The 72,089-nt window shown below is 42.3% G+C and overlaps 1 protein-coding gene across 4 annotated transcripts; it reads right to left on the bottom strand.

Moving 5' to 3' along the window:
• Positions 1-589: 589 nt before the first annotated feature.
• Positions 590-54,950, bottom strand: LOC139569535 (MHC class II transactivator-like). 4 transcript variants are annotated; one of them, XM_071390984.1, is made up of 23 exons: positions 54,750-54,949; positions 46,646-46,720; positions 44,561-44,602; positions 44,309-44,350; positions 43,020-43,088; positions 41,397-41,687; positions 37,591-37,725; positions 35,883-35,951; positions 33,111-33,170; positions 30,783-30,896; positions 29,345-29,391; positions 29,080-29,244; positions 24,163-26,313; positions 22,439-22,890; positions 13,923-14,102; positions 13,105-13,230; positions 9,577-9,657; positions 8,656-8,739; positions 7,024-7,107; positions 5,950-6,033; positions 4,941-5,024; positions 2,185-2,298; positions 590-2,143 (listed from the first exon to the last, which is right to left on the bottom strand). In XM_071390984.1, the coding sequence occupies exons 1-22, from the start codon at positions 54,775-54,777 to the stop codon at positions 2,223-2,225; spliced, it is 4,539 nt and encodes a 1,512-aa protein (XP_071247085.1). In that variant the 5' UTR covers positions 54,778-54,949; the 3' UTR covers positions 590-2,143; positions 2,185-2,222. The 4 variants fall into 4 exon arrangements, with proteins under 4 accessions (XP_071247085.1, XP_071247086.1, XP_071247084.1 ...); XM_071390985.1 differs by having other exon boundaries at positions 590-2,298; positions 41,397-41,645; XM_071390983.1 differs by having other exon boundaries at positions 590-2,298.
• Positions 54,951-72,089: the final 17,139 nt, after the last annotated feature.

Genomic DNA, 72,089 nt, shown 5'->3' on the forward strand with positions numbered 1-72,089 from the left:
CCAGTTCTATATTAACCATCTCCTCTGTCTATCTCTGGTTCTGTAGAGTAGTCAGGTCCAGTTCTATATTAACCATCTCCTCTGTCTATCTCTGGTTCTGTAGAGTAGTCAGGTCCAGTTCTATATTAACCATCTCCTCTGTCTATCTCTGGTTCTGGTTCTGTAGAGTAGTCAGGTCCAGTTCTATATTAACCATCTCCTCTGTCTATCTCTGGTTCTGTAGAGTAGTCAGGTCCAGTTCTATATTAACCATCTCCTCTGTCTATCTCTGGTTCTGTAGAGTAGTCAGGTCCAGTTCTATATTAACCATCTCCTCTGTCTATCTCTGGTTCTGGTTCTGTAGAGTAGTCAGGTCCAGTTCTATATTAACCATCTCCTCTGTCTATCTCTGGTTCTGTAGAGTAGTCAGGTCCAGTTCTATATTAACCATCTCCTCTGTCTATCTCTGGTTCTGTAGAGTAGTCAGGTCCAGTTCTATATTAACCATCTCCTCTGTCTATCTCTGGTTCTGGTTCTGTAGAGTAGTCAGGTCCAGTTCTATATTAACTTAATATAATGATCAGTACAGAAATGATCCACAGACTCAGAATGAAGGTAGAACAGTTTATAACACAACAAATACATTCAAATGTCAGTGCAAATAAAAGTGCGGACAGAGATGCCAGTAACACAACTAACATAACCCCACAGTACAGTGGTGTCCAGGAACACAGAGCAGAGGTGTCCAGGAACACAGAGCAGAGGTGTCCAGGAACACAGAGCAGAGGTGTCCAGGAACACAGAACAGTGGTGTCCAGGAACACAGTACAGAGGTGTCCAGGAACACAGAGCAGAGGTGTCCAGGAACACAGAGCAGAGGTGTCCAGGAACACAGAACAGAGGTGTCCAGGAACACAGAACAGAGGTGTCCAGGAACACAGAGCAGAGGTGTCCAGGAACACAGAGCAGAGGTGTCCAGGAACACAGAACAGAGGTGTCCAGGAACACAGAGCAGAGGTGTCCAGGAACACAGTACAGAGGTGTCCAGGAACACAGAACAGTGGTGTCCAGGAACACAGAGCAGAGGTGTCCAGGAACACAGAACAGTGGTGTCCAGGAACACAGAGCAGAGGTGTCCAGGAACACAGAACAGTGGTGTCCAGGAACACAGAACAGTACAGAGGTGTCCAGGAACACAGAGCAGAGGTGTCCAGGAACACAGAACAGAGGTGTCCAGGAACACAGTGCAGAGGTGTCCAGGAACACAGAACAGTACAGTGGTGTCCAGGAACACAGTACAGAGGTGTCCAGGAACACAGAGCAGAGGTGTCCAGGAACACAGAACAGAGGTCTCCAGGAACACAGAGCAGAGGTGTCCAGGAACACAGAGCAGAGGTGTCCAGGAACACAGAGCAGAGGTGTCCAGGAACACAGAGCAGAGGTGTCCAGGAACACAGAACAGTGGTGTCCAGTAACACAGAACAGAACAGAGGTGTCCAGGAACACAGTACAGAGGTGTCCAGGAACACAGAGCAGAGGTGTCCAGGAACACAGAACAGTACAGAGGTGTCCAGGAACACAGTACAGTGGTGTCCAGGAACACAGTACAGAGGTGTCCAGGAACACAGAACAGTACAGAGGTGTCCAGGAACACAGAACAGTACAGAGGTGTCCAGGAACACAGTACAGAGGTGTCCAGGAACACAGAACAGTACAGAGGTGTCCAGGAACACAGAACAGAACAGAGGTGTCCAGGAACACAGTACAGAGGTGTCCAGGAACACAGAACAGAACAGAGGTGTCCAGGAACACAGAACAGAGGTGTCCAGGAACACAGAACAGAACAGAGGTGTCCAGGAACACAGAACAGAACAGTGGTGTCCAGGAACACAGAACAGAGGTGTCCAGGAACACAGAACAGTACAGAGGTGTCCAGGAACACAGAACAGTACAGAGGTGTCCAGGAACACAGAACAGAGGTGTACACTGGACACAGAAAAATGTGACTGTATCTAGAGCTCTGGGGTTCTGTTAGAACAACAGAACAATGTTCTAGAGCAGCTGTATCCTCTGGGGTTCTGTTAGAACAACAGAACAATGTTCTAGAGCAGCTGTATCCTCTGGGGTTCTGTTAGAACAACAGAACAATGTTCTAGAGCAGCTGTATCCTCTGGGGTTCTGTTAGAACAATGTTCTAGGAGTGACTATCCTCTGGGGTTCTGTTAGAACAACAGAACAATGTTCTAGAGCAGCTGTATCCGTGGGTCCTGTTGTTGCAGTCTCTCTAACACTCCGTAGGGAATACACACATTCCACATCCTGGAGAGAGAGGGAGGGAGAGACAGAGAGAGAGAGAGAGAGAGAGAGAGAGAGAGAGAGAGAGAGAGAGAGAGAGAGAGAGAGAGAGAGAGAGAGAGAGAGTGAGAGAGGGAGAGAGACAGAGAGAGAGAGAGAGAGAGTGAGAGAGGGAGAGAGGGAGAGAGAGTGAGAGGGAGAGAGAGTGAGAGGGAGAGAGAGTGAGAGGGAGAGAGACAGAGAGAGACAGAGAGGGAGAGAGGGAGAGAGAGAGACAGAGAGAGAGAGAGAGAGGGAGAGAGTGAGAGAGGGAGAGAGACAGAGAGAGAGAGAGAGAGAGAGAGAGAGAGAGAGAGAGAGAGTGAGAGAGGGAGAGAGAGAGTGAGAGAGGGATAATTATGCACACAGAAAACCAACTTATACATTACAGGAGAGTCCTTCCAGTGGAGAAACCACTGTGTTGTGAAACTACCAGATTTGTGAGTCTCGGGAAATGCTTGCGTTTACCCGCTGTATTGTAGCAGGGTGGAAGTATTTTCGTGGTAGCAGGGTGGAGATAGGGGAAAGTTGGGGAAAGTAGAAGAAGCTTTTTCAATCACTCCCTTCAGTGCTGTGGCCACCCTTTCCTGCTGTGCTCTCAGGTCGTTTGTGCCTGTGTGTATTATTATGTGGCTAGGTGAGCCTAGTTGGTCCTCAGACAGAAGGTCTAGGGCGCGCTGGGTGTTTGGACACCAGAGTTTAGACACACTGTGTTTGGGAAAAAGGTTTTTTTCTTCTATATATTTCCCATTTGAGTCCATGAGGAGGAAAATCTGTGTCTTGTGTTTGTCCTCAGTGGGTGTGGGGGGGTTGTCAGGAGGGCTATCAGGGTGGCTGACAGGGGGGGGGGGGGGGGGGTGCTCAGAGGGGGTGAGAGCTGCTGCAATTCTCTTCAATTGTATGGGCTTCAGTTGAACACACACACACACACACACACACACACACACACACACACACACACACACACACACACACACACACACACACACACACACACACACACACACACACACACACACACACACACAGACAGTGTAATATACGGGAATTGTTGTTTACCATGAAACCAGCCCTGTGCTTTCAGTTACGGAACTTCCTCCTATATGTTATCGTGACGGACTTCCTCCTATATGTTATCGTGACGGACTTCCTCCTATATGTTATCGTGACGGACTTCCTCCTATATGTTATCGTGACGGACTTCCTCCTATATGTTATCGTGACGGACTTCCTCCTATATGTTATCGCGACGGACTTCCTCCTATATGTTATCGCGACGGACTTCCTCCTATATGTTATCGTGACGGACTTCCTCCTATATGTTATCGCGACGGACTTCCTCCTATATGTTATCGTGACGGACTTCCTCCTAAATGTTATCGTGACGGACTTCCTCCTATATGTTATCGTGACGGACTTCCTCCTATATGTTATCGTGACGGACTTCCTCCTATATGTTATCGTGACGGACTTCCTCCTATATGTTATCGTGACGGACTTCCTCCTATATGTTATCGTGACGGACTTCCTCCTATATGTTATCGTGACGGATTTCCTCCTATATGTTATCGTGACGGATTTCCTCCTATATGTTATCGTGACGGACTTCCTCCTAAATGTTATCGTGACGGACTTCCTCCTAAATGTTATCGTGACGGACTTCCTCCTATATGTTATCGTGACGGACTTCCTCCTATATGTTATCGTGACGGACTTCCTCCTATATGTTATCGTGACGGACTTCCTCCTATATGTTATCGTGACGGACTTCCTCCTATATGTTATCGTGACGGACTTCCTCCTATATGTTATCGTGACGGACTTCCTCCTATATGTTATCGTGACGGACTTCCTCCTATATGTTATCGTGACGGACTTCCTCCTATATGTTATCGTGACGGACTTCCTCCTAAATGTTATCGTGACGGACTTCCTCCTATATGTTATCGTGACGGACTTCCTCCTATATGTTATCGTGACGGACTTCCTCCTATATGTTATCGTGACGGACTTCCTCCTATATGTTATCGTGACGGACTTCCTCCTATATGTTATCGTGACGGACTTCCTCCTATATGTTATCGTGACGGACTTCCTCCTATATGTTATCGTGACGGACTTCCTCCTATATGTTATCGTGACGGACTTCCTCCTATATGTTATCGTGACGGACTTCCTCCTATATGTTATCGTGACGGACTTCCTCCTATATGTTATCGTGACGGACTTCCTCCTATATGTTATGGTGATGTGATTGTGTTCGATAAGTATCCTACCCCAGACTCTTGATCCATGGACAGTCCCTCAGACTGGAAGCCAAACTCTGAGCTCCCAGGGCTGTGAAACTGACTGTGAAACGGACTTCCTCCTATATGTTATCGTGACGGACTTCCTCCTATATGTTATCGTGACGGACTTCCTCCTATATGTTATCGTGACGGACTTCCTCCTATATGTTATCGTGACGGACTTCCTCCTATATGTTATCGTGACGGACTTCCTCCTATATGTTATCGTGACGGACTTCCTCCTATATGTTATCGTGACGGACTTCCTCCTATATGTTATCGTGACGGACTTCCTCCTATATGTTATGGTGATGTGATTGTGTTCGATAAGTATCCTACCCCAGACTCTTGATCCATGGACAGTCCCTCAGACTGGAAGCCAAACTCTGAGCTCCCAGGGCTGTGAAACTGTTGTACTTGACACTGCAGACAAACAGGGGGAACAATGAGTCAGACTGTAGTAGTTGTGAACAGTACTGTGGTGACAGCTACTGATCCCATAGCAACAGGGGGTATTACATAAAACCTACAGTATCAATACTGCTATATTACTGCAGTCATGTTTTATGATTCAGACTTACTGAAGTCATGTTTTATGATTCAGACTTACTGCTGTATTACTGCAGTAAGGTTTTATGATTCAGATTTACTGCTGTATTACTGCAGTAAGGTTTTACGATTCAGACTTACTGCTGTATTACTGCAGTAAGGTTTTATGATTCAGACTTACTGCAGTCATGTTTTATGATTCAGACTTACTGCTGTATTACTGCAGTAAGGTTTTATGATTCAGACTTACTGCTGTATTACTGCAGTAAGGTTTTACGATTCAGACTTACTGCTGTATTACTGCAGTAAGGTTTTATGATTCAGATCTACTGCTTTATTACTGCAGTAAGTTTTTATGATTCAGACTTACTGCTGTATTAATGCAGTAAGGTTTTATGAGTCAGACTTACTGCTGTATTACTGCAGTAAGGTTTTATGATTCAGACTTACTGCTGTATTAATGCAGTAAGGTTTTATGATTCAGACTTACTGCTGTATTAATGCAGTAAGGTTTTATGAGTCAGACTTACTGCTGTATTAATGCAGTAAGGTTTTATGATTCAGACTTACTGCTGTATTAATGCAGTAACGTTTTATGATTCAGACTTACTGCTGTATTAATGCAGTAAGGTTTTATGATTCAGACTTACTGCTGTATTAATGCAGTAAGGTTTTATGATTCAGACTTACTGCTGTATTACTGCAGTAAGGTTTTATGATTCAGACTTACTGCTGTATTAATGCAGTAAGGTTTTATGATTCAGACTTAATGCAGTCAGGTTTTATGATTCAGACTTACTCCAGGTCACTGAGTGATGTCATCTGAGGTAAAACAGCAGCCAGACTCTCAGCACCGCCGTCAGATATCACATTACTGTACAGACTGGAGAATAGACCGGATTAGACCATCAGATTACAGACTGGAGAATAGACAGGATTAGACCATCAGATTACAGACTGGAGAATAGACCGGATTAGACCATCAGATTACAGACTGGAGAATAGACCGGATTAGACCATCAGATTACAGACTGGAGAATAGACAGGATTAGACCATCAGATTACAGACTGGAGAATAGACAGGATTAGACCATCAGATTACAGACTGGAGAATAGACAGGATTAGACCATCAGACTGGAGAATAGACAGGATTAGACCATCAGATTACAGACTGGAGAATAGACAGGATTAGACCATCAGATTACAGACTGGAGAATAGACAGGATTAGACCATCAGATTACAGACTGGAGAATAGACAGGATTAGACCATCAGATTACAGACTGGAGAACAGACCGGATTAGACCATCAGATTACAGACTGGAGAATAGACAGGATTAGACCATCAGATTACAGACTGGAGAACAGACAGGATTAGACCATCGGATTACAGACTGGAGAATAGACAGGATTAGACCATCAGATTACAGACTGGAGAATAGACAGGATTAGACCATCGGATTACAGACTGGACAACAGATAGGATTAGACCATCAGATTACAGACTGGAGAATAGACAGGATTAGACCATCGGATTACAGACTGGACAACAGACAGGATTAGACCATCAGAATACAGACTGGAGAATAGACAGGACTAGACCATCAGATTACAGACAGGACAATAGACAGGATTAGACCATCAGATTACAGACTGGACAATAGACAGGATTAGACCATCAGATTACAGACTGGAGAATAGACAGGATTAGATCATCAGATTACAGACTGGACAATAGACACGGTGTGTGTGTGTGTGTGTGTGTGTGTGTGTGTGTGTGTGTGTGTGTGTGTGTGTGTGTGTGTGTGTGTGTGTGTGTGTGTGTGTGTGTGTGTGTGTGTGTGTGTGTGTGTGTGTGTGTGTGTGTGTGTACCTGAGACAGTGCAGTGAGGAGAGGGTAGACAGGGCAGGAGCCAGACTCCCTATTCCCTGGTCTCCTATACAGTTCTGGGACAGACTGAGAGGATGGGGAAGGAGAGGAGGGAGGAGAGGAGGGGAGGAGAAATGAGAGGGGAGGAGAGGAGGAGAAATGAGAGGGGAAGAGAGGAGGAGAGAGGAGAAAGGAGAGGAGGGGAGGAGAGGAGAAGAAAGGAGAGGAGGGGAGGAGGAGAGAAGAGAAGAAGATGGGAGGAGAAAGGAAAGGAGAAAGGAGAGAAGGGGAGGAGAAAGGAGAGGAGAAGAGAAAGGAGGAGGGGAAAAGAGGAGGAGAGAGGAGAGGAACAGAAAGGAGAGGAGAGGAGGGGAGAGGAGAGGAGGAGAGGAGGAGAGGAACAGAAAGGAGAGGAGAGGAGAGGAGAGGAGAGGAGAGGAGAGGAGAGGACCATAAACATTGTTCTCAAAAGCACAGTAACTAGGTGAATGGTATTGCAGATAGATATTATCTAGGGCAGAGGGCTCAGTGATGGACAGGTTGATCTAGAGAGTAGAGAGCTCAGTGATGGACAGGTTGATCTAGACAGTAGAGAGCTCAGTGATGGACAGGCTGGTCTAGACAGTAGAGAGCTCAGTGATGGACAGGTTGATCTAGAGACAGTAGAGAGCTCAGTGATGGACAGGTTGATCTAGAGACAGTAGAGAGCTCAGTGATGGACAGGTTGATCTAGACAGTAGAGAGCTCAGTGATGGACAGGTTGATCTAGAGACAGTAGAGAGCTCAGTGATGGACAGGCTGGTCTAGACAGTAGAGAGCTCAGTGATGGACAGGTTGATCTAGACAGTAGAGAGCTCAGTGATGGACAGGTTGATCTAGACAGTAGAGAGCTCAGTGATGGACAGGTTGATCTACACAGTAGAGAGCTCAGTGATGGACAGGTTGATCTAGACAGTAGAGAGCTCAGTGATGGACAGGCTGGTCTAGACAGTAGAGAGCTCAGTGATGGACAGGTTGATCTAGACAGTAGAGAGCTCAGTGATGGACAGGTTGATCTACACAGTAGAGAGCTCAGTGATGGACAGGTTGATCTACACAGTAGAGAGCTCAGTGATGGACAGGTTGATCTAGACAGTAGAGAGCTCAGTGATGGACAGGTTGATCTAGACAGTAGAGAGCTCAGTGATGGACAGGTTGGTCTAGACAGTAGAGAGCTCAGTGATGGACAGGCTGGTCTAGACAGTAGAGAGCTCAGTGATGGACAGGTTGATCTAGAGACAGTAGAGAGCTCAGTGATGGACAGGTTGATCTAGACAGTAGAGAGCTCAGTGATGGACAGGTTGATCTAGACAGTAGAGAGCTCAGTGATGGACAGGTTGATCTAGACAGTAGAGAGCTCAGTGATGGACAGGTTGATCTAGACAGTAGATAGCTCAGTGATGGACAGGTTGATCTAGAGAGTAGAGAGCTCAGTGATGGACAGGTTGATCTAGAGAGTAGAGAGCTCAGTGATGGACAGGCTGACCTAGAGACAGTAGAGAGCTCAGTGATGGACAGGCTGACCTAGAGACTAGAGAGCTCAGTGATGGACAGGTTGACCTAGAGACTAGAGAGCTCAGTGTGAGGGTTCCTTACTTGATAATCTGCAGAGAGGAGAGAGACACCACAGCTCCAGCCAGACCCTCAGCCCCACTGTCCCCCAGCTTACTGTTCTCCAGACTGGGTGAGGGAGACAGAGAGAGAGGTTAGACTGGGTGAGGGAGACAGAGAGAGAGGTTAGACTGGGTGAGGGAGACAGAGAGAGAGGTTAGACTGGGTGAGGGAGACAGAGAGAGAGGTTAGACTGGGTGAGGGAGACAGAGAGCGAGGTTAGACTGGGTGAGGGAGACAGAGAGAGAGGTTAGACTGGGTGAGGGAGACAGAGAGAGGTTAGACTGGGTGAGGGAGACAGAGAGAGAGGTTAGACTGGGTGAGGGAGACAGAGAGAGAGGTTAGACTGGGTGAGGGAGACAGAGAGAGAGGTTAGACTGGGTGAGGGAGACAGAGAGAGAGGTTAGACTGGGTGAGGGAGACAGAGAGAGAGGTTAGACTGGGTGAGGGAGACAGAGAGAGAGGTTAGACTGGGTGAGGGAGACAGAGAGAGAGGTTAGACTGGGTGAGGGAGACAGAGAGAGGTTAGACTGGGTGAGGGAGACAGAGAGAGAGGTTAGACTGGGTGAGGGAGACAGAGAGAGAGGTTAGACTGGGTGAGGGAGACAGAGAGAGAGGTTAGACTGGGTGAGGGAGACAGAGAGAGAGGTTAGACTGGGTGAGGGAGACAGAGAGAGAGGTTAGACTGGGTGAGGGAGACAGAGAGAGAGGTTAGACTGGGTGAGGGAGACAGAGAGAGAGGTTAGACTGGGTGAGGGAGACAGAGAGAGAGGTTAGACTGGGTGAGGGAGACAGAGAGAGAGGTTAGACTGGGTGAGGGAGACAGAGAGAGGTTAGACCGACGGCATGATAAAGACCAAGCTGTTTTCCCGTTGTCCTGTGGTCCATCAGTAGAGTGATACTTACTCCAGGTGATGTAGACTGTGCAGGGCTGGCAGCAGCTCCAGGAGCTTAGGGAGGGCCAGAGGCCCATTCACTGGACCCAACCTGCACACACACACACAAACACACTTCCTCAAACCAGTGGTCACTCTGGACTTATTACCTAGTCAAACCAGTGGTCACTCTGGACTTATTACCTAGTCAGAGTGGTAACTTGACTTATTACCTAGTCAAACCAGTGGTAACTCTTGACGTATTACCTAGTCAAACCAGTGGTAACTCTGGACTTATTACCTAGTCAAACCAGTGGTAACTCTTGACTTATTACCTCGTCAAACCAGGGGTAACTCTTGACTTATTACCTAGTCAAACCAGGGGTAACTCTTGACTTATTACCTAGTCAAATCAGTGGTCACTCTGGACTTATTACCTAGTCAAACCAGTGGTAACTCTTGACTTATTACCTAGTCAAACCAGTGGTAACTCTTGACTTATTACCTAGTCAAATCAAAGTGTATTGACTTATTACCTAGTCAAATCAAAGTGTATTGACTTATTACCTAGTCAAATCAAAGTGTATTGACTTATTACCTAGTCAAATCAGAGTGTATTGACTTATTACCTAGTCAAATCAGAGTGTATTGACTTATTACCTAGTCAAATCAAAGTGTATTGACTTATTACCTAGTCAAATCAAAGTGTATTGACTTATTACCTAGTCAAATCAAAGTGTATTGACTTATTACCTAGTCAAATCAAAGTATATTAACTTATTACCTAGTCAACTCAAATCAAAGTGTATTGACTTATTACCTCGTCAAACCAGGGGTAACTCTTGACTTATTACCTAGTCAAACCAGGGGTAACTCTTGACTTATTACCTAGTCAAATCAGTGGTCACTCTGGACTTATTACCTAGTCAAACCAGTGGTAACTCTTGACTTATTACCTAGTCAAACCAGTGGTAACTCTTGACTTATTACCTAGTCAAACCAGTGGTAACTCTTGACTTATTACCTAGTCAAACCAGTGGTAACTCTTGACTTATTACCTCGTCCAACCAGTGGTAACTCTTGACTTATTACCTAGTCAAACCAGGGGTAACTCTTGACTTATTACCTAGTCAAACCAGTGGTAACTCTTGACTTATTACCTGGTCAAACCAGTGGTAACTCTTGACTTATTACCTAGTCAAACCAGAGGTAACTCTAGACTTATTACCTAGTCAAACCAGTGGTAACTCTTGACTTATTACCTAGTCAAACCAGGGGTAACTCTTGACTTATTACCTGGTCAAACCAGTGGTAACTCTTGACTTATTACCTGGTCAAACCAGTGGTAACTCTTGACTTATTACCTAGTCAAACCAGAGGTAACTCTAGACTTATTACCTAGTCAAACCAGTGGTAACTCTGGACTTATTACCTAGTCAAACCAGTGGTAACTCTTGACTTATTACCTAGTCAAACCAGTGGTAACTCTTGACTTATTACCTAGTCAAACCAGTGGTAACTCTTGACTTATTACCTAGTCAAACCAGTGTATTGACTTATTACCTAGTCAAACCAGTGTATTGACTTATTACCTAGTAAAATCAAAGTTTGACTTATTACCTAGTAAAATCAAATCAAAGTTTATTACCTTATTACCTAGTCAAATCAAAGTTTAATGCCCTATTGTCTAGTCAAATCAATGTTTATTGACTTATTACCTAGTCAACTAAAATCAAAGTTGGACTTATTACCTAGTCAAATCAAAGTGTATTGACTTATTACCTAGTCAAATCAAAGTGTATTGACTTATTACCTAGTCAACTAAAATCAAAGTTGGACTTATTACCTAGTCAAATCAAAGTGTATGGACTTATTACCTAGTCAAATCAAAGTGTATTGACTTATTACCTGGTCAAATCAAAGTGTATGGACTTATTACCTAGTCAAATCAAAGTGTATTGACTTATTACCTAGTCAAATCAAAGTGTATTGACTTATTACCTAGTCAAATCAAAGTGTATTGACTTATTACCTAGTCAAATCAAAGTGTATTGACTTATTACCTAGTCAAATCAAAGTGTATTGACTTATTACCTAGTCAAATCAGAGTGTATTGACTTATTACCTAGTCAAATCAGAGTGTATTGACTTATTACCTAGTCAAATCAAAGTGTATTGACTTATTACCTAGTCAAATCAAAGTGTATTGACTTATTACCTAGTCAAATCAAAGTGTATTGACTTATTACCTAGTCAAATCAAAGTATATTAACTTATTACCTAGTCAACTCAAATCAAAGTGTATTGACTTATTACCTAGTCAAACCAGTGGTAACTCTTGACTTATTACCTGGTCAAACCAGTGGTAACTCTTGACTTATTACCTAGTCAAACCAGAGGTAACTCTAGACTTATTACCTAGTCAAACCAGTGGTAACTCTTGACTTATTACCTAGTCAAACCAGGGGTAACTCTTGACTTATTACCTGGTCAAACCAGTGGTAACTCTTGACTTATTACCTGGTCAAACCAGTGGTAACTCTTGACTTATTACCTAGTCAAACCAGAGGTAACTATAGACTTATTACCTAGTCAAACCAGTGTATTGACTTATTACCTAGTCAAACCAGTGTATTGACTTATTACCTAGTAAAATCAAAGTTTGACTTATTACCTAGTAAAATCAAATCAAAGTTTATTACCTTATTACCTAGTCAAATCAAAGTTTAATGCCCTATTGTCTAGTCAAATCAATGTTTATTGACTTATTACCTAGTCAACTAAAATCAAAGTTGGACTTATTACCTAGTCAAATCAAAGTGTATTGACTTATTACCTAGTCAAATCAAAGTGTATTGACTTATTACCTAGTCAACTAAAATCAAAGTTGGACTTATTACCTAGTCAAATCAAAGTGTATGGACTTATTACCTAGTCAAATCAAAGTGTATTGACTTATTACCTGGTCAAATCAAAGTGTATGGACTTATTACCTAGTCAAATCAAAGTGTATTGACTTATTACCTAGTCAAATCAAAGTGTATTGACTTATTACCTAGTCAAATCAAAGTGTATTGACTTATTACCTAGTCAAATCAAAGTGTATTGACTTATTACCTAGTCAAATCAAAGTGTATTGACTTATTACCTAGTCAAATCAGAGTGTATTGACTTATTACCTAGTCAAATCAGAGTGTATTGACTTATTACCTAGTCAAATCAAAGTGTATTGACTTATTACCTAGTCAAATCAAAGTGTATTGACTTATTACCTAGTCAAATCAAAGTGTATTGACTTATTACCTAGTCAAATCAGAGTGTATTGACTTATTACCTAGTCAAATCAAAGTGTATTGACTTATTACCTAGTCAAATCAAAGTGTATTGACTTATTACCTAGTCAAATCAAAGTGTATTGACTTATTACCTAGTCAAATCAAAGTATATTAACTTATTACCTAGTCAACTCAAATCAAAGTGTATTGACTTATTACCTAGTCAACTCAAATCAAATGACTTATTACCTAGTGATAGGGATTGGTTGAATAATGATACTCACTCAAACTCCAGCTTGTGAAGATCTCTGACTGCAGGTATACCCTCCCCCAGGACACCGTCTGATAGGCTGAAATGATGACGGACACCGTCTGATAGGCTGAAACGTTGACGGACACCGTCTGATAGGCTGAAACGATGACGGACACATCGTCACGTTTTTGAACATACCAGTATGTTTATATGTGTGTGTGTGTGTGTGTGTGTGTGTGTGTGTGTGTGTGTGTATTGTAGATGGTGTGTGTGTGTGTGTGTATTGTAGATGGCTGTAACAAGAGCTGGACTGGTTATTGTCTACTGTATTGTATTGTAGATGGTGTGTGTGTGTGTGTGTATTGTAGATGGCTGTAACAAGAGCTGGACTGGTTATTGTCTACTGTATTGTATTGTAGATGGTGTGTGTGTGTGTGTGTATTGTAGATGGCTGTAACAAGAGCTGGACTGGTTATTGTCTACTGTATTGTATTGTAGATGGTGTGTGTGTGTATGTGTATTGTAGATGGCTGTAACAAGAGCTGGACTGGTTATTGTCTACTGTATTGTATTGTAGATGGTGTGTGTGTGTGTGTGTATTGTAGATGGCTGTAACAAGAGCTGGACTGGTTATTGTCTACTGTATTGTATTGTAGATGGTGTGTGTGTGTATGTGTATTGTAGATGGCTGTAACAAGAGCTGGGCTGGTTATTGTCTACTGTATTGTATTGTAGATGGTGTGTGTGTGTGTGTGTGTGTGTGTGTGTGTGTGTGTGTGTGTGTGTGTGTGTGTGTGTGTGTGTGTGTGTGTGTGTGTGTGTGTGTGTGTGTGTGCTGTATTGGCGTACCTCTCAGACAGTCTCCTGCTTGTGTGTATGTTGACCAGTGTAGACAGGTGTTGAACGTGGGACACCTGTGTGGCTCTGAAAGGGTTAAGGGTCAACTTAGAAACAGCCGCTTTCAGAAGCTCCTCCTCCCCACTCTGCTCTAGCTCCTCCCACAGAGTGATGGTGTCAGCGATGCACGCCCTGGGACGGACACACACACACACACACACACACACAGTTAGAGTCATGATCAAAACACACAGATCAGAAAACTAAATGTGCATTTTACACTCTACATACAGTAGAGTGAGAACATCAGATCTATACTGTTCTAGATCTATACTGTAACAGATCTATACTGTTCTAGATCTATACTGTAACAGATCTATATTGGTCTAGATCTATACTGTAACAGATCTATACTGTAACAGATCTATACTGTTCTAGATCTATACTGTAACAGATCTATACTGTTCTAGATCTATACTGTTCTAGATCTATACTGTTCTAGATATATAATGTAACAGATCTATACTGTTCTAGATCTATACTGTAACAGATCTATACTGTTCTAGATCTATACTGTAACAGATCTATACTGTTCTAGATCTATACTGTAACAGATCTATATTGTTCTAGATCTATACTGTAACAGATCTATACTGTAACAGATCTATACTGTTCTAGATCTATACTGTAACAGATCTATACTGTTCTAGATCTATACTGTAACAGATCTATACTGTTCTAGATCTATACTGTAACAGATCTATACTGTTCTAGATCTATACTGTAACAGATCTATACTGTTCTAGATATATACTGTAACAGATCTATACTGTTCTAGATCTATACTGTAACAGATATATACTGTTCTAGATATATACTGTAACAGATCTATACTGTAACAGATCTATACTGTTCTAGATCTATACTGTAACAGATCTATACTGTTCTAGATCTATAATGTAACAGATCTCTACTGTAACAGATCTATACTGTAACAGATCTATACTGTTCTAGATCTATACTGTAACAGATCTATACTGTAACAGCTCTATACTGTTCTAGATCTATAATGTAACAGATCTCTACTGTAACAGATCTATACTGTAACAGATCTATACTGTTCTAGATCTATACTGTAACAGATCTATACTGTAACAGCTCTATACTGTTCTAGATCTATACTGTAACAGATCTATACTGTTCTAGATCTATACTGTAACAGATCTATACTGTTCTAGATCTATACTGTAACAGATCTATACTGTAACAGCTCTATACTGTTCTAGATCTATACTGTAACAGATCTATACTGTTCTAGATCTATACTGTAACAGATCTATACTGTTCTAGATATATACTGTAACAGATCTATACTGTAACAGATCTATACTGTAACAGATCTATACTGTTCTAGATCTATACTGTAACAGATATATACTGTTCTAGATATATACTGTAACAGATCTATACTGTAACAGATCTATACTGTAACAGATCTATACTGTTCTAGATATATAATGTACCAGATCTATACTGTAACAGATCTATACTGTTCTAGATCTATACTGTTCTAGATCTATAATGTAACAGATCTGTAACAGGTCTATACTGTTCTAGATCTATACTGTAACAGATCTATACTGTTCTAGATCTATACTGTAACAGATCGGTAGATCTATACTGTTCTAGATATATAATGTAACAGATCTATACTGTTCTAGATCTATACTGTTCTAGATATATACTGTAACAGATCTATACTGTTCTAGATCTATACTGTAACAGATATATACTGTTCTAGATATATACTGTAACAGATCTATACTGTAACAGATATATACTGTTCTAGATCTATACTGTAACAGATCTATACTGTTCTAGATATATAATGTACCAGATCTATACTGTAACAGATCTATACTGTTCTAGATCTATACTGTTCTAGATCTATAATGTAACAGATCTGTAACAGGTCTATACTGTTCTAGATCTATACTGTAACAGATCTATACTGTTCTAGATCTATACTGTAACAGATATATACTGTTCTAGATATATACTGTAACAGATCTATACTGTAACAGATCTATACTGTAACAGATCTATACTGTTCTAGATATATAATGTACCAGATCTATACTGTAACAGATCTATACTGTTCTAGATCTATACTGTTCTAGATCTATAATGTAACAGATCTGTAACAGGTCTATACTGTTCTAGATCTATACTGTAACAGATCTATACTGTTCTAGATCTATACTGTAACAGATCTATACTGTTCTAGATCTATACTGTAACAGATCTATACTGTTCTAGAGCTATACTGTAACAGATCTATACTGTAACAGATCTATACTGTTCTAGATCTATAATGTAACAGATCTGTACTGTTCTAGATCTATACTGTAACAGATCTATACTGTTCTAGATCTATACTGTAACAGATCTATACTGTTCTAGAGCTATACTGTTCTAGATCTATACTGTTCTAGATCTATACTGTTCTAGATCTATACTGTAACAGATCTATACTGTAACAGATCTATACTGTTCTAGATCTATACTGTAACAGGTCTATACTGTTCTAGATCTATACTGTAACAGATCTATACTGTTCTAGAGCTATACTGTAACAGATCTATACTGTTCTAGATCTATACTGTAACAGAGCTATACTGTAACAGATCTATACTGTTCTAGATCTATACTGTAACAGATCTATACTGTAACAGATCTATACTGTTCTAGAGCTATACTGTAACAGATCTATACTGTTCTAGATCTATACTGTAACAGATCTGTAACAGGTCTATACTGTTCTAGATCTATACTGTAACAGATCTATACTGTTCTAGATCTATACTGTAACAGCTCTATACTGTTCTAGATCTATACTGTAACAGATCTATACTGTAACAGATCTGTAACAGATCTATACTGTTCTAGATCTATACTGTAACAGATCTGTACTGTAACAGATCTATACTGTAACAGATCTATACTGTTCTAGATCTATACTGTAACAGATCTGTAACAGGTCTATACTGTTCTAGATCTATACTGTAACAGATCTATACTGTAACAGATCTGTAACAGATCTATACTGTTCTAGATCTATACTGTAACAGATCTATACTGTTCTAGATCTATACTGTAACAGATCTATACTGTTCTAGATCTATACTGTAACAGATCTGTAACAGGTCTATCAGTGTAATAGTGTCAGTACCTGTATGAGTGTATGTTGTTGAGACCTGTCAGTAGTTTTAATCCTGTCATCCTCAGTCCTGTGTCCTCCAGCCCCAGATCTATACTGTTCTAGATCTATACTGTAACAGATCTATACTGTAACAGATCTATACTGTTCTAGATCTATACTGTAACAGATCTATACTGTTCTAGATCTATACTGTAACAGATCTATACTGTTCTAGATCTATACTGTAACAGATCTATACTGTAACAGATCTATACTGTTCTAGATCTATACTGTAACAGATCTATACTGTAACAGATCTATAATGTAACAGATCTATACTGTTCTAGATCTATACTGTTCTAGATCTATACTGTAACAGATCTATACTGTTCTAGATCTATACTGTAACAGATCTGTAACAGGTCTATCAGTGTAATAGTACCAGTACCTGTATGAGTGTATGTTGTTGAGACCTGTCAGTAGTTTTAATCCTGTCATCCTCAGTCCCGTGTCCTCCAGCCCCAGATCTATACTGTTCTAGATCTATACTGTAACAGATCTATACTGTTCTAGATCTATACTGTAACAGATCTATATACTGTTCTAGATCTATACTGTAACAGATCTATACTGTTCTAGATCTATACTGTAACAGATCTATACTGTTCTAGATCTATACTGTAACAGATCTATACTGTTCTAGATCTATACTGTAACAGATCTATACTGTAACAGATCTATACTGTTCTAGAGCTATACTGTAACAGATCTATACTGTAACAGATCTATACTGTAACAGATCTATACTGTTCTAGATCTATACTGTAACAGATCTATACTGTTCTAGATCTATACTGTAACAGATCTATACTGTAACAGATCTATACTGTAACAGATCTATACTGTTCTAGATCTATACTGTAACAGATCTATACTGTTCTAGATCTATACTGTAACAGATCTATACTGTTCTAGATCTATAATGTAACAGATCTGTAACAGGTCTATCAGTGTAATAGTGTCAGTACCTGTATGAGTGTATGTTGTTGAGACCTGTCAGTAGTTTTAATCCTGTCATCCTCAGTCCTGTGTCCTCCAGTCCCAGATCTATACTGTTCTAGATCTATACTGTAACAGATCTATACTGTTCTAGATCTATACTGTAACAGATCTATACTGTAACAGATCTATACTGTTCTAGAGCTATACTGTAACAGATCTATACTGTAACAGATCTATACTGTAACAGATCTATACTGTTCTAGATCTATACTGTAACAGATCTATACTGTTCTAGAGCTATACTGTAACAGATCTATACTGTAACAGATCTATACTGTAACAGATCTATACTGTTCTAGATCTATACTGTAACAGATCTATACTGTTCTAGATCTATACTGTAACAGATCTATACTGTTCTAGATCTATACTGTAACAGATCTGTAACAGGTCTATCAGTGTAATAGTATCAGTACCTGTATGAGTGTATGTTGTTGAGACCTGTCAGTAGTTTTAATCCTGTCATCCTCAGTCCCGTGTCCTCCAGCCCCAGATCTATACTGTTCTAGATCTATACTGTAACAGATCTATACTGTTCTAGATCTATACTGTAACAGATCTGTAACAGGTCTATCAGTGTAATAGTATCAGTACCTGTATGAGTGTATGTTGTTGAGACCTGTCAGTAGTTTTAATCCTGTCATCCTCAGTCCTGTGTCCTCCAGTCCCAGATCTATACTGTAACAGATCTGTAACAGGTCTATCAGTGTAATAGTACCAGTACCTGTATGAGTGTATGTTGTTGAGACCTGTCAGTAGTTTTAATCCTGTCATCCTCAGTCCCGTGTCCTCCAGCCCCAGATCTATACTGTTCTAGATCTATAATGTAACAGATCTATACTGTTCTAGATCTATACTGTAACAGATCTATACTGTTCTAGATATATAATGTAACAGATCTGTAACAGGTCTATCAGTGTAATAGTGTCAGTACCTGTATGAGTGTATGTTGTTGAGACCTGTCAGTAGTTTTAATCCTGTCATCCTCAGTCCTGTGTCCTCCAGCCCCAGATCTATACTGTTCTAGATCTATAATGTAACAGATCTATACTGTTCTAGATCTATACTGTAACAGATCTATACTGTTCTAGATATATAATGTAACAGATCTGTAACAGGTCTATCAGTGTAATAGTGTCAGTACCTGTATGAGTGTATGTTGTTGAGACCTGTCAGTAGTTTTAATCCTGTCATCCTCAGTCCCGTGTCCTCCAGCCCCAGATCTATACTGTTCTAGATCTATACTGTAACAGATCTATACTGTTCTAGATCTATAATGTAACAGATCTGTAACAGGTCTATCAGTGTAATAGTGTCAGTACCTGTATGAGTGTATGTTGTTGAGACCTGTCAGTAGTTTTAATCCTGTCATCCTCAGTCCTGTGTCCTCCAGCCCCAGATCTATACTGTTCTAGAGCTATACTGTAACAGATCTGTACTGTTCTAGATATATAATGTAACAGATCTGTAACAGGTCTATCAGTGTAATAGTGTCAGTACCTGTATGAGTGTATGTTGTTGAGACCTGTCAGTAGTTTTAATCCTGTCATCCTCAGTCCCGTGTCCTCCAGCCCCAGATCTATACTGTTCTAGATCTATACTGTAACAGATCTGTACTGTTCTAGATCTATACTGTAACAGATCTGTAACAGGTCTATCAGTGTAATAGTGTCAGTACCTGTATGAGTGTATGTTGTTGAGACCTGTCAGTAGTTTTAATCCTGTCATCCTCAGTCCTGTGTCCTCCAGCCCCAGATCTATACTGTTCTAGATCTATACTGTAACAGATCTATACTGTAACAGATCTATACTGTTCTAGATCTATACTGTAACAGATCTGTAACAGGTCTATCAGTGTAATAGTGTCAGTACCTGTATGAGTGTATGTTGTTGAGACCTGTCAATAGTTTTAATCCTGTCATCCTCAGTCCTGTGTCCTCCAGCCCCAGATCTATACTGTTCTAGATCTATACTGTAACAGATCTATACTGTTCTAGATCTATACTGTAACAGATCTATACTGTTCTAGATCTATACTGTAACAGATCTGTAACAGGTCTATCAGTGTAATAGTGTCAGTACCTGTATGAGTGTATGTTGTTGAGACCTGTCAGTAGTTTTAATCCTGTCATCCTCAGTCCTGTGTCCTCCAGCCCCAGATCTATACTGTTCTAGATCTATAATGTAACAGATCTATACTGTTCTAGATCTATACTGTAACAGATCTGTAACAGGTCTATCAGTGTAATAGTGTCAGTACCTGTATGAGTGTATGTTGTTGAGACCTGTCAGTAGTTTTAATCCTGTCATCCTCAGTCCTGTGTCCTCCAGCCCCAGATCTATACTGTTCTAGATCTATACTGTAACAGATCTGTAACAGGTCTATCAGTGTAATAGTACCAGTACCTGTATGAGTGTATGTTGTTGAGACCTGTCAGTAGTTTTAATCCTGTCATCCTCAGTCCCGTGTCCTCCAGCCCCAGATCTATACTGTTCTAGATCTATACTGTAACAGATCTGTAACAGGTCTATCAGTGTAATAGTACCAGTACCTGTATGAGTGTATGTTGTTGAGACCTGTCAGTAGTTTTAATCCTGTCATCCTCAGTCCTGTGTCCTCCAGCCCCAGATCTATACTGTAACAGATCTATACTGTAACAGATCTATACTGTTCTAGATCTATACTGTAACAGATCTATACTGTTCTAGATCTATACTGTAACAGATCTGTAACAGGTCTATCAGTGTAATAGTGTCAGTACCTGTATGAGTGTATGTTGTTGAGACCTGTCAGTAGTTTTAATCCTGTCATCCTCAGTCCCGTGTCCTCCAGCCCCAGATCTATACTGTTCTAGATCTATACTGTAACAGATCTATACTGTTCTAGATCTATACTGTAACAGATCTGTAACAGGTCTATCAGTGTAATAGTGTCAGTACCTGTATGAGTGTATGTTGTTGAGACCTGTCAGTAGTTTTAATCCTGTCATCCTCAGTCCCGTGTCCTCCAGCCCCAGATCTATACTGTTCTAGATCTATACTGTAACAGATCTATACTGTTCTAGATCTATACTGTAACAGATCTATACTGTAACAGATCTATACTGTAACAGATCTGTAACAGGTCTATCAGTGTAATAGTACCAGTACCTGTATGAGTGTATGTTGTTGAGACCTGTCAGTAGTTTTAATCCTGTCATCCTCAGTCCCGTGTCCTCCAGCCCCAGATCTATACTGTTCTAGATCTATACTGTAACAGATCTGTAACAGGTCTATCAGTGTAATAGTATCAGTACCTGTATGAGTGTATGTTGTTGAGACCTGTCAGTAGTTTTAATCCTGTCATCCTCAGTCCCGTGTCCTCCAGCCCCAGATCTATACTGTAACAGATCTGTAACAGGTCTATCAGTGTAATAGTGTCAGTACCTGTATGAGTGTATGTTGTTGAGACCTGTCAGTAGTTTTAATCCTGTCATCCTCAGTCCCGTGTCCTCCAGCCCCAGATCTATACTGTTCTAGATCTATACTGTAACAGATCTATACTGTTCTAGATCTATACTGTAACAGATCTATACTGTTCTAGATCTATACTGTAACAGATCTGTAACAGGTCTATCAGTGTAATAGTATCAGTACCTGTATGAGTGTATGTTGTTGAGACCTGTCAGTAGTTTTAATCCTGTCATCCTCAGTCCTGTGTCCTCCAGCCCCAGATCTATACTGTTCTAGATCTATACTGTAACAGATCTATACTGTTCTAGATCTATACTGTAACAGATCTATACTGTTCTAGATCTATACTGTAACAGATCTATACTGTTCTAGATCTATACTGTAACAGATCTATACTGTTCTAGATCTATACTGTAACAGATCTATACTGTAACAGATCTATACTGTAACAGATCTATACTGTAACAGATCTATACTGTTCTAGATCTATACTGTAACAGATCTATACTGTAACAGATCTATACTGTTCTAGATCTATACTGTAACAGATCTATACTGTAACAGATCTATACTGTTCTAGATCTATACTGTAACAGATCTGTAACAGGTCTATCAGTGTAATAGTACCAGTACCTGTATGAGTGTATGTTGTTGAGACCTGTCAGTAGTTTTAATCCTGTCATCCTCAGTCCTGTGTCCTCCAGCCCCAGATCTATACTGTTCTAGAGCTATACTGTAACAGATCTATACTGTTCTAGATCTATACTGTAACAGATCTGTAACAGGTCTATCAGTGTAATAGTGTCAGTACCTGTATGAGTGTATGTTGTTGAGACCTGTCAGTAGTTTTAATCCTGTCATCCTCAGTCCCGTGTCCTCCAGCCCCAAACAGAACCGCCTCCTCAGCGTTCTACACTGGTCCAAAAGGTTCCACACTACGAAGGCGTCCGCGGGACACAGCGGAACCCCTTGGAACGACAGAACCTCGGGAAGGTTCCGTACTAGGTGTCTGACCAAGCGGGCGTCGCCTGTCTCGTAAACACAGTGACACGCCTCCAGGAGCCGAGCGGGGCTCAGGTCGCCATGGTGAAGGTTCTCCAGGTGTGACATCACAGCGGCTCGCTTGGCCACCGCCACTTTCGTGGCGCCGGTATCCAGCGTGGCCAGATCCCGGAGTTCCGCCTTGTTCCGGAAAAGCAGCCCGACAGCGAATCGCTGAGCGAGGTCCAGACACTCTCCCTGAGGCCGTCGCCTCCCCCTGGGCTGCAGAGTAGAATAGAGTAGAACAGAGTAGAACAGAGTAGAGTAGAGTAGAGTAGAACAGAGTAGAATAGAATAGAGTAGAGTAGAGTAGAACAGAGTAGAGTAGAGTAGAATAGAACAGAGTAGAATAGAATAGAATAGAGTAGAATAGAACAGAGTAGAATAGAGTAGAATTGAGTAGAGTAGAATAGAGTAGAGTAGAGTAGAACAGAGTAGAGTAGAATAGAATAGAGTAGAATAGAACAGAGTAGAGTAGAATAGAGTAGAGTAGAACAGAGTAGAGTAGAACAGAGTAGAGTAGAACAGAGTAGAGTAGAATAGAGTAGAGTAGAATAGAGTACAACAGAGTAGAGTAGAACAGAATAGAGTAGAGTAGAACAGAGTAGAGTAGAATAGAGTAGAGTAGAATAGAGTAGAACAGAGTAGAGTAGAATAGAGTACAACAGAGTAGAATAGAGTAGAGTAGAATAGAGTAGAGTAGAATAGAGTAGAATAGAGTAGAGTAGAATAGAGTACAACAGAGTAGAATAGAGTAGAGTAGAACAGAGTAGAGTAGAATAGAGTAGAGTAGAATAGAGTAGAATAGAGTAGAGTAGAATAGAGTACAACAGAGTAGAATAGAGTAGAGTAGAATAGAGTAGAGTAGAACAGAGTAGAGTAGAATAGAGTAGAGTAGAATAGAGTAGAATAGAGTAGAGTAGAATAGAGTACAACAGAGTAGAATAGAGTAGAGTAGAATAGAGTAGAGTAGAATAGAGTAGAACAGAGTACATTTACATGTTAGTCATTTGGCAGACACTCTTATCCAGAGCCACTTTACAGTCAGTACATTCATCTACTGATAGCTAGGTGGGACAACCACATATCACAGTCATATTCAGTACATTCATCTTCAGATAGCTAGGTGGGACAACCACATATCACAGTCATAGTCAGTACATTCATCTTCAGATAGCTAGGTGGGACAACCACATATCACAGTCATAGTCAGTACATTCATCTACAGATAGCTAGGTGGGACAACCACATATCACAGTCATAGTCAGTACATTCATCTACAGATAGCTAGGTGGGACAACCACATATCACAGTCATAGTCAGTACATTCATCTTCAGATAGCTAGGTGGGACAACCACATATCACAGTCATAGAAAGAAACCATTTTCCTCAATAATCAGCAGAGTCCGAGTTAGAAGGAGGTGCTGGTTCAGGTTATAGTCTATAGAGGACCTGTGTACAGACAGAGTTTCAATAGGAAACAGCAGATCTACCTGTGGTAGTATCTGGGCCAGCAGAGCGCGGTCAGACACACAGCTGGAGACGGACAGGTGAGCCCCGCCCAGGAAGCTTTGCAGGAAAGGATGGGCCCAGGACAGGATGTTGTCAGAACTCACGTCGTCACCGTTACAATCTCTGCCCTGCCAATGAGAATGGACCAGTCCAGTCCTCAGGCCAAACAACCGCAGCTTGACATAGATGGTATTCTCCAGAGTCAGGGTCAGGAGAGATGAATGACCTTTAACCCCCTGCCAAGCCAGACCGCTCAACTCTGACAGAACACACCTGTTCTCGTTCTCTTCCTCCTCCATCTCTTCCTCTCTCTCTTTCTCTCCCTCCTCCCTCTCTCTCTCTCCCTCCTCCCTCTCTTCCTCCTCCCTCGTCTCTATCCTCTCCTTCTCTCTCTCTCTCTCTCCCTCCTCCCTCTCTTCCTCCTCCCTCGTCTTTATCCTCTCCTTCTCTCTCTCTCTCTCTCCCTCCTCCCTCTCTTCCTCCTCCCTCGTCTCTATCCTCTCCTTCTCTCTCTCTTCCTCTCCCTCCTCCCTCGTCTCTATCCTCCTCTTCTCTTCTTCTAATTGAATTTGGGATTGAGTGTGAGAGCGAGTGTGGATGTGCGTCCGTGTCCTGTTGTGTGTGTGTTTAGGGACGTGTTTGTGACCGTGTTTAAGGGTGTGAGTGTGTGCCAGGGTCTGAGTTTGGGGTAGGGTTTGACAGTGTGTGTGTTTCAGGGTGTGAGTGTGTGCCAGGGTCTGAGTTTGGGGTAGGGTTTGACAGTGTGTGTGTTTAAGGGTGTGAGTGTGTGCCAGGGTCTGAGTTTGGGGTAGGGTTTGACAGTGTGTGTGTTTCAGGGTGTGTCGTCTCATCTTTAGTGACAGCGCTTTGTAACACAGTCCCGTCAGCGTGGAGGGGAGTGGCTCAGAACCCTCCCAGTGTTCTAGAAGCAAACACACCATGTGACACAGGGCTGGGTTCCAACACACAGACAGAAGGTACGGCTGGCTGTGGAGCCTGGCTAGGGCTAGGACTGGGGATGAGGCTGGGACTGGGACTGGGGCTAGGGATGGGACTGGGGCTAAGACTGAGGCTGGGACTGGGGCTAGGGATGGGACTGGGGCTAGGACTGAGGCTGGGACTGGGGCTAGGGATGGGACTGGGGCTAGGGCTAGGACTGGGGCTAGGACTGGGGCTAGGGCTCGGACTGGGGCTCGGACTGGGGCTATGACTGGGGCTGGGACTGGGGCTGGGACTGGGGCTAGGGCTCGGACTGGGGCTCGGACTGGGGCTCGGACTGGGGCTATGACTGGGGCTGGGACTGTGGCTCGGACTGAGGCTGGGACTGTGGCTCGGACTGAGGTTGAGACTGAGGCTGAGTTTGGTACTGAGGTTGGGGCTGAGGTTGGGACTGGTCTTAGGACTGAGGCTGGGACTGAGTCTGATGTTGGGACTGGTGCTGAGTTTGGTACTGAGGTTGGGACTGAGTCTGAGGCTGGGACAGGGATTGAGTCTGAGGCTGGGACTGAGGTTGAGTCTGAGGCTGGGACAAGGTCTGAGGTTGGGCCTGAGGTTGGTGCCTCTAGGGACTGTCCAGAGAAGTATTGTCCCAGGTATCTCTCTATGTCCGGAGGGGAGAAGCCAGAGAGTTCCAGAAGGCTGTCAGCCCGTCTCAGCAGCCCACTGACGGTGCCTCGTGGTCGGGCAGAGAGGAGCAGAGAGCAGCCCGGTAGGAGCTTCCTCTGGAGCAGACCTGAGAACAGCTGTCTGACGCTGTAGGTCTCCCCCTTCCTGTCATCCGCAGGAAACTGCAGCAGACCCTCCAAGTCACGCACCACCTCGAAGCCGTCGAATATCACCAGCACACGCTCCGGGACAGAGAGGACCTGATTGAAGACATCCCGGGTTTGGGGACAGGTAGAGGGGATGGGGGAGGAGGAGTGGTGTAAGAGGAGGGACTGAAGGCTATAGGCCGGCTCAGGGGGGAGGGTCAGAGCCTTAACGTCCAATAAGAACACAAAGTCAAACTGAGGCAGTAGACCGTCGGACCAATCGACGCAGAGCTTCTTGATGAGCGTGCTTTTGCCCATGCCGGCGTTGCCTAGCAACACGGTGTAGCGGTTGGGTTTCGCCCCGGTGGAGCTCTCGAACACCTGACGACGAACACAGATAACAAATACATGAATTATTAACTACAATTATTATTAATTATTATTATTATTAATTATTAATTACACTTTTTCCTGACAGTCAGAATTATAGATAAAGGGAGAAAAAACATGCAATGATGACGTAACGACAGTCTTCAGACTAAATACTAATAGTTTCTCTGTAGGTGATGACGTAACGACAGTCTTCAGACTAAATACTAATAGTTTCTCTGTAGGTGACGACGTAACGACAGTCTTCAGACTAAATACTAATAGTTTCTCTGTAGGTGATGACGTAACGACAGTCTACAGACTAAATACTAATAGTTTCTCTGTAGGTGATGACGTAACGACAGTCTTCAGACTAAATACTAATAGTTTCTCTGTAGGTGATGACGTAACGACAGTCTACAGACTAAATACTAATAGTTTCTCTGTAGGTGATGACGTAACGACAGTCTTCAGACTAAATACTAATAGTGTCTCTGTAGGTGACGACGTAACGACAGTCTTCAGACTAAATACTAATAGTTTCTCTGTAGGTGACGACGTAACGACAGTCTTCAGACTAAATACTAATAGTTTCTCTGTAGGTGACGACGTAACGACAGTCTTCAGACTAAATACTAATAGTTTCTCTGTAGGTGATGACGTAACGACAGTCTTCAGACTAAATACTAATAGTTTCTCTGTAGGTGACGACGTAACGACAGTCTTCAGACTAAATACTAATAGTTTCTCTGTAGGTGACGACGTAACGACAGTCTTCAGACTAAATACTAATAGTTTCTCTGTAGGTGACGACGTAACGACAGTCTTCAGACTAAATACTAATAGTTTCTCTGTAGGTGATGACGTAACGACAGTCTTCAGACTAAATACTAATAGTTTCTCTGTAGGTGATGACGTAACGACAGTCTTCAGACTAAATACTAATAGTTTCTCTGTAGGTGATGACGTAACGACAGTCTTCAGACTAAATACTAATAGTTTCTCTGTAGGTGATGACGTAACGACAGTCTTCAGACTAAATACTAATAGTTTCTCTGTAGGTGATGACGTAACGACAGTCTACAGACTAAATACTAATAGTTTCTCTGTAGGTGATGACGTAACGACAGTCTACAGACTAAATACTAATAGTTTCTCTGTAGGTGACGACGTAACGACAGTCTTCAGACTAAATACTAATAGTTTCTCTGTAGGTGACGACGTAACGACAGTCTTCAGACTAAATACTAATAGTTTCTCTGTAGGTGACGACGTAACGACAGTCTACAGACTAAATACTAATCGTTTCTCTGTAGGTGACGACGTAACGACAGTCTTCAGACTAAATACTAATAGTTTCTCTGTAGGTGACGACGTAACGACAGTCTACAGACTAAATACTAATAGTTTCTCTGTAGGTGACGACGTAACGACAGTCTACAGACTAAATACTAATAGTTTCTCTGTAGGTGATGACGTAACGACAGTCTTCAGACTAAATACTAATAGTTTCTCTGTAGGTGATGACGTAACGACAGTCTACAGACTAAATACTAATAGTTTCTCTGTAGGTGATGACGTAACGACAGTCTTCAGACTAAATACTAATAGTGTCTCTGTAGGTGATGACGTAACGACAGTCTTCAGACTAAATACTAATAGTTTCTCTGTAGGTGACGACGTAACGACAGTCTTCAGACTAAATACTAATAGTTTCTCTGTAGGTGATGACGTAACGACAGTCTACAGACTAAATACTAATAGTGTCTCTGTAGGTGATGACGTAACGACAGTCTTCAGACTAAATACTAATAGTTTCTCTGTAGGTGATGACGTAACGACAGTCTACAGACTAAATACTAATAGTTTCTCTGTAGGTGATGACGTAACGACAGTCTTCAGACTAAATACTAATAGTTTCTCTGTAGGTGATGACGTAACGACAGTCTACAGACTAAATACTAATAGTTTCTCTGTAGGTGATGACGTAACGACAGTCTTCAGACTAAATACTAATAGTATCTCTGTAGGTGATGACGTAACGACAGTCTTCAGACTAAATACTAATAGTTTCTCTGTAGGTGACGACGTAACGACAGTCTTCAGACTAAATACTAATAGTTTCTCTGTAGGTGATGACGTAACGACAGTCTACAGACTAAATACTAATAGTTTCTCTGTAGGTGATGACGTAACGACAGTCTTCAGACTAAATACTAATAGTTTCTCTGTAGGTGATGACGTAACGACAGTCTACAGACTAAATACTAATAGTGTCTCTGTAGGTGATGACGTAACGACAGTCTTCAGACTAAATACTAATAGTTTCTCTGTAGGTGATGACGTAACGACAGTCTACAGACTAAATACTAATAGTTTCTCTGTAGGTGATGACGTAACGACAGTCTACAGACTAAATACTAATAGTTTCTCTGTAGGTGACGATGTAACGACAGTCTTCAGACTAAATACTAATAGTTTCTCTGTAGGTGATGACGTAACGACAGTCTACAGACTAAATACTAATAGTATCTCTGTAGGTGATGACGTAACGACAGTCTTCAGACTAAATACTAATAGTTTCTCTGTAGGTGACGACGTAACGACAGTCTACAGACTAAATACTAATAGTTTCTCTGTAGGTGATGACGTAACGACAGTCTTCAGACTAAATACTAATAGTTTCTCTGTAGGTGATGACGTAACGACAGTCTTCAGACTAAATACTAATAGTTTCTCTGTAGGTGATGACGTAACGATGATGTCACCGGGTCTGACCTGACTCCTGGCCAACGAGCCCCGCCTTCTCTCCGCGTCTCCGATAACGACCAAGTCCTTCTCCAGGCACTTGCTGGCGTTCTTCCCTGAGCCAATCAGGATCTGCCTCTTGACCAATCGCACGTCAACATAGTGGGACGCCAGGCTAAGGCCCGCCTCCATCTCCTGTTGAGACAACGTCATTGGTTTGAGAGACAGGTAGAGTTGTCTTTTGAATAAAGTAAATCCCAACTCAACGGTCCCTCTGTCTGTTCTCTGGTCTTACCTGGCACATTCCCCTCAGGTGAGCCTTGGCTTGGTGAATGTACTCCTCTGTAACACACACACACACACACACACACACACACACACACACACACACACACACACACACACACACACACACACACACACACACACACACACACACACACACACACACACACACACACACACAGGGACAGGGACATCATTTACATGGTATAGTGAGAGGACAGAGGGACAGGGACATCATTTACATAGTATAGTGAGAGGACAGAGGGACAGGGAGAGGACATCATTTACATGGTAGAGTGAGAGGACAGAGAGACAGGGACATAATTTACATGGTATAGTGAGAGGACAGAGGGACAGGGAGGAGACATTATTTACATGGTGCAGTGAGAGGACAGAGGGACAGGGAGGAGACATTATTTACATGGCGCAGTGAGAGGACAAAGGGACAGGGACATCATTTACATGGTAGAGTGAGAGGACAGAGGGACAGGGACATCATTTACATGGTATAGTGAGAGGACAGAGGGACAGGGACATCATTTACATGGTATAGTGAGAGGACAGAGGGACAGGGAGGAGACATCATTTACATGGTGCAGTGAGAGGACAAAGGGACAGGGACATCATTTACATGGTAGAGTGAGAGGACAGAGGGACAGGGACATCATTTACATGGTATAGTGAGAGGACAGAGGGACAGGGACATCATTTGCATGGTATAGTGAGAGGACAGAGGGACAGCGACAGGGACATCATTTACATGGTATAGTGAGAGGACAGAGGGACAGGGACATCATTTACATGGTAGAGTGAGAGGACAGAGGGACAGGGAGAGGACATCATTTACATGGTATAGTGAGAGGACAGAGGGACAGGAACATCATTTACATGGTGCAGTGAGAGGACAGAGGGACAGGGACATAATTTACATGGTAGAGTGAGAGGACAGAGGGACAGGGAGAGGACATCATTTACATGGTATAGTGAGAGGACAGAGGGACAGGGACATCATTTACATGGTAGAGTGAGAGGACAGAGGGACAGGTAGGAGACATCATTTACATGGTATAGTGAGAGGACAGAGGGACAGGGACATCATTTACATGGTGCAGTGAGAGGACAGAGGGACAGGGATATAATTTACATGGTATAGTGAGAGGACAGAGGGACAGGGACATCATTTACATGGTATAGTGAGAGGACAGAGGGACAAGGAGAGGACATCATTTACATGGTATAGTGAGAGGACAGAGGGACAGGGAGAGGACATCATTTACATGGTAGAGTGAGAGGACAAAGGGACAGGGACATAATTTACATGGTATAGTGAGAGGACAGAGGGACAGGGACATCATTTACATGGTATAGTGAGAGGACAGAGGGACAGGGAGAGGACAGAGGGACAGGGAGAGGACAGAGGGACAGGGAGAGGACAGACTCTAACTCACCTGTCCTGGGGGAGAGGGGGGAGGCAGAGGGAGGAGACAGGGCTTGGCTGGCACAATCAGACAGAGATCCAGGAGGATACGAACACATCACATCTGGAGCTACTGCACCGTCAACTACACACACACACACACACACAGACACACACAGACACAGACACACACACAGACACAGACACACACACACACACACACACACACACACACACAGACACAGACACACACACACAGACACACACACACACACACACACAGACACACAGACACACACACACACACACACACACACACAGACACAGACACACACACACACACACACAGACACACACACACACACACACACACACACACACACACACACACACACACACACACACACACACACACACCATGAGTAACAACCACACCCAGTATTCAAACTGTTGATTGACTTATTGAATGGATGAATGGATGAATGGATGAATGAATGGATGAATGGATGGATGAGTGGATGGATGAGTGGATGGATGGATGAATGAATGGATGAATGAATGGATGAATGAATGGATGGATGAATGAATGGATGGATGGATGAATGAATGGATGAATGGATGGATGGATGAATGGATGAATGAATGGATGGATGAATGGATGGATTAATGGATGGATGAGTGGATGGATGGATGAATGAATGAATGGATGAATGAATGGATGAATGAATGGATGGATGAATGAATGGATGAATGAATGGCTGAATGGATGAATGAATGAATGAATGAATGGATGGATGGATGAATGGATGGATGGATGAATGGATGGATGGATGAATGGATGAATGAATGGATGGATGGATGAATGAATGGATGGATGAGTGGATGGATGAATGGATGGATGAGTGGATGGATGAATGAATGAATGAATGAATGGATGAATGGATGGATGAGTGGATGAATGAATGAATGGATGGATGAGTGGATGAATGAATGAATGGATGGATGAATGGATGGATGAATGAATGGGTGAATGAATGGATGGATGGATGGATGAGTGGATGAATGGATGGATGAATGGATGGATGAATGGATGGATGAATTAATGGATGGTTGGATGGTTGAATGGATGAATGAATGAATGGATAAATGGTTGGATGGATGGATGAATGAATGGATGGATGCATGAATGAATGGATGAATGGATTGATGAATGGATGGATAAGTGGATGAATGAGTGGATGGATGAATGGATGAACGAATGAATGGATGAATGAATGAATTGATGGATGGATGAGTGGATGGATGAGTGGATGGATGGATGAATGGATGAATGAATGGATGAATGGATGAATGGGTGGATGGGTGGATGAATGGATGGATGATGAATGGATGAATGGATGGATGAGTGGATGGATGGATGAATGGATGGATGAATGAATGGATGGATGAATGGATGAATGATGGATGAATGGATGAATGGATGAATGAATGGATGAATGAATGTATGGATGGATGAATGAATGGCTGAATGAACGAATGGATGGATGAATGGATGAATGAATGGATGGATGAATGATGGATTAATGGATGAATGAATGGATGAATGAATGGATGAATGGATGGATGAATGGATGAATGGATGGATGAATGGATGGATGGACGAATGGATGAATGAATGAATGAATGGCTGAATGAATGAATGGATGGATGAATGGATGAATGGATGAATGAATGGATGAATGGTTGGATGGTTGAATGGATGAATGAACGGATGAATGAATGGATGGATGAATGAATGAATGGATGGATGAATGGATGGATGAATGGATGGATGAATGGATTGATAAATGGATGGATGAGTGGATGGATGAATGAATGGATGAATGGATGGATGAATGGATGGATGAATGAGTGGATGAATGAGTGGATGGATGAGTGGATGAATGAATGGATGGATGAATGGATGAATGGATGAATGATGGATGAATGGATGGATGAATGAATGGATGAATGAATGGATGGATGGATGGTATTTCCCCTCTGGAGGAAGTTGATCTCAGTAATGCAGGAAGTAAATCCTTTGTCTCATCAATGACTTTGAGTGAGTCCCTAATGGCTCCCTATTCCCTATATAGTGCACTACTTTAGACCAGAGCCCTATGGCACCCTGCACTACTAATTCCCCCATAGGGCTCTGGTCTAAAGTAGTGCACTATATAGGGAATATGGTGCCATAGGGCTCTGGTCTAAAGTAGTGCACTATATAGGGAATAGGGTGCCATATGGGAGTAATCTTAATCAGTCACAACACAGTATAATGTTGGGTCAAATTGAGGTGTTGATGTTGGTCACTACTCACCTGGAGAGAGAGGTAGGACGTTGAAGGGTCGAGGAGACAGCGAGGGAGAAGACACTACACCTGGAGAGAGAGGTAGGACGTTGAGCGGTCGAGGAGACAGAGAGGGAGAAGAACACTACACCTGGAGAGAGAGGTAGGACGTTGAGGAGACAGCGAGGGAGAAGACACTACACCTGGAGAGAGAGGTAGGACGTTGAGGGGTCGAGAAGACAGCGAGGGAGAAGACACTACACCTGGAGAGAAAGGTAGGACGTTGAGGGGTCGAGAAGACAGCGAGGGAGAAGACACTACACCTGGAGAGAAAGGTAGGACGTTGAGAAGACAGCGAGGGAGAAGACACTACACCTGGAGAGAGAGGTAGGACATTGAGGGGTCTAGGAGACAGCGAGGGAGAAGACACTACACCTGGAGAGAGAGGTAGGACGTTGAGGGGTCGAGGAGACAGCGAGGGAGAAGACACTACACCTGGAGAGAGAGGGAGGACGTTGAGGAGACAGAGAGGGAGAAGACACTACACCTGGAGAGAGAGGTAGGACGTTGAGCGGTCGAGGAGACAGAGAGGGAGAAGACACTACACCTGGAGAGAGAGGTAGGACGTTGAGGGGTCTAGGAGACAGCGAGGGAGAAGACACTACACCTGGAGAGAGAGGTAGGACGTTGAGGGGTCGAGGAGACAGCGAGGGAGAAGACACTACACCTGGAGAGAGAGGGAGGACGTTGAGGGGTCTAGGAGACAGCGAGGGAGAAGACACTACACCTGGAGAGAGAGGGAGGACGTTGAGGGGTCGAGGAGACAGCGAGGGAGAAGACACTACACCTGGAGAGAGAGGTAGGACGTTGAGGGGTCTAGGAGGCAGAGAGGGAGAAGACACTACACCTGGAGAGAGAGGTAGGACGTCGAGGGGTCGAGGAGACAGCGAGGGAGAAGACACTACACCTGGAGAGAGAGGTAGGACGTTGAGGAGACAGCGAGGGAGAAGACACTACACCTGGAGAGAGAGGTAGGACGTTGAGAAGACAGCGAGGGAGAAGACACTACACCTGGAGAGAGAGGTAGGACGTTGAGGGGTCGAGAAGACAGCGAGGGAGAAGACACTACACCTGGAGAGAGAGGTAGGACGTTGAGGGGTCGAGAAGACAGCGAGGGAGAAGACACTACACCTGGAGAGAGAGGTAGGACGTTGAGGAGACAGCGAGGGAGAAGACACTACACCTGGAGAGAGAGGTAGGACATTGAGGGGTCGAGGAGGCAGAGAGGGAGAAGACACTACACCTGGAGAGAGAGGTAGGACGTTTGAGGAGACAGCGAGGGAGAAGACACTACACCTGGAGAGAGAGGTAGGACGTTGAGGAGACAGCGAGGGAGAAGACACTACACCTGGAGAGAGAGGTAGGACGTTTGAGGAGACAGCGAGGGAGAAGACACTACACCTGGAGAGAGAGGTAGGACATTGAGGAGACAGCGAGGGAGAAGACACTACACCTGGAGAGAGAGGTAGGACGTTGAGGGGTCGAGAAGACAGCGAGGGAGAAGACACTACACCTGGAGAGAGAGGTAGGACGTTGAGGGGTTGAGGAGACAGCGAGGGAGAAGACACTGCAAGGACATAGTACATCAGGTAACACACAGACTCACGGACACACAGAGCTCCACTGTTGGAGATAGAAACAGAAGCATTTTGCTCCACTGTTGGAGCTAGAAACAGAAGCATTTTGCTCCACTGTTGGAGCTAGAAACAGAAGCATTTTGCTCCACTGTTGGAGCTAGAAACAGAAGCATTTTGCTCCTCTGTTGGAGCTAGAAACAGAAGCATTTTGCTCCTCTGTTGGAGCTAGAAACAGAAGCATTTTGCTCCACTGTTGGAGCTAGAAACAGAAGCATTTTGCTCCTCTGTTGGAGCTAGAAACAGAAGCATTTTGCTCCACTGTTGGAGCTAGAAACATAAGCATTTTGCTCCACTGTTGGAGCTAGAAACAGAAGCATTTTGCTCCACTGTAGGAGCTAGAAACAGAAGCATTTTGTTCCACTGTTGGAGCTAGAAACAGAAGCATTTTGCTCCACGGTTGGAGCTAGAAATAGAAGCATTTTGCTCCACTGTTGGAGCTAGAAACAGAAGCATTTTGCTCCACTGTTGGAGCTAGAAACAGAAGCATTTTGCTCCACTGTTGGAGCTAGAAACAGAAGCATTTTGCTCCACTGTTGGAGCTAGAAACAGAAGCATTTTGCTCCACTGTTGGAGCTAGAAACAGAAGCATTTTGCTCCTCTGTTGGAGCTAGAAACAGAAGCATTTTGCTCCACTGTTGGAGCTAGAAACAGAAGCATTTTGCTCCTCTGTTGGAGCTAGAAACAGAAGCATTTTGCTCCGCTGTTGGAGCTAGAAACAGAAGCATTTTGCTCAACTGTTGGAGCTAGAAACAGAAGCATTTTGCTCCGCTGTTGGAGCTAGAAACAGAAGCATTTTGCTCAACTGTTGGAGCTAGAAACAGAAGCATTTTGCTCCACTGTTGGAGCTAGAAACAGAAGCATTTTGCTCCTCTGTTGGAGCTAGAAACAGAAGCATTTTGCTCAACTGTTGGAGCTAGAAACAGAAGCATTTTGCTCCACTGTTGGAGCTAGAAACAGAAGCATTTTGCTCCACTGTAGGAGCTAGAAACAGAAGCATTTTGCTCCACTGTTGGAGATAGAAACAGAAGCATTTTGCTGCCTGTGTGATAACATCTGCTGAACTTTGAACTTTGATTTGACTCACGGACACACACAACACACTCACTCAGTATGTAGGTGGGAGGTGTAGAGAAGCCGAAAACAGGAGCTTGAACCAGCTGCAGCTCTGAGCCCCCTGTAAAGACACAGAGCACAGGTTACACACACCACACACCACACACACACACACACACCACACACCACACACCACACCACACAACACACGCACACACACACACACGGGGCCCGTTTCCCCAGACACAGATCACAGGTGTCACACACACACACGCACACGCACAACACACAACACACATCACACACACACACACCACACACCACACACCACACGCACAACACACAACACACACAAACACACAACACACACACGCACACACTCGTTTCCCCAGACACAGATCACAGGTGTCACACACACACACGCACAACACACAACACACACAAACACACAACACACAACACACACACGCACACACTCGTTTCCCCAGACACAGATCACAGGTGTCACACACACACACGCACAACACACACAAACACACAACACACACACGCACACACTCGTTTCCCCAGACACAGATCACAGGTGTCACACACACACACACACAACACACACAAACACACAACACACAACACACACACGCACACACTCGTTTCCCCAGACACAGATCACAGGTGTCACACACACACACGCACAACACACAACACACACAAACACACAACACACAACACACACACGCACACACTCGTTTCCCCAGACACAGATCACAGGTGTCACACACACACACGCACAACACACAACACACACAAACACACAACACACAACACACACACGCACACACTCGTTTCCCCAGACACAGATCACAGGTGTCACACACACACACGCACAACACACAACACACACAAACACACAACACACAACACACACACGCACACACTCGTTTCCCCAGACACAGATCACAGGTGTCACACACACACACGCACAACACACACAAACACACAACACACAACACACACACGCACACACTCGTTTCCCCAGACACAGATCACAGGTGTCACACACACACACGCACAACACACACAAACACACAACACACAACACACACACGCACACACTCGTTTCCCCAGACACAGATCACAGGTGTCACACACACACACGCACAACACACACAAACACACAACACACAACACACACACGCACACACTCGTTTCCCCAGACACAGATCACAGGTGTCACACACACACACGCACAACACACACAAACACACAACACACAACACACAACACACACACGCACACACTCGTTTCCCCAGACACAGATCACAGGTGTCACACACACACACACACACACACACACGCACAACACACACAAACACACAACACACAACACACACACGCACACACTCGTTTCCCCAGACACAGATCACAGGTGTCACACACACACACGCACAACACACACAAACACACAACACACAACACACACACGCACACACTCGTTTCCCCAGACACAGATCACAGGTGTCACACACACACACGCACAACACACACAAACACACAACACACAACACACACAAACACACAACACACAACACACACAAACACACAACACACAACACACAACACACAACACACACACACACACTCGTTTCCCCAGACACAGACGGGACCCTATAAAACATCTCCATTGAACTTTATGAGTCCAGCATTAACTCTTCATATGTGTCCTGGGGGGGAAACCAGCCCCATAACATCATCACACTTACTGCTACAGGAAGAGACGAAAGTAGCAGTCCCAAACCCAGGAATGTAAAGGAGAGGAGGAGCGATCTGGAGAAGTCTGGGAGGAGGAGGAGGAGGAGAGAGAGTCACGGCCGAGAGGTGAGGAGAGCCAGCGTCACCTACAGAGAAGACAGAAAACCCCACTCCGTTTGATTTATTCAGTTCCATTTCAAAAACAAGCCTGGATCATCAATACCTAAACTAGAGGTTAGGCATTATCACTTCTAATCTCACGTTCCCTTTTTAACCAGTCTCTCAGCCACACTACCTCACTGTTGAGGTACCGTTCCTTTAAACCAGTCTTTCAGCCACACTACCTCACTGTTGAGGAACCGTTCCTTTAACCAGTCTCTCAGCCACACTACCTCACTGTTGAGGAACCGTTCCCTTTAACCAGTCTCTCAGCCACACTACCTCACTGTTGAGGAACTGAACCCTGTTCCTTTAACCAGTCTCTCAGCCACACTACCTCACTGTTGAGGAACTGTTCCTTTAACCAGTCTCTCAGCCACACTACCTCACTGTTGAGGAACTGAATCCACGTTCCTTTAACCAGTCTCTCAGCCACACTACCTCACTGTTGAGGAACCGTTCCTTTAATCAGTCTCTCAGCCACACTACCTCACTGTTGAGGAACCGTTCCTTTAACCAGTCTCTCAGCCACACTACCTCACTGTTGAGGAACCGTTCCTTTAACCAGTCTCTCAGCCACACTACCTCACTGTTGAGGAACTGAATCCACGTTCCTTTAACCAGTCTCTCAGCCACACTACCTCACTGTTGAGGAACCGTTCCTTTAACCAGTCTCTCAGCCACACTACCTCACTGTTGAGTAACCGTTCCTTTAACCAGTCTCTCAGCCACACTACCTCACTGTTGAGGAACCGTTCCTTTAACCAGTCTCTCAGCCACACTACCTCACTGTTGAGGAACCGTTCCTTTAACCAGTCTCTCAGGCACACTACCTCACTGTTGAGGAACTGAATCCACGTTCCCTTTAAACAGTCTCTCAGCCACACTACCTCCCTGTTGAGGAACCGTTCCTTTAACCAGTCTCTCAGCCACACTACCTCCCTGTTGAGGAACCGTTCCTTTAACCAGTCTCTCAGCCACACTACCTCCCTGTTGAGGAACCGTTCCCTTTAACCAGTCTCTCAGCCACACTACCTCCCTGTTGAGGAACCGTTCCTTTAAACAGTCTCTCAGCCACACTACCTCCCTGTTGAGGAACCGTTCCTTTAACCAGTCTCTCAGCCACACTACCTCACTGTTGAGGAACCGTTCCTTTAACCAGTCTCTCAGCCACAATACCTCACTGTTGAGGAACCGTCCCTTTAACCAGTCTCTCAGCCACACTACCTCCCTGTTGAGGAACCGTCCCTTTAACCAGTCTCTCAGCCACAATACCTCACTGTTGAGGAACCGTCCCTTTAACCAGTCTCTCAGCCACACTACCTCCCTGTTGAGGAACCGTCCCTTTAACCAGTCTCTCAGCCACACTACCTCCCTGTTGAGGAACCGTTCCTTTAAACAGTCTCTCAGCCACACTACCTCCCTGTTGAGGAACCGTTCCTTTAACCAGTCTCTCAGCCACACTACCTCACTGTTGAGGAACCGTTCCTTTAACCAGTCTCTCAGCCACAATACCTCACTGTTGAGGAACCGTCCCTTTAACCAGTCTCTCAGCCACACTACCTCCCTGTTGAGGAACCGTTCCTTTAACCAGTCTCTCAGCCACAATACCTCACTGTTGAGGAACCGTCCCTTTAACCAGTCTCTCAGCCACACTACCTCCCTGTTGAGGAACCGTCCCTTTAACCAGTCTCTCAGCCACAATACCTCACTGTTGAGGAACCGTCCCTTTAACCAGTCTCTCAGCCACACTACCTCCCTGTTGAGGAACCGTTCCTTTAACCAGTCTCTCAGCCACACTACCTCACTGTTGAGGAACTGAATCCACGACTGTTTTTAACTGACCTGTGAACTTCTGTCCATTTCTCCCAGAACTGTTTACATGTTCACTCTCCCTTATCCCTGAAGTGTACACTCCTTCACTCTCTCTTATCCCTGAAGTGTACACTCCTTCACTCTCCCTTATCCCTGTAGTGTACACTCCTTCACTCTCCCTTATCCCTGTAGTGTACACTCCTTCACTCTCTCTTATACCTGTAGTGTACACTCCTTCACTCTCTCTTATACCTGTAGTGTACACTCCTTCACTCTCCCTTATCCCTGTAGTGTACACTCCTTCACTCTCCCTTATCCCTGTAGTGTACACTCCTTCACTCTCTCTTATCCCTGAAGTGTACACTCCTTCACTCTCTCTTATCCCTGTAGTGTACACTCCTTCACTCTCTCTTATCCCTGAAGTGTACACTCCTTCACTCTCTCTTATCCCTGTAGTGTACACTCCTTCACTCTCTCTTATCCCTGTAGTGTACACTCCTTCACTCTCTCTTATACCTGTAGTGTACACTCCTTCACTCTCTCTTATCCCTGTAGTGTGCACTCCTTCACTCTCTCTTATCCCTGAAGTGTACACTCCTTCACTCTCTCTTATCCCTGAAGTGTACACTCCTTCACTCTCTCTTATCCATGAAGTGTACACTCCTTCACTCTCTCTTATCCCTGAAGTGTACACTCCTTCACTCTCTCTTATCCATGAAGTGTACACTCCTTCACTCTCTCTTATCCCTGAGGAGTGTACACTCCTTCACTCTCTCTTATCCCTGAAGTGTGCACTCCTTCACTCTCTCTTATCCCTGAAGTGTACACTCCTTCACTCTCTCTTATCCCTGAAGTGTACACTCCTTCACTCTCTCTTATCCCTGAGGAGTGTACACTCCTTCACTCTCTCTTATCCCTGAAGTGTACACTCCTTCACTCTCTCTTATCCCTGAAGTGTACACTCCTTCACTCTCTCTTAACCCTGAAGTGTGCACTCCTTCACTCTCTCTTATCCCTGAAGTGTACACTCCTTCACTCTCTCTTATCCCTGTAGTGTGCACTCCTTCACTCTCTCTTATCCCTGTAGTGTATACTCCTTCACTCTCTCTTATCCCTGTAGTGTACACTCCTTCACTCTCTCTTATACCTGTAGTGTACACTCCTTCACTCTCTCTTATCCCTGTAGTGTGCACTCCTTCACTCTCTCTTATCCCTGAGGAGTGTACACTCCTTCACTCTCTCTTATCCCTGAAGTGTACACTCCTTCACTCTCTCTTATCCATGAAGTGTACACTCCTTCACTCTCTCTTATCCCTGAAGTGTACACTCCTTCACTCTCTCTTATCCCTGAAGTGTACACTCCTTCACTCTCTCTTATCCCTGAAGTGTACACTCCTTCACTCTCTCTTATCCCTGAAGTGTACACTCCTTCACTCTCTCTTATCCATGAAGTGTACACTCCTTCACTCTCTCTTATCCCTGAGGAGTGTACACTCCTTCACTCTCTCTTATCCCTGAAGTGTGCACTCCTTCACTCTCTCTTATCCCTGAAGTGTACACTCCTTCACTCTCTCTTATCCCTGAAGTGTACACTCCTTCACTCTCTCTTATCCCTGAGGAGTGTACACTCCTTCACTCTCTCTTATCCCTGAAGTGTACACTCCTTCACTCTCTCTTATCCCTGAAGTGTACACTCCTTCACTCTCTCTTATCCCTGAAGTGTACACTCCTTCACTCTCTCTTATCCCTGAAGTGTACACTCCTTCACTCTCTCTTATCCCTGAGGAGTGTACACTTCAGGGATAGGGGAGAAGGTAGAAACATAGTTGGTTCTAGGCCTTACCTCTGATGGGAGAGTCTCTCTGAGTCTCTCTCTTCATCAGTCCGTCAACAGGTTCTGTCGCTCTCCTCTTCCTCAGTCCATCAACAGGTTCTGTCTCTCTCCTCTTCTCTCTCTTCCTCTGTCCGTTACCAGGCTCTGTCGATCTCCTCTTCCTCTGTCCGTCACCAGGTTCTGTCTCCCTCTTCCTCTGTCCATCACCAGGCTCTGTCGATCTCCTCTTCTCCCTCTTCCTCAGTCCATCACCAGGCTCTGTCGATCTCTTCTCTCTCTTCCTCAGTCCATCACCAGGCTCTGTTAGGGACAACATCACAGAGGACACTGTTGTTTTAATCAACCAATCAACCAACTGTTGTTGACGTCCTACTCTATATCAGGCCGGCCGTTGTGAGTGCAGGCTTCTGCTACGGCCAAGCAGCAACACAGCTTATTTAAGTCTTTAATAAGTCAAGCAGCAATACAGCTTATTTAAGTCTTTAATAAGCCAAGCAGCAACACAGCTTATTTAAGTTTTTAATAAGCCAAGCAGCAACACAGCTTATTTAAATTTTTAATAAGCCAAGCAGCAATACAGCTTATTTAAGTCTGTAATAAGCCAAGCAGCAATACAGCTTATTTAAGTTTTTAATAAGCCAAGCAGCAATACAGCTTATTTAAGTTTTTAATAAGCCAAGCAGCAATACAGCTTATTTAAGTTTTTAATAAGCCAAGCAGCAATACAGCTTATTTAAGTCTTTAATAAGCCAAGCAGCAATACAGCTTATTTAAGTCTTTAATAAGCCAAGCAGCAACACAGCTTATTTAAGTTTTTAATAAGCCAAGCAGCAACACAGCTTATTTAAGTCTTTAATAAGCCAAGCAGCAATACAGCTTATTTAAGTCTTTAATAAGCCAAGCAGCAACACAGCTTATTTAAGTCTTTAATAAGCCAAGCAGCAACACAGCTTATTTAAGTTTTTAATAAGCCAAGCAGCAACACAGCTTATTTAAGTTTTTAATAAGCCAAGCAGCAACACAGCTTATTTAAGTCTTTAATAAGCCAAGCAGCAATACAGCTTATTTAAGTCTGTAATAAGCCAAGCAGCAATACAGCTTATTTAAGTCTTTAATAAGCCAAGCAGCAATACAGCTTTTTTAAGTCTTTAATAAGCCAAGCAGCAACACAGCTTATTTAAGTCTTTAATAAGCCAAGCAGCAATACAGCTTTTTTAAGTCTTTAATAAGCCAAGCAGCAACACAGCTTATTTAAGTCTTTAATAAGCCAAGCAGCAACACAGCTTATTTAAGTTTTTAATAAGCCAAGCAGCAACACAGCTTATTTAAGTCTTTAATAAGCCAAGCAGCAATACAGCTTATTTAAGTCTGTAATAAGCCAAGCAGCAATACAGCTTATTTAAGTCTTTAATAAGCCAAGCAGCAATACAGCTTTTTTAAGTCTTTAATAAGCCAAGCAGCAACACAGCTTATTTAAGTCTTTAATAAGCCAAGCAGCAATACAGCTTTTTTAAGTCTTTAATAAGCCAAGCAGCAACACAGCTTATTTAAGTCTTTAATAAGCCAAGCAGCAACACAGCTTATTTAAGTCTTTAATAAGCCAAGCCTTTATATCTGAACGAGGCGTGTTACCTCTCCTTATCTTGCAGTTCTGTTTCTGTCCGCCTGGCTCGGACACAGCTGTCGGTATGGCAACCTCACCTACACACCACACCACACCACAACAGACAGAGGAAGTGAGAGAGTTGGCAGAGTGACTCTTGGACCTGGCATCACTGGGTATAGAAACACAATCACTAGAACAGACAGATGGCGTCACTGGGTATAGAAACACAACCACTAGAACAGACAGATGGCGTCACCGGTTATAGAAACACAACCACTAGAACAGACAGATGGCATCACTGGGTATAGAAACACAACCACTAGAACAGACAGATGGCATCACCGGGTATAGAAACACAACCACTAGAACAGACAGACGGCATCACCGGGTATAGAAACACAACCACTAGAACAGACAGATGACATCACCAGGTATAGAAACACAACCACTAGAACAGACAGATGGCATCACCGGGTATAGAAACACAACCACTAGAACAGACAGATGGCATCACCGGGTATAGAAACACAACCACTAGAACAGACAGATGGCATCACCGGGTATAGAAACACAACCACTAGAACAGACAGATGACATCACCGGGTATAGAAACACAACCACTAGAACAGACAGATGGCATCACCGGGTATAGAAACACAACCACTAGAACAGACAGATGGCATCATAGAAACACAACCACTAGAACAGACAGATGGCATCACTGGGTATAGAAACACAGCGACTAGAACAGACAGATGGCATCACCGGGTATAGAAACACAACCACTAGAACAGACAGATGGCGTCACTGGGTATAGAAACACAACCACTAGAACAGACAGATGGCATCACCAGGTATAGAAACACAACCACTAGAACAGACAGATGGCATCACCGGGTATAGAAACACAACCACTAGAACAGACAGATGGCATCACTGGGTATAGAAACACAACCACTAGAACAGACAGATGGCATCACTGGGTATAGAAACACAACCACTAGAACAGACAGATGGCATCACTGGTTATAGAAACACAACCACTAGAACAGACAGATGGCATCATAGAAACACAACCACTAGAACAGACAGATGGCGTCACCGGGTATAGAAACACAACCACTAGAACAGACAGATGGCATCACCGGGTATAGAAACACAACCACTAGAACAGACAGATGGCATCACCGGTTATAGAAACACAACCACTAGAACAGACAGATGGCATCACCGGGTATAGAAACACAACCACTAGAACAGACAGATAGCATCATAGAAACACAGCGACTAGAAGCACCTGTTCTAAACTCCTTACCAGTCTGTATGTCCATATTAAAGTCCAGGTCAAACAACGAGTCTGAAATGGGAGATTGTTGCTTTGAGTCAATCAGCCAATCACAATGTGTATGTGTGTGTGCGTGTGCGTGTGTGCGTGTGCGTGTGTGTGTGTTCGTGTGTGTGTGTGTGTGTGTGTGTGTGTGTGTGTGTGTGTGTGTGTGTGTGTGTGTGTGTGTGTGTGTGTGTGTGTGTGTATGTGTATGTGTATGTGTGTGTGTGTGTAACTTACCATTGAACTCAAAATGTTCCAGAAAGGCTTCCAGGTCAAATTCTGAGAAACAGGAAGAAAACAGTCAAACAGCCAATCACCTTCCCTGGCTGTGACTAAACAGCCAATCACCTTCCCTGGCTGTGACTAAACAGCCAATCACCTTCCCTGGCTGTGACTAAACAGCCAATCACCTTCCCTGGCTGTGACTAAACAGCCAATCACCTTCCCTGGCTCTGACTAAACAGCCAATCACCTTCCCTGGCTGTGACTAAACAGCCAATCACCTTCCCTGGCTGTGACTAAACAGCCAATCACCTTCCCTGGCTGTGACTAAACAGCCAATCACCTTCCCTGGCTGTGACTAAACAGCCAATCACCTTCCCTGGCTGTGACTAAACAGCGAATCACCTTCCCTGGCTGTGACTAAACAGCCAATCACCTTCCCTGGCTGTGACTAAACAGCCAATCACTGAATCATGTCCCTTCATCAACTCTACAGGAATGAACAGTTCCCTTTATTGAACAGTGTTTGGCTGTTAACAGTGTGTGTGTGTGTGTGTGTGTGTGTGTGTGTGTGTGTGTGTGTGTGTGTGTGTGTGTGTGTGTGTGTGTGTGTGTGTGTGTGTGTGTGTGTGTGTGTGTGTGTGTGTGTGTGTGTGTGAGATATCCATGTGGAACTAAAAGTGTAGTAATGAACAGTTCCCTTTATTGAACAGTGTTTAGTCCAGGGTAACTATATCTCTGTGTTAGTCCAGGGTAACTATATCTCTGTGTTTAGTCCAGGGTAACTATATCTCTGTGTTTAGTCCAGGGTAACTATATCTCTGTGTTAGTCCAGGGTAACTATATCTCTGTGTTAGTCCAGGGTAACTATATCTCTGTGTTAGTCCAGGGTAACTATATCTCTGTGTTTAGTCCAGGGTAACTATATCTCTGTGTTAGTCCAGGGTAACTATATCTCTGTGTTAGTCCAGGGTAACTATACCTCTGTGTTAGTCCAGGGTAACTATATCTCTGTGTTAGTCCAGGGTAACTATATCTCTGTGTTAGTCCAGGGTAACTATATCTCTGTGTTAGTCCAGGGTAACTATATCTCTGTGTTAGTCCAGGGTAACTATATCTCTGGGTTAGTCCAGGGTAACTATATCTCTGTGTTTAGTCCAGGGTAACTATATCTCTGTGTTTAGTCCAGGGTAACTATATCTCTGTGTTAGTCCAGGGTAACTATATCTCTGTGTTTAGACCAGGGTAACTATATCTCTGTGTTAGTCCAGGGTAACTATATCTCTGTGTTAGTCCAGGGTAACTATATCTCTGGGTTAGTCCAGGGTAACTATATCTCTGTGTTAGTCCAGGGTAACTATATCTCTGTGTTAGTCCAGGGTAACTATATCTCTGTGTTAGTCCAGGGTAACTATATCTCTGTGTTAGTCCAGGGTAACTATATCTCTGTGTTTAGTCCAGGGTAACTATATCTCTGTGTTTAGACCAGGGTAACTATATCTCTGTGTTAGTCCAGGGTAACTATATCTCTGTGTTAGTCCAGGGTAACTATATCTCTGTGTTAGTCCAGGGTAACTATATCTCTGTGTTAGACCAGGGTAACTATATCTCTGTGTTAGTCCAGGGTAACTATATCTCTGTGTTAGTCCAGGGTAACTATATCTCTGTGTTAGTCCAGGGTAACTATATCTCTGTGTTTAGTCCAGGGTAACTATATCTCTGTGTTTAGACCAGGGTAACTATATCTCTGTGTTAGTCCAGGGTAACTATATCTCTGTGTTAGTCCAGGGTAACTATATCTCTGTGTTAGTCCAGGGTAACTATATCTCTGTGTTAGACCAGGGTAACTATATCTCTGTGTTAGTCCAGGGTAACTATATCTCTGTGTTAGTCCAGGGTAACTATATCTCTGTGTTAGTCCAGGGTAACTATATCTCTGTGTTAGTCCAGGGTAACTATATCTCTGTGTTAGTCCAGGGTAACTATATCTCTTGTCAGTCCAGGGTAACTATATCTCTGTGTTTAGTCCAGGGTAACTATATCTCTGTGTTAGTCCAGGTTAACTATATCTCTGTAGAACAGTGTTTAATGCAGGGTTACCTGGCAGGAAGTCTTCAACCTCAGGTGTAGGGAAGGGGGGCAGATCCATGATGTCCACATCCTGCATCCTGGCACCTGTTGACCAAATCACATTGGATCACCATGTCCTACAGCTATTGTATGCAGTAGTCATGTGCCTGTGAACCAGATTTATGCTGATAACACTGATGCGGTGTGCCGCCCTAGGAGGAAGTCCACTGTGAGCAGCTCACCCTACACTGACATAAATAACACGAGAATGTCTACTTCTGATAAGTTTCCCAGTAAAACAATGAAAACAAGCATCACAGAAAAGTGCTCAAAAAATAGCCCACGTTAACATATGTAGCTTATGAAACAAGGTTCATGAAATTAATAACTTGCTAGTAACAGATGTCACTGTCACTGTGCGCAGGTCACCCTACACTGACATAAATAACACGAGAATGTCTACTTCTGATAAGTTTCCCAGTAAAACAATGAAAACAAGCAAGCATCACAGAAAAGTGCTCAAAAAATAGTCCACGTTAACATATGTAGCTTATGAAACAAGGTTCATGAAATGAATAACTTGCTAGTAACAGATGGCATTCATATTCATATTCTGACTAGATCTGAAACACACTTAGACAATACCTTTTGATGATACACTGGTAGCAATACAAGGTAATAACATTCACAGAAAAGACAGGAATACCAATGGTGGAGGTGTGGCTGTTTATATTCAGAACCACATTCCTGTAAAGCTTAGAGAGGATCTCATGTTCAATACTGTTGAAATAATAATGGCTACAGGTTAATCTGCCTCACCTAAAGCCCATTCTGGTGGGAAGCTGCTATAGACCACCAAGTGCTAACAGTCAGTATCTGGATAATATGTGTGAAAATGCTTGATAATGTATGTGATATCAACAGAGAGGTACAGTACCTGTCAAAAGTTTGGACATACCTACACATTCCAGGGTGTTTTCTTAATTTTTTTACTATTTTCTACATTGTAGAATAATAATGAAGACATCAACACTATGAAATAACACATATGGAATCATGTAGTAACCAAAAAAGTGTTAAAAAAACTCAAAATATATTTTAGATTCTTCAAAATGGCCACCCTTTGCCTTGATGACAGCTTTGCACACTCTTGGCATTCTCTCAACTTAGGAAAACCAAAGTTCCAAGAAGCTGGGCCTAATATATAGTGTATAAGAGGTCATACAATACGTTTTGTTGTTGATTCCTATGTTGTTGATGTAAAGAGTAATTGTTGGTCCGTGGTGTGTAATGAGGAGCAAACAGACCGATGCACTTGACACATTTATGAAATTCCTTAATCCCAGTTACTAACAAACACCCATTAAGAAAATGACTTGTAAAAACTGTTAAATCCCCCGTAGATTGATGAGGAATTTTTAAAAATGGTATAGTTTGAGAGGGATGAGGCAAAAGGAACGGCAAATAAGTCTGGCTGCACAACCGATTGGCGAACGTACTTCAAGTTGACAAATCATGTGACTAAACTGAATAAAAGAGAAGAAGAAACTACACTATGAAACAACTCCTTCATTCATTCAATCAGACGGCTCATTCATCATGAAACTCGCCAACTACCACAAGGATTTTTTTAAATGGCAAGAAAAGCACATTTAGGCAAGATTAGGGACATGCCAGCAACAAATGCTGACACTACACATCCCATTGTATATCTGACCACATTATGAAAGACAAGAAGTGTACTTTTGAGTTCCGTAAAGTCAGTGTGGAAGAGGTGAAAAAATATATTGTTGTCTATCAACAATGACAAGCCACGGAGGGTCTGACAATCTGGATGGAAAATGACTGAGGACAATAGCAGACCATATTGCCACTCCTATTTGTCACATCTTCAATCTAAGCCTACAGGAAGTGTGCTTCCTCAGGCCTGGAGGGAAGCTGAAGTCATTCCGCTACCTAAGAATAGTAAAGCCCCCTTTACTGGCTCAAATAGTCGACCAATCAGCCTGTTGCCAATTGTGTTTGACCAGATAAACTCAGCAAAAGAAACGTACTCTCTGTCAACTGAGTTTCTTTTCAGCAGACTTAACATGTGTAAATATTTATATTTGATCGCTCTCTCTCTCTCTCTCTCTCTCTCTCTCTCTCTCTCTCTCTCTCTCTCTCTCTCTCTCTCTCTCTCTCTCTCTCTCTCTCTCTCTCTCTCTCTCTCTCTCTCTCTCTCTCTCTCTCTCTCTCTCTCTCTCCCTCTCCCTCTCCCTCCCTCCCTCTCTCCCTCCCTCTCCCTCTCCCTCTCCCTCTCCCTCTCCCTGTAGCCCTGTCTTAGGACATTGAAACACCCCCTGCTATAATGTGGATAAAGAGTTACCTGTCTAACAGAACACAGAGGGTGTTCTTTAATGGAAGCCTCTCCAATCCAGGTAGAATCAGGAATTTCCCAGGGGAGCTGTTTAGGCCAACTTTTTTCCAATCTTTACTAACAACATGCCACTTGGCTTTGAGTAAAGTCAGAGTGTCTATGTATGTGGATGACTCAATACTATACACGGTAGCTACTACAGCGACTGAAATGACTGCAACACTTAACAAAGAGCTGCTGTTAGTTTCAGAATGGGTGGCAAGGAGTAAGTTAGGTCTGAATATTTATGAACTAAAATCGTTGTATTTGGGACAAATCATTCACTAAACCCTAAACCTCAACTAACTCTTGTAATGAATAATGTGGAAATAGAGCAGGTTGAGGTGACTAAACTGCTTGGAGTTACCCTGGATTGTAAACTGTCATGGTCAAAACATATTGATACAACAGTAGCTAAGATGGAGGAGAAGTCTGTCCATAATAAAGCATTGCTCTGCCTTCTTAACAACACTATCAACAAGGCAGGTCCTACAGGCCCTAGTTTCTACCTTCTTAACAACACTATCAACAAGGCAGGTCCTACAGGCCCTGGTTTTGTCACACCTGGACTACTGTTCAGTCATGTTGTTCAGGTGCCACAAAAAAGGATATAGGAAAATTGCAATTGTCTCAGAACAGGGCAGCACGGCTGGCCCTTGGATGTACACAGAGAGCTAACATTAATAATATGCATGTCAATCTCTCCTGGCTCAAAGTAGAGGAGAGAGTGACTTCATCACTACTTGTATTTATGAGATGTTGAATGCACCGAGCTGTCTGTTTAAACAACTAGAACACACAGCTCAGACACCCATACATACCCCACAAGACATGCCACCAGAGGTCTGTTTAAACAACTAGAACACACAGCTCAGACAACCATCCATACCCTACAAGACATGCCACCAGAGGTCTCTTCACCGTCCCCAAGTCCAGAACAGACTATGGGAGGTGCACAGTACTACATAGAGCCTTTCCTCTACAGGGAGCCAGGTTTTCCTGTGTCTACCTTTCTCAATGGCAAGGCTGTGCTCACTGAGCCTGTACTTTGATCAGTAACCAAGACATGCCACCAGAGGTCTCTTCACAGTCTCCAAGTCCAGAACAGACTATGTGACTACAGTACTACATAGAGCCATGAGTACATGGAACTCTATTCCACATCAGGAAGCTGATGATGCAAGTAGTAGAATCAGATGAACAAAACAGATACAAATACACCTTATGGCACAGCGGGGACTGTGAAGAGACACACACACACACACACACACATAGACTAGAATACAGACACGTGATAACATACGCACCAGACACACATGAATACAGACACGTGATAACATACGCACCATATACACATGAATACAGACACGTGATAACATACGCACAATACACACATGAATACAGACACATGATAACATACGCACCATACACACATGAATACAGACACGTGATAACATACGCACCATACACACATGAATACAGACACATGATAACATACGCACCATATACACATGAATACAGACACATGATAACATACGCACCATATACACATGAATACAGACACGTGATAACATACACACAATACACATGAATACAGACACATGATAACATACGCACCATATACACATGAATACAGACACGTGATAACATACACACAATACACATGAATACAGACACATGATAACATACGCACCATACACACATGAATACAGACACGTGATAACATACACACAATACACACATGAATACAGACACGTGATAACATACACACAATACAGACACATGATAACATACACACAATACACATGAATACAGACACATGATAACATACGCACAATACACATGAATACAGACACATGATAACATACACACAATACACATGAATACAGACACATGATAACATACACACCATACACACATGAATACAGACACGTGATAACATACACACAATACACACATGAATACAGACACGTGATAACATACACACAATACAGACACATGATAACATACACACAATACACATGAATACAGACACATGATAACATACGCACAATACACATGAATACAGACACATGATAACATACGCACAATACACATGAATACAGACACATGATAACATACACACAATACAGACACATGATAACATACACACAATACACATGAATACAGACACATGATAACATACACACAATACACATGAATACAGACACATGATAACATACACACAATACACATGAATACAGACACATGATAACATACGCACCATATACCCCAGAATACAGACACATGATAACAATCGCACCATACACACATGAATACAGACACATGATAACATACGCACCATACACACATGAATACAGACACGTGATAACATACACACAATACACATGAATACAGACACATGATAACATACGCACCATACACACATGGATGTTGTGTTGTAGAGATGTGGTAGTGGACTAGGGGCCTGAGGGCACACACTTAGTGTTTTGTGAATTCTGTTATAAATGTATTGTAATGTTGTTGTTTTTTTAAAATTGTATAACTTCCTTAATTTTGCCGTAAACCAGGAAGAGAATCCATTTAAAAAAAAATACAAATTGTAGTGAATTCAGGGGGTAGCCTTGACTGGGAGTCGAACCCGGGTCCAGCGACTGTCAACCCAACAAGTTAGCCATTAGAGGACCGGACCTCTCAATAAGGTGTTGGGTAACGGTCTCTCCACTAGCATCAGGACCTCTCAGTATGGTGTTGGGTTACGGTCTCTACACTAGCATCAGGACCTCTCAATAAGGTGTTGGGTAACGGTCTCTACACTAGCATCAGGACCTCTCAATAAGGTGTTGGGTTACGGTCTCTCCACTAGCATCAGGACCTCTCAATAAGGTGTTGGGTTACGGTCTCTCCACTAGCATCAGGACCTCTCAATAAGGTGTTGGGTTACGGTCTCTCCACTAGCATCAGGACCTCTCAGTATGGTGTTGGGTTACGGTCTCTACACTAGCATCAGGACCTCTCAATAAGGTGTTGGGTTACGGTCTCTCCACTAGCATCAGGACCTCTCAGTATGGTGTTGGGTTACGGTCTCTCCACTAGCATCAGGACCTCTCAATAAGGTGTTGGGTTACGGTCTCTCCACTAGCATCAGGACCTCTCAATATGGTGTTGGGTTACGGTCTCTCCACTAGCATCAGGACCTCTCAGTATGGTGTTGGGTTACGGTCTCTACACTAGCATCAGGACCTCTCAGTATGGTGTTGGGTTACGGTCTCTCCACTAGCATCAGGACCTCTCAATAAGGTGTTGGGCTACGGTCTCTACACTAGCATCAGGACCTCTCAGTATGGTGTTGGGTTACGGTCTCTACACTAGCATCAGGACCTCTCAGTAAGGTGTTGGGTTACGGTCTCTACACTAGGGTTAGGGGGAGGGTTTAGCCCAGGGTCGTTCGGGTTAGGGGAGGGTTTGGCCCGGGGTCGTTCAGGTTAGGGGAGGGTTTGGCCCAGCGTCGTCCGGGTTAGGGGAGGGTTTGGCCCAGCGTCGTTCGGGTTAGGGGAGGGTTTGGCCCAGCGTCGTCCGGGTTAGGGGAGGGTTTGGCCCAGGGTCGTTCGGGTTAGGGGGAGGGTTTGGCCCAGCGTCGTTCGGGTTAGGGGAGGGTTTGACCCAGCGTCGTTCGGGTTAGAGGAGGGTTTGGCCCAGGGTCGTTCGGGTTAGGGGAGGGTTTGGCCCAGCGTCGTTCGGGTTAGGGGAGGGTTTGGCCCAGCGTCGTTCGGGTTAGGGGAGGGTTTGGCCCAGCGTCGTTCGGGTTAGAGGAGGGTTTGGCCCAGGGTCGTTCGGGTTAGGGGAGGGTTTGGCCCAGCGTCGTTCGGGTTAGGGGGAGGGTTTGGCCGGGGTCGTTCGGGTTAGGGGAGGGTTTGGCCCAGCGTCGTCCGGGTTAGGGGAGGGGTTGGCCCAGCGTCGTCCGGGTTAGTGGAGGGTTTGGCCCAGCGTCGTCCGGGTTAGTGGAGGGTTTGGCCCAGCGTCGTCCGGGTTAGGGGAGGGTTTGGCCCAGCGTCGTCCGGGTTAGTGGAGGATTTGGCCCAGCGTCGTCCGGGTTAGTGGAGGGTTTGGCCCAGCGTCGTCCGGGTTAGTGGAGGATTTGGCCCAGCGTCGTCCGGGTTAGTGGAGGGTTTGGCCCAGCGTCGTCCGGGTTAGGGGAGGGTTTGGCCCAGCGTCGTCCGGGTTAGTGGAGGGTTTGGCCCAGCGTCGTCCGGGTTAGTGGAGGGTTTGACCCAGCGTCGTCCGGGTTAGGGGAGGGTTTGGCCCAGGGTCGTTCGTGTTAGGGGAGGATTTGGCCCAGCGTCGTCCGGGTTAGGGGGAGGGTTTGGCCCAGGGTCGTCCGGGTTAGGGGAGGGTTTGGCACAGGGTCGTTTGGGTTAGGGGAGGGTTTGGCCCAGGGTCGTTCGTGTTAGGGGAGGGTTTGGCACAGGGTCGTTCGTGTTAGGGGAGGGTTTGGCCCAGGGTCGTTCGTGTTAGGGGAGGGTTTGGCCCAGGGTCGTTCGGGTTAGGGGAGGGTTTGGCCGGGGTAGGCCATCATTGTAAAATAAGAATTTGTTCTTAACTGAAATCGCCTAGTAAAATAAATAAATAAAAACAGAATTTCTAGAATTTTGGAACAATATTCAACATTCTCAATGTTTGTTCCCATCTCTCTAAACATAATGTCTCAGGTCCAAAGCTGAAACAGACTGGTTTTACTATTATTATTATTATTATTATTATTATTCTTATTGGTTAGTTTACACTGTAACTAGCCTATTGGGCTTCAGCAGGGACCCAGAGCAGCTAGAATGTTTGTCCCATCTCTCTAAACATAATGTCTCAGGTCCAAATTTACACTATAACTACCCACATAACACCCCCCCACCCCCCAGGATGTGGGGTGTGGGGGGGTGACAGTTGAGCAGTTTGTCTATTGTTGCCATGTCGTGAATTATATTAAAACAGATCAGAAAATAACGTATGGCCTAATTAATGACCTCCACGTCCCCCCCCCCCCCCCCCCCACGTGTCACAGTTGTGTTGTTCTGTTACACATGTGGGAGTGGGGGGGGGGGGGGCGGACACGATACTAGTCCCATAATAAAATAATAAATACCAGATAACCTGCCAAACACAAATTAAACATTACAGAAGTTAGATTGCAGCACACAGTAGTATTCCATCTGAATAACAGAACGGAGAACACCGGGGGCCATTAGAAGACACCAGATTCTTCACTTTCTCTCGTTGCTGACTGGAATCCCCCCCCAACCCCCCCCAAAAACCCACCATCATGCAATCATTCACAAACAAAATACGTCGAAATTTTTCTCTCGTTGCTGACTGGAATCCCCCACCAACCCCCCCAAAAAACCCACCATCAAATCACACACCACCATGCAATCATTCACAAACATAATACGGCGAAATTACATTTGATTTACAAATATAAAAACGGTAAAACTCTTAAATAAATAGTACAAAAAAAGTTTACATTACATTGTCTTTACATTGTCTTTTCAATAAAATATTTTATTGTCTTACATTGTCTTTTCAATAAAATATTTTTTTAATGTTTTATTTCACCATGCAGTGGAGATGGTATCGGTGCAAAATGCGTCGGATTAAACTATATTGATTATGTTTAGAGAGATGGGACAAACATTCAGCTGCTCTGGGTCCCTGCTGAATATAAAAAGACCCCAAAAATCTCACCTGTCTGACGGACATCGAGAGTCTCCATCCCCTCGGTTAAACGCAACAGTTTCCACTATATGATCCGTGTCCAAAATGCATTAATCTATAGCTGTCCTTGAACGCACCGTGCACTTTGTGGCCGATTGTTGTGCGTCTGGCTGTCTGTTCGCGTCGCGCCCATTTACTTTTACTTTCGATCAGAAACCTCATTGTGCGTCTGTTCTCTACTCTCTCTCTCTCTCTCAGTCGTTTCCACTGATCTACAAACTTAAAGACAAGTGCTTTCATCACTCAGACCAAAGGGGTGTATGGCTACAATTTGATAAAGGAGAGATTGATGTAGACCTGGGAAACACCACTAATACCTGACTAACTATTGGTAATGTTAAAGAGCTGATTATGTTGCAGGGAGGGAAAAAAGCAGGACAAAAAGACAGAATAAGACAGAGAGTCTCCTGGACCAGAGGACCTCTCCCTCTTTCTCTCCCTTCTCCCTCCCTTCTCCCCCTTTCTCTCTCTCCCTCCCTTCTCCCTCTTTCTCTCCCTCCCTCCCTTCTCCCTCTCTCCCTCCCGTCTCCCTCTTTCTCTCCCTCCCTCCCTTCTCACTCTTTCTCTCCCTCCCTCCCTCTCCCTCTCTCTCTCCCTCCCTTCTCCCTCTTTCTCTCCCTCCCTCCCTCCCTCCCTCTGTTTTTTAGAGGAGGAAATACATAGGAGTTTGGCTTCAATCTAGGTAGGAAAGTACCAGCCATACCAGCCTGTCTATCTGTGTGGCAATATGCCATAACCAGTCTGATAGGCACACACACGCACAGGCACAACCTAAACAGATACCAGCCACGCCACTTTGTTCATCAGACTTTTTTTTCCCTTCAAGGAAATGCCGCCACACCCCCCTCTCTCATTCCTTTCTCTGACATTGTAGCTAGCACGGTAATACCAGTTGGGTTACCAGGCACTGACATAATCTCATCAAACGAACGCAATACGCAACAAAAAAAACACGCAAGTGTGTCCTCAAAAGCTCTTAATTAACACAGAACGTCAACAAACGGACGAGCTCCGTTTAAAATGCCCTCCAGCATTCCTACATGTTACGACGTGAAAAATGGAAACATCACGTATCATTTCTTCCGCAGCCATGCGGGGCGGTGTTGTAACCTGGTTCATTGATCTGATCTAGAAACTATTCATTAAAGTAGCCTACTTTTATTTATTTTTTATTTTTTTCATTGATAAAACAAATATAATCTTAGCGACTGTTCAGACAATAAAACCAAACAACAAGAATTCATCGAAAAAGGTATTTTGTTCAGAATAACAACTGATTACAGGCTATTGTTCAGTGGTAAAACCTGCTGTAGTCAACAGTGACGAGTAATGCTGTGGTATTAACAACTGATTACAGCCTATTGTTCAGTGGTAAAACCTGCTGTAGTCAACAGTGATGAGTAATGCTGTGGGTACTTTGATTTTCTAAACTTTATGTTGTGTTATAGCCTATTATTTTTTATTTATTTCATTATATTAAAAACAAAAGTGAATTCATCTGCTATTAGCCCACATAGGCAGTCGGCCTACAAGAGGGCCATTTAGGGCCTAATGTTTCACACCGTTTCAGCAAAACGAGGCCACTGTTCAAAAGCCCAAGCCTAGGACCTAAATGCTTAAGAAAAATGTCATTGTTCAGTTTAATAAATGGTTCAAGGGCAAAGTAGCCTAATAGAACAGTGAATTACCACAGAAGTGTAACCGATGTGAAATGGCTAGCTAGTTAGCGGTGGTGCGCGCTTATAGCGTTTCAATCGGTGACGTCACTCGCTTTGAGACCTTGAAGTAGTGGTTCCCCTTGCTCTGCAAGGGCCGCGACTAATGTAGGCCTAAATTAGTCTCCTGTTCAATAGGCCTAAACGAGTCTCCTGTTCAATAGGCCTAAATTAGTCTCCTGTTCAATAGGCCTAAACGAGTCTCCTGTTCAATAGGCCTACATTAGTCTCCTGTTCAATAGGCCTAAATTAGTCTCCTGTTCAATAGGCCTACATTAGTCTCCTGTTCAATAGGCCTACATTAGTCTCCTGTTCAATAGGTCTACATTAGTCTCCTGTTCAATAGGCCTACATTAGTCTCCTGTTCAATAGGTCTACATTAGTCTCCTGTTCAATAGGCCTACATTAGTCTCCTGTTCAATAGGCCTACATTAGTCTCCTGTTCAATAGGCCTACATTAGTCTCCTGTTCAATAGGCCTACATTAGTCTCCTGTTCAATAGGCCTAAATTAGTCTCCTGTTCAATAGGCCTAAATTAGTCTCCTGTTCAATAGGTCTACATATTCAATAAATAAATGAATACATTTAGAAGAAAAACGTTAATTGTCCAATAAATGTTGTAGAGGAAAAAAAGGGGAACTGTACAGTACTTTTTAAAATATATAAATATATATATTTGTTTGCTTTGGGTCAGATGCGGTTCTCAGACGTTCACTTTGTCACATAGTGGGTTATTAGCAATAGCGGGTGAACAAACCGCTGATCCGTTCACCGCTAGTAACCGTGTGCTTTTTGTTCTCCACAAGCAGCTTATTAACAAACTGGAATAAAAAGGTTTTAGGTTACACCTGGAAAGTGTATGAATATTTGCCGTGGCATATATTTTAAAAGTAAGTTATAAATCTGATAGATTTCACATGGAGATGTGGGGAAGTTACAGTAAAAAAGGCTAGCTAACTTGCTATGTTTTTATCCAGGCTAAAGCCAGCTAGCCAGCTAGCTACTACTACTAGCAAGGCAAGGAGACTTCCTTGCTTTCACAAAAATAAAATACTTTGCTATGAATGAGACCGTCGAGTACATCATCTTATCAAAAGGTGTCCCCCCCCAACTTAAAATAAATCCCACTCCACACGTGGATCGACGGCGTAAAACTTGTAGTAACCTTTAGGACCGCTGGGGATACAAAACTCTATTCCCAGAAAGGATATTGAGTAACCAACTCTCTCAGGGGTTAACACTCAGTTAACCAGGAGCAGGTCCATTACAGAGTCAGAGACGATGACGGTCACGTCTGGAGAGCTAGCTCGTGTTTCTCTGATGACAGTCACCTCTGATGAGCTAGCTCGTGTTTCTCTGGCGACAGTCAACTCTGGAGAGCTAGCTCGTGTTTCTCTGACGACGGTCACCTCTGGAGAGCTAGCTCGTGTTTCTCTGACGACGGTCACCTCTGGAGAGCTATCTCGTGTTTATCTGATGACAGTCACCTCAGAAGAGCTAGCTCGTGTTTCTCTGATGACGGTCACCACTGGAGAGCTAGCTCGTGTTTCTCTGATGACGGTCCCCACTGGAGAGCTAGCTCGTGTTTATCTGATGACAGTCACCTCTGGAGAGCTAGCTCGTGTTTATCTGATGACGGTCACCACTGGAGAGCTAGCTCGTGTTTCTCTGATGCCAGTCACCACTGGAGAGCTAGCTCGTGTTTCTCTGATGCCAGTCACCACTGGAGAGCTAGCTCGTGTTTATCTGATGACAGTCACCACTGGAGAGCTAGCTCGTGTTTCTCTGATGCCAGTCACCACTGGAGAGCTAGCTCGTGTTTCTCTGATGCCAGTCACCTCAGGAGAGCTAGCTCGTGTTTATCTGATGACAGTCACCTCTGGAGAGCTAGCTCGTGTTTATCTGATGACAGTCACCTCAGGAGACCTAGCTCGTGTTTCTCTGATGCCAGTCACCTCAGGAGACCTAGCTCGTGTTTATCTGATGACAGTCACCTCAGGAGAGCTAGCTCGTGTTTATCTGATGACAGTCACCTCTGGAGAGCTAGCTCGTGTTTATCTGATGACAGTCACCTCAGGAGACCTAGCTCGTGTTTCTCTGATGCCAGTCACCTCAGGAGACCTAGCTCGTGTTTATCTGATGACAGTCACCTCAGGAGACCTAGCTCGTGTTTCTCTGATGCCAGTCACCTCAGGAGACCTAGCTCGTGTTTCTCTGATGCCAGTCACCTCAGGAGACCTAGCTCGTGTTTATCTGATGACAGTCACCTCAGGAGAGCTAGCTCGTGTTTCTCTGATGCCAGTCACCTCAGGAGACCTAGCTCGTGTTTCTCTGATGCCAGTCACCTCAGGAGACCTAGCTCGTATTTCTCTGATGACGGTCACCTCTGGAGCGCTAGCTCGTGTTTATCTGAAGACAGTCACCTCTGGAGAGCTAGCTCGTGTTTATCTGATGCCAGTCACCTCAGGAGACCTAGCTCGTGTTTATCTGATGACAGTCACCTCAGGAGACCTAGCTCGTGTTTATCTGATGACAGTCACCTCAGGAGACCTAGCTCGTGTTTATCTGATGACAGTCACCTCAGGAGACCTAGCTCGTGTTTCTCTGATGCCAGTCACCTCAGGAGAGCTAGCTCGTGTTTCTCTGATGCCAGTCACCTCAGGAGAGCTAGCTCGTGTTTCTCTGATGCCAGTCACCTCTGGAGAGCTAGCTCGTGTTTATCTGATGACAGTCACCTCTGGAGAGCTAGCTCGTGTTTCTCTGATGACGGTCACCTCAGGAGAGCTAGCTCGTGTTTCTCTGATGACGGTCACCTCAGGAGAGCTAGCTCGTGTTTCTCTGATGACGGTCACCACTGGAGAGCTAGCTCGTGTTTCTTTGATGACGGTCACCTCTGGAGAGCTAGCTCGTGTTTATCTGATGACAGTCACCTCTGGAGAGCTAGCTCGTGTTTATCTGATGACAGTCACCACTGGAGAGCTAGCTCGTGTTTCTCTGATGACGGTCACCTCTGGAGAGCTAGCTCGTGTTTATCTGATGACGGTCACCTCTGGAGAGCTATCTCGTGTTTATCTGATGACAGTCACCTCAGAAGAGCTAGCTCGTGTTTCTCTGATGACAGTCACCACTGGAGAGCTAGCTCGTGTTTATCTGATGACGGTCACCACTGGAGAGCTAGCTCGTGTTTATCTGATGACAGTCACCACTGGAGAGCTAGCTCGTGTTTATCTGATGACGGTCACCTCTGGAGAGCTAGCTCGTGTTTATCTGATGCCAGTCACCTCAGGAGAGCTAGCTCGTGTTTATCTGATGACAGTCACCTCTGGAGAGCTAGCTCGTGTTTATCTGATGACAGTCACCTCAGGAGACCTAGCTCGTGTTTCTCTGATGCCAGTCACCTCAGGAGACCTAGCTCGTGTTTATCTGATGACAGTCACCTCAGGAGAGCTAGCTCGTGTTTATCTGATGACAGTCACCTCTGGAGAGCTAGCTCGTGTTTATCTGATGACAGTCACCTCAGGAGACCTAGCTCGTGTTTCTCTGATGCCAGTCACCTCAGGAGACCTAGCTCGTGTTTATCTGATGACAGTCACCTCAGGAGACCTAGCTCGTGTTTCTCTGATGCCAGTCACCTCAGGAGACCTAGCTCGTGTTTCTCTGATGCCAGTCACCTCAGGAGACCTAGCTCGTGTTTATCTGATGACAGTCACCTCAGGAGAGCTAGCTCGTGTTTCTCTGATGCCAGTCACCTCAGGAGACCTAGCTCGTGTTTCTCTGATGCCAGTCACCTCAGGAGACCTAGCTCGTATTTCTCTGATGACGGTCACCTCTGGAGCGCTAGCTCGTGTTTATCTGAAGACAGTCACCTCTGGAGAGCTAGCTCGTGTTTATCTGATGCCAGTCACCTCAGGAGACCTAGCTCGTGTTTATCTGATGACAGTCACCTCAGGAGACCTAGCTCGTGTTTATCTGAAGACAGTCACCTCTGGAGAGCTAGCTCGTGTTTATCTGATGACAGTCACCTCAGGAGACCTAGCTCGTGTTTCTCTGATGCCAGTCACCTCAGGAGAGCTAGCTCGTGTTTCTCTGATGCCAGTCACCTCTGGAGAGCTAGCTCGTGTTTATCTGATGACAGTCACCTCTGGAGAGCTAGCTCGTGTTTCTCTGATGACGGTCACCTCAGGAGAGCTAGCTCGTGTTTCTCTGATGACGGTCACCTCAGGAGAGCTAGCTCGTGTTTCTCTGATGACGGTCACCACTGGAGAGCTAGCTCGTGTTTCTCTGATGACGGTCACCTCTGGAGAGCTAGCTCGTGTTTATCTGATGACAGTCACCTCTGGAGAGCTAGCTCGTGTTTATCTGATGACAGTCACCACTGGAGAGCTAGCTCGTGTTTCTCTGATGACGGTCACCTCTGGAGAGCTAGCTCGTGTTTATCTGATGACGGTCACCTCTGGAGAGCTATCTCGTGTTTATCTGATGACAGTCACCTCAGAAGAGCTAGCTCGTGTTTCTCTGATGACGGTCACCACTGGAGAGCTAGCTCGTGTTTATCTGATGACAGTCACCACTGGAGAGCTAGCTCGTGTTTATCTGATGACAGTCACCACTGGAGAGCTAGCTCGTGTTTATCTGATGACAGTCACCACTGGAGAGCTATCTCGTGTTTATCTGATGACAGTCACCTCAGAAGAGCTAGCTCGTGTTTCTCTGATGACGGTCACCACTGGAGAGCTAGCTCGTGTTTATCTGATGACAGTCACCACTGGAGAGCTAGCTCGTGTTTATCTGATGACGGTCACCACTGGAGAGCTAGCTCGTGTTTATCTGATGACAGTCACCACTGGAGAGCTAGCTCGTGTTTCTCTGATGACGGTCACCACTGGAGAGCTAGCTCGTGTTTCTCTGATGACGGTCACCTCTGGAGAGCCAGCTCGTGTTTCTCTGACCTGACTTTCCCTCCCATGTTTGTTTAGAGAGTAATAATTGTTGTTACCGACAGGAAAACATCCAGCTCTCCTCCTTCCTCCACCAGTGGTGTAAAGTACTTAAGTATAAATACTTTAAAGTACTACTACATTTTTGGGGGGTATCTGTACTTTACTATTTATACTTTTTGAAGACTTTAACTTTCACTTCACTACATTCCTAAAGAAAAAAAAAAAAATGTTTTACTCCATACGTTGTCCCCTGACACCCAAAAGTATTCGTTCATTTTGAATGCTGAGCAGGACAGGAAAATTATCTAATTCACTGCCTCTGATCTGGCGGACTCACTAAACACAAATGCTTTGTTTGTAAATGAGGTTTCAGTGTTGGAATGTGCCCCTGGCTATCCGTAAATTAAAAAAAAAAACAATCGTGCCGTCTGGTTTGCTTAATATAAGGAATTTTAAATTATTTATACTTTCACTTCTAATACTTAAGTATATTTTTGTAATTATAATTACTTTTGATACTAATAAGTATATTTAAAACCAAATACTTTTAAACTTTTACTCAAGTAGTATTTTACTGGGTGACTTTCACTTTCTATTAATTCTATTCTATTAATATTCTATATTAATATATATCTATAATATTCTATTCTATCTATTAATTTTATTAATTATTCACCTTGAGTCATTTTCTATTAAGGAATCTTTACTCATCTATGATTGGGTATTTTTTCCACCGCTGGTCTCTCTCTCGCCACGGTTACACCTTTGCATTAATAACATGTGGTTATCGTCATCCGATCGAGACGATCCGATCACTATCTGACGGCGATTTGGTGCGTCTACAAATGGTAATTAAATGTGTTTCTAGCTGGCAACCAGGTCTGTATTGTGATCAGATTTCATTGTGATCAGATTTCACTGTGATCAGATTTCACTGTGATCAGATTTCCCTGCTCACTTCCTGTATGCACATTAATCCAACCTGCCTTGGACCTCTCCGAATGACACAGTAGAAACAGGTTCGGTTACAGTCATTTTCTATGAAGGTATCTTTACGTTTACTCAAGTACCACAATCGGGTAATTTTTCCAGCACTGTCCCCCTGATGACAGTCACCTCAGGAGAGTCTACACCTCTCTGGTCTTTCCATGACATCGCACTCAAATACCAAACAGCAGCTTTGACTCAAATCCAAACTAAACATAGTCAAAGGCTAACATTGTTATTATAAGAGCTGCCGGTATGAACACAGCTGTCTACCTGTAGATTGCAGAGAGATAACTGAGTCTCTGTGGATTAGTGTCTACTAACTGAATGACCATATCATTATGATGTCTACTAACTGAATGACCATATCATTATGATGTCTACTAACTGAATGACCATATCATTATGATGTCTACTAACTGAATGACCATATCATTATGATGTCTACTAACTGAATGACCATATCATTATGATGTCTACTAACTGAATGACCATATCATTATGATGTCTACTAACTGAATGACCATATCATTATGATGTCTACTAACTGAATGACCATATCATTATGATGTCTACTAACTGAATGACCATATCATTATGATGTCTACTAACTGAATGACCATATCATTATGATGTCTACTAACTGAATGTCCATATCATTATGATGTCTACTAACTGAATGACCATATCATTATGATGTCTACTAACTGAATGACCATATCATTATGATGTCTACTAACTGAATGACCATATCATTATGATGTCTACTAACTGAATGACCATATCATTATGATGTCTACTAACTGAATGACCATATCATTATGATGTCTACTAACTGAATGACCATATCATTATGATGTCTACTAACTGAATGACCATATCATTATGATGTCTACTAACTGAATGACCATATCATTATGATGTCTACTAACTGAATGACCATATCATTATGATGTCTACTAACTGAATGACCATATCATTATGATGTCTACTAACTGAATGACCATATCATTATGATGTCTACTAACTGAATGTCCATATCATTATGATGTCTACTAACTGAATGACCATATCATTATGATGTCTACTAACTGAATGACCATATCATTATGATGTCTACTAACTGAATGACCATATCATTATGATGTCTACTAACTGAATGACCATATCATTATGATGTCTACTAACTGAATGACCATATCATTATGATGTCTACTAACTGAATGACCATATCATTATGATGTCTACTAACTGAATGACCATATCATTATGATGTCTACTAACTGAATGACCATATCATTATGATGTCTACTAACTGAATGACCATATCATTATGTCTACTAACTGAATGACCATATCATTATGATGTCTACTAACTGAATGACCATATCATTATGTCTACTAACTGAATGCCCATATCATTATGATGTCTACTAACTGAATGACAATATCATTATGATGTCTACTAACTGAATGACCATATCATTATGTCTACTAACTGAATGACCATATCATTATGATGTCTACTAACTGAATGACCATATCATTATGATGTCTACTAACTGAATGTCCATATCATTATGATGTCTACTAACTGAATGACCATATCATTATGATGTCTACTAACTGAATGACCATATCATTATGTCTACTAACTGAATGACCATATCATTATGATGTCTACTAACTGAATGACCATATCATTATGATGTCTACTAACTGAATGTCCATATCATTATGTCTACTAACTGAATTACCATATCATTATGATGTCTACTAACTGAATGTCCATATCATTATGATGTCTACTAACTGAATGACCATATCATTATGTCTACTAACTGAATGACCATATCATTATGATGTCTAGTAACTGAATGTCCATATCATTATGATGTCTACTAACTGAATGACCATATCATTGTGTTGTCTACTAACTGAATGACCATATCATTATGATGTCTACTAACTGAATGACCATATCATTATGATGTCTACTAACTGAATGACCATATCATTATGATGTCTACTAACTGAATGACCATATCATTATGATGTCTACTAACTGAATGACCATATCATTATGATGTCTACTAACTGAATGACCATATCATTATGATGTCTACTAACTGAATGACCATATCATTATGATGTCTACTAACTGAATGACCATATCATTATGATGTCTACTAACTGAATGACCATATCATTGTGTTGTCTACTAACTGAATGACCATATCATTATGATGTCTACTAACTGAATGACCATATCATTATGATGTCTACTAACTGAATGACCATATCATTATGTCTACTAACTGAATGACCATATCATTATGTCTACTAACTGAATGACCATATCATTATGTCTACTAACTGAATGACCATATCATTATGTCTACTAACTGAATGACCATATCATTATGTCTACTAACTGAATGACCATATCATTATGATGTCTACTAACTGAATGACCATATCATTATGATGTCTACTAACTGAATGACCATATCATTATGTCTACTAACTGAATGACCATATCATTATGTCTACTAACTGAATGTCCATATCATTGTGTTGTCTACTAACTGAATGACCATATCATTATGATGTCTACTAACTGAATGACCATATCATTATGATGTCTACTAACTGAATGACCATATCATTATGTCTACTAACTGAATGACCATATCATTATGTCTACTAACTGAATGACCATATCATTATGATGTCTACTAACTGAATGACCATATCATTATGATGTCTACTAACTGAATGACCATATCATTATGATGTCTACTAACTGAATGTCCATATCAATATGATGTCTACTAACTGAATGACCATATCATTATGATGTCTACTAACTGAATGACCATATCATTATGATGTCTACTAACTGAATGACCATATCATTATGATGTCTACTAACTGAATGACCATATCATTATGATGTCTACTAACTGAATGACCATATCATTATGTCTACTAACTGAATGACCATATCATTAGGATGTCTACTAACTGAATGACCATATCATTAGGATGTCTACTAACTAAATGACCATATCATTATGATGTCTACTAACTGAATGACCATATCATTATGATGTCTACTAACTGAATGACCATATCATTATGATGTCTACTAACTGAATGACCATATCATTATGATGTCTACTAACTGAATGACCATATCATTATGATGTCTACTAACTGAATGACCATATCATTATGATGTCTACTAACTGAATGACCATATCATTATGATGTCTACTAACTGAATGACCATATCATTATGATGTCTACTAACTGAATGACCATATCATTATGATGTCTACTAACTGAATGACCATATCATTATGATGTCTACTAACTGAATGACCATATCATTATGATGTCTACTAACTGAATGACCATATCATTATGATGTCTACTAACTGAAAAACATATCATTATGATGTCTACTAACTGAATGACCATATCATTATGATGTCTACTAACTGAATGACCATATCATTATGATGTCTACTAACTGAATGACCATATCATTATGATGTCTACTAACTGAATGTCCATATCATTATGTCTACTAACTGAATGACCATATCATTATGATGTCTACTAACTGAATGACCATATCATTATGATGTCTACTAACTGAATGACCATATCATTATGTCTACTAACTGAATGTCCATATCATTATGATGTATACTAACTGAATGACCATATCATTATGATGTCTACTAACTGAATGGCCATATCATTATGATGTCTACTAACTGAATGACCATATCATTATGATGTCTACTAACTGAATGACCATATCATTATGTCTACTAACTGAATGACCATATCATTATGATGTCTACTAACTAAATGAGCATATCATTATGTCTACTAACTAAATGACCATATCATTATGATGTCTACTAACTGAATGACCATATCATTATGATGTCTACTAACTGAATGACCATATCATTATGATGTCTACTAACTGAATGACCATATCATTATGATGTCTACTAACTGAATGACCATATCATTATGATGTCTACTAACTGAATGACCATATCATTATGATGTCTACTAACTGAATGACCATATCATTATGATGTCTACTAACTGAATGACCATATCATTATGATGTCTACTAACTGAATGACCATATCATTATGATGTCTACTAACTGAATGACCATATCATTATGATGTCTACTAACTGAATGACCATATCATTATGATGTCTACTAACTGAATGACCATATCATTATGATGTCTACTAACTGAAAAACATATCATTATGATGTCTACTAACTGAATGACCATATCATTATGATGTCTACTAACTGAATGACCATATCATTATGATGTCTACTAACTGAATGACCATATCATTATGATGTCTACTAACTGAATGTCCATATCATTATGTCTACTAACTGAATGACCATATCATTATGATGTCTACTAACTGAATGACCATATCATTATGATGTCTACTAACTGAATGACCATATCATTATGATGTCTACTAACTGAATGTCCATATCATTATGATGTATACTAACTGAATGACCATATCATTATGATGTCTACTAACTGAATGGCCATATCATTATGATGTCTACTAACTGAATGACCATATCATTATGTCTACTAACTGAATGACCATATCATTATGTCTACTAACTGAATGACCATATCATTATGATGTCTACTAACTAAATGAGCATATCATTATGTCTACTAACTGAATGTCCATATCATTATGATGTCTACTAACTGAATGACCATATCATTATGATGTCTACTAACTGAATGACCATATCATTATGATGTCTACTAACTGAATGTCCATATCATTATGATGTCTACTAACTGAATGACCATATCATTATGATGTCTACTAACTGAATGACCATATCATTATGATGTCTACTAACTGAATGTCCATATCATTATGATGTCTACTAACTGAATGACCATATCATTATGTCTACTAACTGAATGACCATATCATTATGATGTCTACTAACTGAATGACCATATCATTATGATGTCTACTAACTGAATGTCCATATCATTATGTCTACTAACTGAATGTCCATATCATTATGATGTCTACTAACTGAATGACCATATCATTATGATGTCTACTAACTGAATGACCATATCATTATGATGTCTACTAACTGAATGACCATATCATTATGATGTCTACTAACTGAATGACCATATCATTATGTCTACTAACTGAATGTCCATATCATTATGTCTACTAACTGAATGTCCATATCATTATGATGTCTACTAACTGAATGACCATATCATTATGTCTACTAACTGAATGTCCATATCATTATGATGTCTACTAACTGAATGTCCATATCATTATGTCTACTAACTGAATGTCCATATCATTATGATGTCTACTAACTGAATGACCATATCATTATGTCTACTAACTGAATGTCCATATCATTATGTCTACTAACTGAATGTCCATATCATTATGATGTCTACTAACTGAATGACCATATCATTATGTCTACTAACTGAATGTCCATATCATTATGATGTCTACTAACTGAATGTCCATATCATTATGTCTACTAACTGAATGACCATATCATTATGATGTCTACTAACTGAATGACCATATCATTATGATGTCTACTAACTGAATGACCATATCATTATGATGTCTACTAACTGAATGACCATATCATTATGATGTCTACTAACTGAATGACCATATCATTATGATGTCTACTAACTGAATGACCATATCATTATGATGTCTACTAACTGAATGACCATATCATTATGATGTCTACTAACTGAATGACCATATCATTATGATGTCTACTAACTGAATGACCATATCATTATGATGTCTACTAACTGAAAAACATATCATTATGATGTCTACTAACTGAATGACCATATCATTATGATGTCTACTAACTGAATGACCATATCATTATGATGTCTACTAACTGAATGACCATATCATTATGATGTCTACTAACTGAATGTCCATATCATTATGTCTACTAACTGAATGACCATATCATTATGATGTCTACTAACTGAATGACCATATCATTATGATGTCTACTAACTGAATGACCATATCATTATGTCTACTAACTGAATGTCCATATCATTATGATGTATACTAACTGAATGACCATATCATTATGATGTCTACTAACTGAATGGCCATATCATTATGATGTCTACTAACTGAATGACCATATCATTATGATGTCTACTAACTGAATGACCATATCATTATGTCTACTAACTGAATGACCATATCATTATGATGTCTACTAACTAAATGAGCATATCATTATGTCTACTAACTAAATGACCATATCATTATGATGTCTACTAACTGAATGACCATATCATTATGATGTCTACTAACTGAATGACCATATCATTATGATGTCTACTAACTGAATGACCATATCATTATGATGTCTACTAACTGAATGACCATATCATTATGATGTCTACTAACTGAATGACCATATCATTATGATGTCTACTAACTGAATGACCATATCATTATGATGTCTACTAACTGAATGACCATATCATTATGATGTCTACTAACTGAATGACCATATCATTATGATGTCTACTAACTGAATGACCATATCATTATGATGTCTACTAACTGAATGACCATATCATTATGATGTCTACTAACTGAATGACCATATCATTATGATGTCTACTAACTGAAAAACATATCATTATGATGTCTACTAACTGAATGACCATATCATTATGATGTCTACTAACTGAATGACCATATCATTATGATGTCTACTAACTGAATGACCATATCATTATGATGTCTACTAACTGAATGTCCATATCATTATGTCTACTAACTGAATGACCATATCATTATGATGTCTACTAACTGAATGACCATATCATTATGATGTCTACTAACTGAATGACCATATCATTATGATGTCTACTAACTGAATGTCCATATCATTATGATGTATACTAACTGAATGACCATATCATTATGATGTCTACTAACTGAATGGCCATATCATTATGATGTCTACTAACTGAATGACCATATCATTATGATGTCTACTAACTGAATGACCATATCATTATGTCTACTAACTGAATGACCATATCATTATGATGTCTACTAACTAAATGAGCATATCATTATGTCTACTAACTGAATGTCCATATCATTATGATGTCTACTAACTGAATGACCATATCATTATGATGTCTACTAACTGAATGACCATATCATTATGATGTCTACTAACTGAATGTCCATATCATTATGATGTCTACTAACTGAATGACCATATCATTATGATGTCTACTAACTGAATGACCATATCATTATGATGTCTACTAACTGAATGTCCATATCATTATGATGTCTACTAACTGAATGACCATATCATTATGTCTACTAACTGAATGACCATATCATTATGATGTCTACTAACTGAATGACCATATCATTATGATGTCTACTAACTGAATGTCCATATCATTATGTCTACTAACTGAATGTCCATATCATTATGATGTCTACTAACTGAATGACCATATCATTATGATGTCTACTAACTGAATGACCATATCATTATGATGTCTACTAACTGAATGACCATATCATTATGATGTCTACTAACTGAATGACCATATCATTATGTCTACTAACTGAATGTCCATATCATTATGTCTACTAACTGAATGTCCATATCATTATGATGTCTACTAACTGAATGACCATATCATTATGTCTACTAACTGAATGTCCATATCATTATGATGTCTACTAACTGAATGTCCATATCATTATGTCTACTAACTGAATGTCCATATCATTATGATGTCTACTAACTGAATGACCATATCATTATGTCTACTAACTGAATGTCCATATCATTATGTCTACTAACTGAATGTCCATATCATTATGATGTCTACTAACTGAATGACCATATCATTATGTCTACTAACTGAATGACCATATCATTATGTCTACTAACTGAATGTCCATATCATTATGATGTCTACTAACTGAATGTCCATATCATTATGTCTACTAACTGAATGACCATATCATTATGATGTCTACTAACTGAATGACCATATCATTATGATGTCTACTAACTGAATGACCATATCATTATGTCTACTAACTGAATGTCCATATCATTATGATGTCTACTAACTGAATGTCCATATCATTATGTCTACTAACTGAATGACCATATCATTATGATGTCTACTAACTGAATGACCATATCATTATGATGTCTACTAACTGAATGACCATATCATTATGATGTCTACTAACTGAATGACCATATCATTATGATGTCTACTAACTGAATGACCATATCATTATGTCTACTAACTGAATGACCATATCATTATGATGTCTACTAACTGAATGTCCATATCATTATGATGTCTACTAACTGAATGCCCATATCATTATGATGTCTACTAACTGAATGCCCATATCATTATGATGTCTACTAACTGAATGACCATATCATTATGATGTCTACTAACTGAATGTCCATATCATTATGTCTACTAACTGAATGACCATATCATTATGTCTACTAACTGAATGACCATATCATTATGTCTACTAACTGAATGACCATATCATTATGATGTCTACTAACTGAATGTCCATATCATTATGATGTCTACTAACTGAATGACCATATCATTATGTCTACTAACTGAATGTCCATATCATTATGATGTCTACTAACTGAATGACCATATCATTATGATGTCTACTAACTGAATGACCATATCATTATGATGTCTACTAACTGATTGTCCATATCATTATGATGTCTACTAACTGAATGACCATATCATTATGATGTCTACTAACTGAATGACCATATCATTATGATGTCTACTAACTGAATGTCCATATCATTATGATGTCTACTAACTGAATGACCATATCATTATGATGTCTACTAACTGATTGTCCATATCATTATGATGTCTACTAACTGAATGTCCATATCATTATGATGTCTACTAACTGAATGACCATATCATTATGATGTCTACTAACTGAATGTCCATATCATTATGATGTCTACTAACTGAATGACCAATTCATTATGTCTACTAACTGAATGACCATATCATTATGATGTCTACTAACTGAATGTCCATATCATTATGATGTCTACTAACTGATTGTCCATATCATTATGATGTCTACTAACTGAATGACCATATCATTATGTCTACTAACTGAATGACCATATCATTATGATGTCTACTAACTGAATGACCATATCATTATGATGTCTACTAACTGAATGTCCATATCATTATGTCTACTAACTGAATGACCATATCATTATGATGTCTACTAACTGAATGTCCATATCATTATGATGTCTACTAACTGAATGACCATATCATTATGATGTCTACTAACTGAAGGACCATATCATTATGATGTCTACTAACTGAATGACCATATCATTATGATGTCTACTAACTGAATGACCATATCATTATGATGTCTACTAACTGAATGTCCATATCATTATGATGTCTACTAACTGAATGACCATATCATTATGATGTCTACTA

This window comes from Salvelinus alpinus, chromosome 1 (assembly GCF_045679555.1).
Source record: "Salvelinus alpinus chromosome 1, SLU_Salpinus.1, whole genome shotgun sequence".
NCBI lineage: Eukaryota > Metazoa > Chordata > Actinopteri > Salmoniformes > Salmonidae > Salvelinus > Salvelinus alpinus.

Bases quoted from the DNA above. Each gene is read 5' to 3' on its own strand.
- LOC139569535 (XM_071390984.1), bottom strand. From the start codon at position 54,777: ATGGAGACTCTCGATGTCCGTCAGACAG. The intron at 29,245-29,344 runs GTAAGACCAGAG...TTGTCTCAACAG, and splicing joins ACCTGAGGGGAATGTGCCAG to GAGATGGAGGCGGGCCTTAG. The intron at 14,103-22,438 runs GTACTGACACTA...TGTCCGTCCCAG, and splicing joins AACAACATACACTCATACAG to GGCGTGCATCGCTGACACCA.